This window comes from Passer montanus, unplaced genomic scaffold, assembly GCF_014805655.1.
Source record: "Passer montanus isolate IOZ18808 unplaced genomic scaffold, ASM1480565v1 scaffold45, whole genome shotgun sequence".
Classification (NCBI taxonomy): domain Eukaryota; kingdom Metazoa; phylum Chordata; class Aves; order Passeriformes; family Passeridae; genus Passer; species Passer montanus.
The window spans coordinates 7254448-7326536 of NW_024369373.1; the positions used below are offsets into that span (position 1 = coordinate 7254448).

Sequence of the window (72089 nt, forward strand, 5' to 3'; positions counted from 1 at the left end):
TGGCTCTGGTGAAGACTAATTGTGAAGGCAATTAATAATTTCTAATGAGAATGAGTATTCTGAGGAGGAGATAAGGCATCTTTCCTTTTGGCATGAGTCAAAATAGTGCTGGCTCATTGAAGTGAGGATTGTCTATAGTAATTGACAACTTCTTAAAGTAGAGTTATATCTGGATGAGTGCAAGTAAAAGTTGATTTGGCAAATGCCATTTCAGAAAAAGTATCTTTTCAGAATATCATAGTAAAAAACTCTGCTTAGAACAGGAAAGCAGCGAGTAAACAAACAAGAAGTTGTAGAGGATATGAGAAGAAACCAGGTCATGGGCTCAGGTATTAGCTACTGGTCAGTTCTGTGAATCATGGACTTAAAGATGTTTTTAGAAGGACCTAGGTTTACCCCTTGCCTGATCCATAGAGGATTATGAAGTATTTCATGTGTATGGAGCAGGATAAGATCCTTGTCCAGATGGTGTCTGATCTCATGGGCAGGATAAGGGTTTACATCCCTGTTTCTCAAGCTTCCATCCCTATAGGATATCTCTTCCTGCCTGGGCTGTGGAGAGGTGCCTGTGGTAGAGTGTGGATGACAGACAGGAGCAGAAGCTGTTCAGGGAGGGTAGCAGGCTTTGCACAGACATGGGGCCATATCATCTCTTTAATTAAATTGCTGCAGTCGCACCTTGGAACCAACAGAGAAAATAACCTAGGTTTCTAAATAAACCCCCTATGTGCTTATATACTGGGGTAGTGTTTTTGCCTTTGACAGGTAATGCACTGAAATGTGCCACTAGATTTATAATTTCAAGTGATACAAGGAAGCCTGGCCATGAGTAGCGTTGACAGTGTAATTTGATTTTATTGGTATTGTTGGCACTTCATGTGTGGGACATTCTTTTCTGGTTTATTTTTTAATGAGAAACATTCTATCAGTTTGTGAAAAGAACAAAGCCTGATTGAACAACCCCCCCAATATTATCAAGAACAGAAAAGTAAAACACGTTTAACAGTACTTGACTTTTATGTATAACGCATTGTCTTCAAAAATCTGAGTCGTTTCCATCCATATAAACAAGTTATATAGTAGTAACAAAGTGCATGAAGCAAATTGCTAAATTTAACTAAGGTATTAAAATAAAAAGTACTTTAAAACAATACTTTAACACAGTTTTTTGCCATGATTCTATCATGCATCAACACAAAGCAGATCCTGAGGCAACCTGTGCCTTTGACAGTCTTTCTGTATTATTATGTAAATAAATGGAAGTAATGATCAAACTTGTAAGAGGGTGAAAAACATTAAGACAAACCATCCATTTATAACAGAGTTGTATTAAAAAAAATAAAAATCAAAGTGCACTGCTGGTACATCTCATTTGAGCCTATCTGGTATGTGAATAACAGAGGGGCATGATCCAGTCTCCAAAGGTTCCAAGGCTTTGTTTAAGCACCAAGGCAATAAAGAATGATGGCTGTTCTGTTCATAGCACTACTATGACTAGCATGACAACGGAAAAATTGTACCAGAATATATACGTAAACATCTTTTGTATACTGAGGAGGCAAACACTCTTAAATTATCTGATGTGTACAGTACTGGTACTTAGTGTTTTGGTGCCAGTACCAGACTGGTCCAGTAATTAGCATTCAGATCTATTTCTAATTACAGATAAGGCATATAACAAAAAAGTAAATATTTGGTTATTGATATCTCATATGGTTCAGCAACCCAACCAGTCAGAGCTTATCTTGCCTATTTTAACAATCTTCAAACTCTTGTCTTCCATTTGTAGATAGAACTGATCTTTGAAAAAGTAGGTATATCCTGTTAAAATAAATAAATAAACATGCTTAGATTATGGAGCATATAATTCTTGATCAAAGATTTTTTGTCTTTGTGATTTCATTAAGCTTAATGAACTGAATGACTGACTTATTTACCAAAATATTCATATGTATTTGTATTATAAAAAAGATATATTTTAAAAATGCATTAAAATTCCCATCCTGTAGAAGAGAGCTGTTGTTAAATGGAGCCTTATTAAGGTCACTATTTTGTGAGCCAGAGTTTTCTGGGATGAAATGTTTGCTGGCAAAATAGATGTTGAAAATGTGACTGAGTCAAGACTCATGTGACACTAGTGTTGCTTTCAGACTTTAGTGCATATCTGTGCAAAATTTAAGGCCCCTTAAAACCATGGGCCAGGATCTCAGCTGGAGTGCATAAAAAATTAAGAAAAATTGCAACATAAAACCCATTCATGCCTGTGATGAGGGAGATTATCATACTTGAGTTCTGGTTGTGCTAGGGCAGGATGGTGCTGAAATGGTGCTGGGGCTGTGTGCTGGTGTGGAGGAGCCTGGGGAGTGTCAAGGAGCTGGGACATGTCCAAGCCACAAGGACTGGCTCGGTCATGCACCCTGGTGTTAGGACATCCTGTGCATCAGGCATTGGGTGGCTCCATTTGGCTCCTGCTCATGGACCACAAGAAATTAAAGTCTCCAATAAGTCTTGCAGCAAACAAATAGGAGAGTTTGTTAGTGATTTAAATCAGAATTACAGCTTACCACTGTCCCCAAGGCCCAGAACAGCATCGAGGTTATCTGGAACACCATTCCAAGAGTCAGCAATGAATTTAGGGGATGCAAGCTCCATTTTCTTCTTTTCTTCATTGTACCTGAAAGAAATGATATCTTTACATTACAAATCTGCACTTAATATTAAATTGTTGTATAATTTTTCAGAGTGTCCTCAGCAAATATGACTCTATAAACAAATAGAAATATAATAACTGAGATTGTAATGTGGTTTCTATTTCATTATAATTATCACTGATTCCTTTAAATTTTACATCTTTCCTTCAAAAATGCAGCGCTGAATTGAAAATACAATTTCTAAGGAAAGTTCTTTCCAGAAATGTAATTTGGATAGGAATCAATGCTGAGCAGGAGGCGTGTAGGTGTCCTGAGCACGGTGATGTGCAATATCATTTGAAACAGGCTTCAAGTACATCATGTGAGGCCTCAATGACCCTTCAGGTGTTCAAGCACCTCTTCAGGAGCAGGAGACATCAGAAAGGTTGTCCTTGACAGTACTGGAGGGAGAAAACCATTTATGTCCCCAATTTCTATATACCCATGTCCATAGGTATCTCAGGTTACTTTCCCCTCATTGCTCTATGGAACCACTTGGAATATATTCAAAGTTACACCCGTACTAATGAGCACTAGGTTGGTCAAAATCAATTTAAATTATTAATTTACATTCCTTACTATTTTTTTGCTGGGCTATTTAAAGAAAATCTAATACCTTGCTGGGTAGCTTTAAAACTTCAACTGTGGAATCTGAGCCAGCTCCTTTTCCCCTACATCACAAAACTTTGCTCTGCTCAACAGTCTTGTTATAATAACACTAAAATAGCTTGTGGCTGGAATGAAGGAGAGAGAAGGCTTCCAAAAAATCCATTTAAAGTAAGTGTGATAATGACACAGGAAGGACTATGGTATGTAAGTATTTTGATTCCACTGACAGAGTCCTTGTATAAAATGTAACAGCCACATACTTAAGGGTTATAGCGTCTGTTCAACAGAGATGCATTTTTTTTCTGAAATGTTTTTCAACTGCTTGCTTTCTTCTTTATAGAGATAGAAATCACTTAATCCTATTTTGTTTCCTGAACAATAAATTATGCATTCTGCAGTGACTGAACTTGATAAGGTACTTTGATAGAAATACTGTCTGTGATTGGAGTGATGAATTACTTGGAGGCCCTGCAGCACAGTTAATCAAAACAATAGTTGGTACAGAGGAAACCAGCAGCTTTTTAACTCATAGTCTGTAGGTTTTAGTAGTAGTCTGAAGTGTTGCAAATGGCTGTATTAGAAGTACTTGGAAGTGTTTAAATGGCCTCTACAATATGACATTAAAGAATCAATAACATTCATTAAGTTTTTAGGTTTTTTTTCTTTAGGTAATGGAGAAGAGTGTATTACTGTCCTTAAAGTAATTTAAAATTACGATCAAATGGCAATTGTATGGAAAGAGTATTTTATTTACTTACAGGAATCCACAGCCATTAGGACAAAATAAAGTAATTCAGTTTAATCATAACATGAAATTATTGTTCACATAAAATGGACTCAATTATACTGAGACCTCCTTTGATATCTTATATAGAACATCTCTCAGAATGAACCCTTAAAAATTGGAGAATCTTTTAGATTTCTGGTAGTTATTTCTGATGTTTAACTTTCCTCTAAATTGTCAGTTAATGAATGGGTCCACTTTCAGCCTGTTTTGTAATGTCTGCATTCCTGCAGTGAAGTCCTGTTCCTGGAGCAGGCCTCTGACAGTGACTGCAGGAGTCAGGGCCTCTGTTTTGTTCTGATGCCATTTTGACAGCATCCAGGTAACTCACAAAGATCCTCCTCAGCTTTTTAAGTTGGTCTTTTGTGCCAGATCTTCATGGCACTTATGGTGATGAAATTATATTAAATACCAGGTGTAGGATATTTATTTCTACCACAGTAATAGCCTTTAGACTTTTTAAGGACATTCTTTCTTAATCTAAGATGATAAGATAAGAGCATGGTAGCAGGTCACCTGAGTTTCACTGGAAACATGAAAAGGATTGAGAGACTGTCAAAATGTATTGAAGCTAAGATTTTTCTCAGAGTACTTACAGATACACTTGTGGCTTGTTCTGATTTCCTCAGTGCCAGCTATATTAGTAGAGCAAAGGTGTAAGTGATGGTAGATCAGCTGCTGAAAGGATTTATAGTCATCCCCAGCATGTTTAGTCACACTGCTGTTTCCTTTAAATCCAGTCCTCTGAACCTGATGGCTTAGCGAAAGAATTTCTTAGGCAATCTGGTCAGACTTTGAATTCAAGTGATTGGAGCTCAGTGCATTTTTAATTAATTCCTTGTAGAGTTTTCTCCCAGCATTTTTGAGCTGACAGCAAGGACAGCTTGCCCCTCTTAAGAGCCAGGGACTGATGTGGGGCAGCTGCTGGTACATGGGGACACAGGGAGAGTTAGTGGTGGGCAACCTGACAGACACTCCCAGATATCCTGTTCCATTGCTGTTTTTGAGGCTGTTATTTTCTCAAATATATGCCAGTTTCCTGTTGCTGTACTGAAGCACTTTCCTGCTGTCAGCACTGTCCTGGCGGCCCTTGTTTTGCATTCCCAGAGGATGTGCCCCGTGTTTGGTCCCTGCCTCCTGAAACTCAGGGTGCATTCAGCCCTGGAGACAGCTCAGCTAACAGCATCCCACCACCACTCAATGCATCTTACTTCCAGTATCTGTCTCCAGCAAAAATGTATGTCCTCTTGTTCCTGCCCCAGTTGAAAGCTGCATCCACACGCTGCACATCAGGGGGCAGTCCCAGGCTGCTGAGTTTCTTTGGATAGCCCCTGTCCAAGTTGCTGGCTGAATAAACCCAGTACTCATTTCCTAAGTAGGGGAGCAAAGAAAGCAAACAAAACCTGTTTATTAATCAGTAACAAAAGGGTATTTCTTCTTCTTTGCTTTGCCATGTGACTTTTTATTGTGCTATTGTACCATTAGTCTGTCCAGTATTTTACCATCTGTGAATACAATCCAAGTGGACAGTGATTACCACAAGTGCTCCTTGCCTCAGAAAAAGACAGCCCCTCATTTCTCTTGCTTCCTCCCTTCTTAGCTGATGGCCCTTTGAGACAGACACTGCCTTGGTAAATTGGAGTTATATGCTAAAACACATAGTTTATACAGGAAATTTTTTGTATGATAAAAATTGTCTGAAACCAGGCAGGGGCACCTGATGTTCAAATGCAGCAGCTCATTTTCACCCTTTACTTATTTTGCTGGCCAAGTGATTAATAGTTTTTGCTCAGAGTTCCTGTTGTTCTTTGTCACAAAACATTATCCAATGTCTCTCCAGATATCTATTAGTGGACTATGTAGTAGTGTTCTGTTTTCTCTACATGGAATTATAATTTGCTTAGTAAATAGTCTTATGGAATTATCTGAAAGCCATGGAAAGATTTATTCATGAAAGGACACTTCTTTGATCCTGTGCTAGTGGGAAAGTAGGTAAGTAGAGTATTAATGTGAGAAAAATGTAAAGTGTGGCATTTGAGATTCTTAGAAGTTACTGATTCACTATTCAGAAGCAAAGGGTGGGACTAACTAGTAAGTATTTTAAGACAGTTGTGTTATTTTCAAACCAATCTTTGTTTTTTGATAATTCTTATTTATTTATTTGTTAAAGCAGGTTAGCTATGTTTCCCTGGAATTTATAAAGAAAAAGAGAGGCATAGATGTGATAGGATTATATGCAATATAATGCAAATATATATGCAATATTTGAAGTGCTTTGGTTTGCCTGACTAATTTAGGGTTTTTTCCCCCCATCTATGTAAACTAAAGCTAATGGCCCCTGAGCCATGTGGAATAGATTATCATTACTTTTTTCTCTTCTGTACAGAAAATGTACAGCATTTGCCATATGGTTTTTACATGACTGGAGATGTTTAGTCATGTTTTTAGTAGATACTGGAGCCTAGGTTTTGCTGGCTCAGTTCTTCATGTTGAAAACAGTCTCACAGCTCTGCTCATTTGGCCACTACAGCTGAACCATATGTGACAGACAGAGCAGAGCTTCCTGTCCTCCTCCTCTCCCATGGCGGCAGCTTGCCTGTATCCTCTGCCTGATGAGCCACCAAGGAAGATGCTTGGAAGCCAAAGTGGAAGTCAGTCTTTGGCAAAAGACAAGGAGACAGGAAGAGGCATGAGGAGAAAAAAGAAAGTGTAGTTTTCTCAAGCAACATGTGCTGAGATTATAGCTTAAAATGGAAGGAAAACAAGAAAAACAGAGCAGGGACTGAGGAAAGAGAGCTGTTGTTGTTGCTTTGCATTTTAAATAATGATTCTTGTTTGGTTTTGCTTATTGTTGAATGTCTCTTTCTAGGTGCTTATAGTTCTCCTTTTGTTGTACTGGAGGCTGAATGCTGTTCTGAGTCTTTAATTTCCAGCTTTTGTCCTAAAATCCTCAAATTGTGAATAGGGAAATGTGTCACCCCACCTGTCAGCTCTGCTGGCTCTTAGACAGGCTGTTCCCTCTCCCAGGTACATTATGCAAATGGATATTTTGAAACTTAAAACCCATACATGTAAAAAAATATATCTTTTAAAACCAATACCTGAGAAAAACACAGCCTTCTCATCCTGAGGGGCCTCATAGACAGCATCAATTTTCTCTGGCAGATCAGGCCAGAATGTAGCAACAAGAAGAGGACCTGTGGGTTTTCCTCGGGGGTTTATAGTCCTCCACATGAATCTGAGCAGAACAGAAAATTGTACAAGATTTACAATGAACTAATTCAGCAGCACATCTGTTTCTCATCACTGCTGGCACAGCCACGTGAGCACGCACGCACACACACATGCGCACACTTGTAACTTCTCTCCACTGACTGAAAAGCAAACTCATTTATTTGGAGTTTATGCTGCTAGAGCTGCTGCACCATAAGCTGCATGCTGGACTGCAGGTGAAATTGCTGTGCTGATTGTTCCTGTTGCTTTTTTGCATCGGGGCAAAATTTATCCTATGCTTTGAGTACACAAATAAAGTGCTTTGAGCATACAAATAAACTCATTTATGCAGCATTTAAACTGTTAGAGCCCTCCTGGTGCTGTGGATGGAGCAGATGGATGAGCATTTAACAAAAGCAGAGTTTTGCATTCCATGAACTGCTCTTGCAATTACTATTGTAGTGACTAAAAGTTCAAATTTAATAGTAGTATATCATAGTGCTTGGAAGTGAGTTTGGCTGTAAAAGAAACTACTAGCACTAAAAATGTTCATTAGAGAATTGCAAAGGGTAATTTATTGGCTATTTTATGTATAAGTAGGATGATCATTTGATTTAAGCTTTAAAAAGCTCTAATTATCTTTAAATGGCAAAGCTTTGTGCTGAGGGCTTTTGGTATTTAAAATGGCACTGCTATTTCATCCTCCATAGAATGAAGAACTTTTTTCCCCAACAGAACAAAAGTTTTGACTCTGACATAAAATGAAAAATCAGCAGGCTGGTGGGATTGCTCTTGCACCAAGCTGTAGTCGTTACATTCTGAGGTCAAACTGCTTTTACCATTAATATGTTTCTGAAGGTGCTGGCATTTTAATTTTTTGCAGAGTATAAATTGTTATTACCCATTCCTGCCTAGAATAATGATACCTTTGAGAAGCCCAGGATGTTAAACTGCATTTTTTTTAATCTAAAATTTGGAGGAGCAGTCCTAAATTAATTTAATAAATTGCTGTACTTTTATCAACAATGAAGATGGTGATATGTTATCCTATGCATGTTTTGCATACATAGATGTATTTTTAGCATGTACAGAAACATCTTTGAGCATAACTCATAATTTTCATTTACAAAAAAGGAGGCAAAGAATAAGCCATCTGACTAATTACTCCTCCTGAAAGTGTTAAACACGTGACATGCTGTAATAGGCAATACTGTTCATTTCATGCATGTCTTTTTAGACAGAAAAGAAGAACCAATATGATATGGAACAGAAATTCATATAGAAAATCTTTATAACACAGCATTCATAAAAGCAGTTCCTTTAAAAATCCAAGTTACAGAATTCTCAGTCAAGTTTCTACCTGATTTATGGCTGAATCAGCTCCAGTAATTGCTATCTGCATGAATTTCAAACTTTCCAGAGCCAACGGAGACTTAACACCAGGTTTTTAATAAACCACACATTTCAAGGGACTTGTTAAATTGGTGAGGTTTTCTTTTGGAAAGGGAAACTTTGTCAAAGATGAATTTTACTTTGTTTTTGAATTGGGTAGAAGGTGTTTCAATTTCTACACATCTTACTGAGGAAATGGTGAAATTAATTATTTGGCTTTCTCATTTCAGTTTGAACACATAATAAAATAAATGAATAAAATGTTTTAACTCATCCATAATAAATCTTAATACTAAATTTATAGACAGATTTAATAATTTAGTTACAGTAGGTATTTTATGACATATTTTAACATCTATATTTGCAATGATGATGATGATGATTTTTATATGCAGCTATTGAAAGTGGATCTTTTTTAGTGTCCTGATAAATTTCAAAGTGTGAACTTTTGTTCACTTTCAAAATAAAACCATCTGTGGAAATGCTGTTCTTGAGCATTCTGTGCCCAATAGAAAAGCTCAACTGTTCTCTATGGCTAGCAGCCATAATTCCTGTAATTCCCATTTCCTGGTAATTTCCTTTCCTTGATTTGAGGTGGGGAGGGAAAATACTTTTTTGTTTTTGGAAAGAATTAATCATATCTGACCTCCTTTTTGCTATTTACTCTCTTTGGCATGTGACAGTTGGATTCTGTGGTAGTTTTCATGAATCATAAAAGTCACACGACACATGACAGACAGTTGTTCCTTGAATTCCAAAAGTGAGTCACAATGCTGTTTGTCTGATACTTGGAAAGCTGCAAGACTGACAGGCAAAGCCATTCCAGAGCAAAACAATTCAACAGTTGTCTGCTTTTGCTGCATGCTGGATGAAGGCTGAGCCAGTCTGAACAGATTGTTTTGGTATTTGCATAGTTCTTAGACCAACTGTATCAAAATGCAAAATACTCTTATTTTGTTTGGATTATATAGAATATTGGATCACTCTGCTGGTTTAGGAGCAGATTTTACATTGTTCTGTGTGTGACTGCTGGCTTGCAAGGGCAGAAGCAAGGTGGAGGTCTGGCTGAAGACCCAAAGCCACGAGTGAGCAGAAGAGGAGCAGGATCTGGGAATGGTGTGGAGCTTGGTAGGGGTTTCACTGCTGTGAGAATGTTTTTCCTGTGAAGGCTCTGATCTCAGGTGAATACTTCAGCACTCTGATGACTAAACTAGTAAAAGTGGGCACTGTTTTTGGCAAACTTGGTATGGGGCTGTGGGGCCAGCCCTGTGAGGCTGATCTGTCAGTACTATGGGGCCATTTGGTGGCCAAGGAAGGAATGTTCCTTGCCAGTAGGGATCACTGGAGTCTTAGCTTGCTGCTGACAGGACCAAGAGAAAGAATACAAAAGGTATCAGGGTGGTCCCCACAGACCAGATTGAAACTTCTTACAAGCAGAAGGTTTAAATTCCATTTCTGTATTGCTAAAACACAAAGCCTGTGATAAAAAGTCCAACTTCAAACCTAAAGCACCATTATGCTGGCTATCATATAGATTTGATCTAGAAGGAAATACATGGAATCATAGTATCTACCCTTGAAAATAAACTAAGTAACCATGGGGTTTTTTGGTTACTAAAAGCTGGTGAGTTGAACCATGCAGTATAGTAATAAATGCTTCATATACCTAGCTGAAAATTTGAATCTGGAGTAGATGGCTGGACTCAGGTATATCATCAGGAGATACAATAATATTTAAATTGCTATTTTGTGAGGGAAACTTGTTAGTTCCTGTTTTATTTATTTTTTTTTTAATTTCAACTGACAACTGGCAAGGAGCAATGAATAGGTGAGTTGCAACACTCCCCTGAGGTTGAGATGTTTGTATATGTTTTTATATGTTAGGAGACAGTGCTTGATTTTGGCACCCATTGACTGTGTGTGGACCCACATCTTCAATGGTTTCGGGAGAATGTTCAAGGTAGCTGAGGATATATGATTCCAAACTTGGCGTTGATTTATTAGAGGGAAGAAAGGAGCTTTAGTGTCTCTCACAATGGTGCTGCCAAGTCCCATACTCCTTAGGAGATGCTCTTCATTGCTGAGCAGTTGGGTAATACAGGCCCTGGCAAAGGCAGGGGGAGCTGCAGCTGAGCTGCCACCTCATTTTATGAGGAATGTCATTGCTTTTGCATCAAAAATGCCTTTGGTGCCTTCTGACTTGGAGGCTTTGCACACATGCAGCCTATCCCAATCACCAGTGTCCTTGATGTGTTGTTACAGCAGCCATGAGTCACATAATACTGTTTGTTATTTAATGTCTTCGGACTCAGCCTGAATTAAACCATTTCCATTTCCCTTAGGAGTTGATAAGGACATTTCCCCATCTTTGAACACACAAAACAAAGGGTGGATGTTGTGCCTGATAACAAATTTCTAGATTTTGGGGAATAGGTCTCACAGATTCCTTCACTTGAGGTTTTCCTGGTAAGCAATTTATCTCACTTACCTATCTTTGAAGAAAAATGTTTCTCCTCTAATTTGTGCGACTCCATCAAATACAATTTCATGCTTGCAGAGCTCTGGAGTGACAGGTCCGAGGGTTGGTTGTGGGCCTGGTCCTGGTCCTGGTCCTGGCCCCACATCAGGTGACACCTCTGTGATGGTGAGCAGAGACATTCTGTTACACAGCAATGAAGGGCTGCATGGGTTACATGGAGAACAAGAGCTGCCATGGCTTCTAAAGGGTAATCATTTGGAGAGAGTTCTTGAAGGAGGAAAAACTGATAAAATCTCTTCAGAAGAAGGGCAGTGGAGCAAAGCTGAGGAAGCCTTGACTTCCACTCCTGCCTTTATCCTCTGTGAGGCCTCATTTGAGACATGGTGCCTGTGTGTGTCTGTCTGGCCTGAGCTGCCTGTTTAACCTGAGAGATAATTAGAAGTGACTACATTGGGTTTAGAAGTGAACATTACAATTTTTATTTTGCTGGCTTCTAAAAAGAAGATAAAAATTTCAAAGTCCTTGTACTTGGAATTATGTGCAGCTCTGCTGGGGAAGATGTCAAAGTGGATTTCTATATTTTAAAGAAGTGACAATATCTGGCAAGTTACAAAGCTGCATTTTGAGCCATTTGTATGATCTTTCTGCCCTCAACAAGAATCAAAATGTGCTTTTCAGAACATGCATTTTGCCATCTGGTTTATTTTATTTGGTATTATTATTTGGCTTGAGGCGTTTGCCTCTTTTTCTCAGACACTGGGTTAATTTACTGTATGAGAAAAAAATGGAGTGTAGCTGATTTGTGATAATAACAAAGCAAGAAAAGAAGGGGTTTTTTGAATACTTGTTTTACATAGAAAGCAGTTTGTAAAGGGTTATATGATTTAAAAATGTGAAGAAAGGTAGTTTCATCTTGGATCTTGAAGCATGCTTTAAGACACCTGGGTTAAGTTCTCAACTCTTATCAAAGATGCACAGTATGGGCTCAGAAAACTCACTTAATCTTGACTGTGTCTCAATTCCCATTCTTAATTAAAGCAGCTAAGAACAAGGAATAATGAAGATTCAAATCAGATTTTTGTCTCATGTGATAATATTTTTGGCATATTCTTATTAAAATTTCTGAGGTGGGGAATAATGTAGAATATAATCACAGTTAAAAAGATCTCTCAGTAGAAAAGTGAAAAGCACAGAAAGAGAAATGGAATATGGGAATGACTGCTTAATTGACTGTAGTATACTGGTGGCTCTGCAAGGTAGAAAATGTATCCATGGAAGGAATCTTAATCATGATACCACTTATGCATTTTACTAAGACTATCTGTGGAGAAAACAACAAACGTTAAAGATGTAGCTACATAAAAATACTTAAATTCACTTCTTCTTTAGGAGTCTGCCTAATACATTTGTGCTGAAGTTTCAGCTCCCACACACTTTCTGCAAATGTTATTGTGATGGTACAGCTTGAATTGTGGGAAGGCAATGTGAACTGTTTCCAAGCTGGGACACAGGAAACAATGTCCTTCCCCTCTTGCGGAGGGTCACAATCTAGGAAGCTCAGAGTGTTGCAGAAAGTAACATCCAAACCCGCCCACATCAGGTGTTTCAAGCAAAGAGACAAACGTGGCATTTCATTGCCCCAGTAAAGGCACTAGAAATTTTCATCTAAAATTTTGTTTATGGGATGTTTTGATGCTCCTTTTTATTCAGTAAATTTAGTGACCTGTCATCCTTAAGTTATGATATTTGATTGAAGTAGGGGGCCTGGTAATATGAAGAAAGCAGGGGGAAAGGGAGCAGAGGATATTTCTGGTGTTGGTGGGATTGTGCATTTGTAATTTACTGCAAATTCTGAGTCCCAGATTTCAGCCTGTGCTGCCTGATTTTCTGATGAGTTCTGCTTATGAGGAAGGACTTTACCATATAGCTCCTGGATCCCTTTAATGTCATCCTGAGAAAGTCGGAAGTTCTTGGTGTAGGTGTAGATAGGGGCCATGAGAGCTCCCGGGTCTTCAGAGTGCTCCAGTCCCATGGCATGGCCAAATTCATGGGCAGCAACCAAGAAGAGACTGTAGCCTGGATAACACAGGAAGACAGTGTTAACCTCTTGCATTTTAATAGAATTGTACCACACAGGTTATTCACAATAAATAATAATGATTAATATTTGCAGCCTCCTGTGGTGAACATCCCACCTGTTCCAAATAATGTCATTTCATAGGAGAGATTCTAAAACCTTCATTTGTGGGTGATCTTTGCTGCTGTCTCCCATGCAAGTGACTCTGAGCACAGCCTTAATACTTGTGTGAGAAAAGGATGTGTAGCAAATAACATTGGACATCCCTTTTAGGTACAGAAGAATTGAATTTGCAATCTAGATATCAAATCTTATTTTTCACCATGAAATGGCTTGTAGGTGATAAAAAGGTCTGTAAATATGTGTCTCTGAGAGCAGAGTCTGAATCAGTACTGGTGTGTCAAATATTGTTAGGTTAGAAATAGCCTTTTATCATAAAATGACATTTTATCAATTATACCCAAATAGTCTCTGAAATTTGTCAGGTTTCTTTCTTCCTAGAATATTCCCCCAAATCTAGCATTTATTTGTAAATATGTAACAAGCCTTTTGCCCTTCTTAAATTATGGCAAATATTAACCAAAGTAATTTTAAATAGTGATATTAATCCCATATACTTTATACCGTCTCACTTTTTGAACATGTTTTTAATCCTTCCCAATATCAGTCACGAATGTATTAATTTTTTACATGTAGTGTTTGTTCCTAATTTGTATCAGTGTATAATTTATTGCATACTTGTGAAACACTATAGTACTTGTGGCTTTTAGCCTTGGAAGGAAAAACTAGTGGGGAGAAAAACATATTAATTTATTTCATATTTTTGTATTTTGGAAGGATCCTGCATCGCTGTATCTTTAGAAAATCTGAACATTTCAGACGAGCTCTGGGTGTGACCCTCTAGCTCTAGTCTCACGCTTCGCTACAGGAATTTTGCTGAGATTTCAGGCTGGGGAGAAGCACTGGAGTGAGGAGCGTGGCATCACTGCACTCGTGCTGCTGGGGCGAGGGCAGTGCCCAGTCACCCCTTGTGTTGCCCTGGCAGGAGCCGTCACCTTGGTCTGGACAGAAGCCCCACTTGCGGTCGTCGTCGTAGCTGCTGGTGGAGGCGCACCAGAGCTTGCCGTCGCTGCGCCCCGCGCTCGTGCACGAGTCGTACTTGTTCCCCAGGAAGATGAAGGGGAACACGCAGGGAGCTCCCTCGGAATTCCCACCAACTGTTGACATGGCTGTGCAAAACGACAGGAAGACGCAGTGAGAAGGAGGTCCCTTTTGCATCTTCTTAGCTGCACTAAAGGAGGAGGGAAGCAGAAAGAGTGCAATCCTTCTAGGAATATGAAGAGTAGGGTTAAAAGTAATGTTTGAAAGTTGTCAGACAGAATTAAAAAGGAAAAAGTCTACACCTTGCCATTGCAATGAATTGCCAGTAGTTTTGGTGGGGGTGAGAAGGAGCCCTGGACTCATGTTCACAGCTCTGGGAAAGCAGCAGTTTAACAGTGTTTTTTTGGAAGGTGATTTCCCAGTGAGTATCTGTTAATGCTCATTGCTGGTGTTATTTTAAAATGCTTTAAAGTGGTCAGGAGGAAGGTAGGGTTAGTATCAGAAAGGTTAAACAACTGTTGAATATCCAGCTGGCTGGTGGGTGTCCCACTGAAGAATAAGTTTTATATATCCTAATAAATATAATAATAAATGTCATATCATATCATATCATATCATATCATATCATATCATATCATATCAATCATATCATATTTTAATATATTTTCATGTAAATTATAATATAACTATAATATTTAAGAGAATATAATAAACAGCAGGATACTGTTGAAAATCATGTGATTTTAAACATTTTCTAAAGAAAAGGATGCATTAAATGGGGATAACTTTTTTTTAACCATGATGTTTGCAAAAATTTGAGAAACTTTCCTGTGTTCTCATCTATGTAGTATATGGCAGTAATATATAAGAAATAATACTTGTATGTGCAGGTACAAGTGTTTCTAGAGGGAAGAAGATGTAAATGCATTTAAAATAACAGTTTAAAGTAGGTATCATGAACCAAATATGAAAAGAATATAAAACTAATTTAAATTAATACCTGGAAATTACAGTTCCTTTCCAGTTATGGTCTGTCTTCTGGGAAGGTACATGACAGCAATACATAGGCAAAACTGGTTGTGTCCCTACTTATTTATTAGTATTATTTCTCATTCATTATTATTTAATAGCCTTTTATGCTGAAGTAAAAAAGCTTAAACTAACTGTATTTCTTACTTCCAGTGATAGCGACTGTGCTACCTATGACTTTGAATACATTGATTCTAGATATACTGGTTCTTTTGTCTGTTGAATGAGCCTTTAGAATTCTCTCTTCCTAACCTTGTAGAAAAGTTATATAAAAGTTATCCTTTCTTTTCTTTTTTTTTAAACATCTGTAATGTAAAATGGAAGGGTAACACCTGGTTATCAAAAGTAACAGAAAGCTGAATACCAGTAAGGCCATTTTCAAGAGACCCCAAAATATTAAAAAGCAGGAAGCATGTAGGTTTGAATGTAGCTTCCCATTGGTCTGTTAAAAGACAGAGATTTTAGAGCTGCTATGGTTCACTTCATCTCTATGCTTATGGCTCTAGTGTCACAAAATGAACACCTGCCAAGCTATTCAACACTATAAATTAATTTTTGTTCCTTTATGTAGTAAAACTCAAGTTAGGAAGTATGAAAAAGTCTGAAGAAAGCTGAAATTTCTTATCATGGCTAAACCATTTCACTTAGCTTTTTTGAATTGCTGAAAAGATCTATTAACACAAGCTTAACCTACTAAACAGGATTCCTTTTTACAAGTGTACATGGTAAATATTAAGCTAAAATATTATTCATACTTTGTTCTGCCTCATGAGATTTCCCTTCCAGGGCCATTAACAAATTGTAATCTGCTTGTAATTATCCTGCAGTGGTAGCCAGGCACTTGTAGGTTCAATGCCATTTATGTATTCCTGACAAACCTGTGCTGTGACACACCAACAGATTGCTCCTGTTCCAGTTACATCCTTGGCCACCTCTGCTGAAATTGTGTTTAACTCATCAACTTTTGTGTGCTCTGCTGAAAGTGTGCCAAAGGAGACTTGTTAAAACAATGACCAATTAGACTGTGTTATGAAAGCAACCTTCATCATACCAGTCTCTGGACAGAATCCGTATTTCTTATCTCTGTCGTAGTCCTCAGTGGTTCCACACCATCGGTACCCGTCTGTCCTGCCTTCTGTTGTGCACTGGTCATAGGACTGGCCTTGGAATTTGAAGGGAAATTTGCATGGCTGCCCATCACCATTGCCACCCATTGTAAAAAGTGCTGTAGGGAGAACAGAGAGGGAAATGTCAATACACAAAGCTCAGTATCAACAAGGACTCCCAGTGTGCCTGTGGGAATGTGCCCAGGTCTGGGCAGACAGTGGACACCCATCAGATGTGATGTAGTTCACACTCAGAACCTCTGTTTTACACCAGCACTGAAATGCCTTGGCAAGAGAGACCAGGGCTGTTACAGTCTCACAAGTGTACAGAGGGAATGGCTGACTGATCTTAGCACAAACTCAGAACACAAACTTGATATTCTTACTTAAAACAGCATTTAGAAAGAGGGTTCTGAGCAAGTCACTCATGTTCCTTAGCTCTGTGCTGATTCACTGTCAGAGGTGTTAGCTAGAATGGCAGACTTTGGGCAGAGTTTCTCTAAAATGCTGTGTACAGTAAAAATGAATAATAGGTTCTTCCTCTATGTTTGCTTCTCATTTCTGAGAATCTCTGCTCAGCCACTCAATAGAGAAGCTGGAGAGATCAAATATGACTGGAGGCTTCTCCTGTCCTTTGTTTGGTCAGTGTTCCTGAAGGTTTTGTGTTGGTCTTCTGGGGGAGGAGAGGGGATGAAGAGTGTTTATTGTCTAGTCCATATTCACCAAACAAGGCCCTGTGGCTCAACCCTGAGAACGAGAAACCTTTCTCATGGATGAGGGGTTAAAATGGTTCATATTAAAATGACTTGAGTTCTGGGATTCGTTTTAGGATTTTACTAAACTTTCTGGAATATCTAGAAGAAGACAAATACAATCTCACATGCTGATATTTAAAAAAATGTGTGTTCAAATTGAATTCTATAAAAATGCAGGCATCTTGGAGTATCAGACATCTTGTGAATCTGACTGTGTCTTCTGGCTGCTCTATCAGTAGGAATCCTCTGTGGTAGGACAATGTGCTGTGACATGTGTTGGTGAGAGAAGTCTGTGAAAGCAACAAACTGCTCTAGGCCTTATCCTGAACAGAGATTAAAAATCCTTCCTGCATTCATCTCCTAATTCCCCTGGAGTTTTAAGAACAGCACTGCAGAATGACTTTTCTGTTGAATTCCCAGTGTAAAGCATGCATGATTTGGTCTTTTTAAGATGTCCAAGGGCACCTTTTCCCCTCTGTCTCATCCTGCAGCTAAACCCCAAATGTGTATGTGAGAAGCTTGGCAGGTTCTAACTTTGCTGCTGTTTTTGATGACTCAACAGCCATTGCACTCTCAGGGTTTGTGTAGGGTCTGGGGGGGTTTTCCTTTGCTTAGTCTGATGCATCAGTGGGAAGAGGCGTTGTTTATGTGTGTGCTTCTTTAGAGTAGCACTAAATAACCCCCCCAGACCTCTTCTGGCTTAAGGGTGATTGGGAAATGGCTCTGACAATGGGCTATTGTGACACAAATGGTCCATTTTGCCTTTTACACTTAAACCAGTAATTAGCCACAGCACCAGGGACATGAACCAGTAAGTCATGGAAGTTCCAGTCCCACTAATGTGAGGACTTGGAGCTTTGCAGGCCTGGCTCGCGCACACGTTTGCTGAACTTCTGCTCTGCCTACAAGAGTGATTCCATCCTTCTTCATCCTGGGCATGGATGGGGTCCTGTCTGCAACACACACTGTGCCTCCCCAGAAGAGCAAGCTGCAAATGCTGGGTTTTGTCTCAGATGCTGTACTAAGATAGGAAAGGTGCATTAACTAGGACTGTGGAGTGGAGCGAGACTTTTTTTTTTTTAAGTAATGATAGAATTGGAGAGCAAAGTTAAACTTTGTTTAGATGACTCACTTACCATGAGCTGCTTCCAGCTCTAGGTCTGGCAAACTCTGTATTTTAATAGTCTTTTTATATTGGTTTACATGTGGCTAAATTGCAAAAACCATATGGAAAGCCAGGCTCTTAGTTTGCATGCAGCCTTTCTGAGTCACAGTCAGAATGCAGTTTTTCCTTTTGCTTGAGGCCCCATCATGTGATGGTAACAACAATGGTTTACTAAGTTTTCAATCCCCCCTCCTTACTATAAAATTGCTTTAATGTAAATGAAAGTTGGAGACTGGGGCAGTTTCCCCAAAACAGAAGGCAAATTTACTTGTAAGGGGATCTTAAAGGGCCTTGTTCTGCACCATGGCAAGCTCAGCAATTTAAGAACTGGTGAAGATACACTGACGTGAGAGCAGATTCAGACTGGGCATTACTAATATGTGAACTTCACTTTTAGCTCTTCCTAGAAAAATCAACCAGTTGTGATGTCAGGAAACCTCAGCTGGAAGGCTGCTAAACCCTTGTGGCACAGATCCAAGGTGGAGGTGGCTGCAGCTTCAGGAGGGCTCTGCCTGGGAGAGCTGGCAGGCAGCAGCAGCCTGTAGGAACTGGGGTGAGTGTGAGGGAGGTACAGGCAGAGAGCAGATTTTTAGATCTTGGAGGACTAAAGTTAGGAGCCTAAACTGCCTGTAGTGTCAGTGGAGTTTGGAAATGAGAGGTATCAGGATCCTTGATCCCATATGGCAAAGGAGAAGTTCAAGACACCTGTGGAAGCTTTGTGCAGTAGGTAGATAACTTCCTGCTTTACCTCTTTTGCTTTGACAAACTATAGTTCAGTTTACAAACTTGGGGTACAGATCTGGGATTAACTTCAGAGAAACCTGGTGCAGCACCATAGCATTAAAGACGTTTCCATATATGCACTGTGGCTCTATAATGAGGAGAATTGGAACTAACTTCAGTGAGTTAAGCATGAGAGAAGCAAAGGCCAACAACCAGGAATGTTGTCTCCAACAGACAGTCTCTGATGTAAATCCTCCCCTATCTGAATGTATTAGCTGGGGTTTAGCAAATGGTGCCTTGGAATAATGAGTGAACAATGCCACTCTGCATTTAATAAGAAACATCTGTGCATAACTGTTCATGGGTCTTGCAAAACAATTACATCAGAAACAAAAGGCTGAAACCCTTCTGTTCCATTTCAGAAACCTTGACGCTGGCACTTCCAGGAACTTCACTTTCAGAACCAGCTCTCTCTGACAGTGTTTTACTGCTTACATTTTCAGCCTTGTATGGCTTTAGGATGTTACAGAAGTGTATCAGTCAGGTTATGTGGATCTCCATTTCTCCAGCTGCCTATAATCTGGGCTTCCTTCTGACTGTATCTGAGTGCTTGCAGTACTTCAAAGAAATGAGCCAAATTTTTATCTTTTCTAGCTGAAAGAATTAATCCAAGAAAGAGGAGATTTGGGGAAAGGTTGGGAAATGAAGGAGATGGCAAAGTTCCATTAAAAAAAAGAAAAAAAAAAGATCATGCAGTTAAGTGCATGTGCACACTTATAGCCTGATGAAGTAAATATTCTGAACCACTAACAATAACTTAAAAAAACCCAATAAATTGTAGTCTGTGTAAAGTTCATACTCCTGCTTGATCATCCTCTATAGCTGTATAAATAGCTGTCACCAGGGTAGATCCTAGCTCTAGATGTGATCTGTAACAGGCAATTAGGGGTTTGGAAATTAAAGAATAACTTTTTACCAGATTAGAGCTAGAAGACTGATATGTCCTACAACAGATTGTCTTTGGAAACCACCACCATCCTGATGCAGAAAATATGTTATTTTGTATTTGAAACTGTATGGTCTTGCTTGAAAAAGCCCAAAAATTTGTCAGGCAGGAATCCATTTAGTGTTTGGCTACAACAGGATTCCAGAGAATCCTGTTTGGAACTTTTTCTATGTACACATACCTGCAAACTTTTGAAAAATGTGGGTTTTTTACAGACATGTACTTATTGATACATGTACATGTGTGACAGTACTTGTGTGCTGGGACATGTTGGGCTCTACTTGTGCACTCTTGGGCTGGCAAACCCCTGAACATGTGTTGTTAGCTTGAGGCTTAAGCATCACTAATTTTCTTCCAGCAACCTGCATTCTCTTTCCTTGTATGACTGCATGTAGCCATAATATTGTATGTTTAGTGCTAATGTTTCAAGCAGGATTAGCATGAACCTGAAAAAACCATTGCTTTCTGGTTTATTCTCTTTCAAAACTCTCTTATTTGTTATGACCCAGGAGTAGTAGGCAGGAGTTTTAGTGACCCAGAGCTTGATATGAAAGGTAAAGAGTGATAAAACACTCCACAAATCTAATAGTTGGTTATGTACAAAGGGAGAAAAATTAATGTGGGAAACTGCAGTACTGGGAATATATGTGCCAGGAACTAGCAAGCAGGAGGTGGAACGAGGGGCTGAAAGCACCTTACCTTCTCTACTCTTCTCACTGCTGATAAATTATCTCAGTAGGCTACAGCCAATTATACTTAATTGCTTCTCTAAAGGTTTCCTGCCGTGTGATGTACAGGAGATGAAATTAACACTCATACCAATAAATTGTCTGAAATGTTATATCCTCAAGCTGTAAAGACTCATCAAGATTTTCAAGCACAAAAATATGCATTTCTGTTGTTTTAACATTGAAACATTGTCATAAATACATTTGAAAGATAATAATGACAATCTCGTGTATAGTTAAAAAAAGTTATGGCTGCATGAAGACATTATATACTTTGTCTAATCTGCAAATTAATGCTTCCAAATATGAAATAAAATTCTTGTGAAAGAGAGTTCTGTTCATATTTCAAGCAGGTAGAAGTTAAGTACAGGTTTAGTTTTCAGGGACTTCTAATAGTTTTGTGCAGATACTGGTATGTTATGATTTCTGAAAGACATTCATTCCTTTTTCTGAAAGGGAAGGAAGTGGGAAAATCACAAGAAGAAGTGGATGAGCAAAGAAGAAAGGAACAGTCTGCCAGGAAAAAAACAGTAGAAACATTGGTCTACTCACACTCATGGGGACAAAAGCCATATTTGCCATCTGCATCGAAGTCTTTGGTTGTGGAGCACCAGAGGAATCCATCACTGCGTCCAGCGTCTGTGCAGCTGTTGTACTCCTTGCCATTGAACCAGAAAGGAAATTTGCAATATTCACCATCTGCATTTCCATACTTCACTCTGACCACTGTAAAGACAACAAATGCAGTGGTGAAATTAGCCACCCACTGATACAAAAAATACAGTTTCTGGACATCTTCTTTTCCTGGAAGATACTGATATAGAAATGCAGTCTGAATTTCTACTTTGAAATTCAATATGCTGCTGGTCTCTCTATTGGCAAAATGATCATAGCTGAAATATAAACTGGTAATTTTAAAATAATTCCATGGATATTACTCATGGTGAAGTGTTAGAATCAGCCCAGAAAAATATATATGTTGTTACTATGGCAAGGCAAAGTTAAAAAGGTGCTGTTAATACATTTAGTAATTTAGTTTCTTAAGTAACGTGGTCTGAAATGTTCAGTATAGTTTCAAAGGTTCCAGGCAGCAGCTGAACATGAGCTGAACATGCCTTGTGCCTCATAAACCACTTTGGTATTTCCAATGGGCCTTGCATGACATTTGCTGTAGCAGGGGGGACACACAGACACACCCAGACCTGGGGTTTATTTCAGTTTGTCACATGGAGTCTTACAAATACAGTATTGGTACTGGAATATATACTAATGCATAGATTAGTTACTTATACATAGCATTTTTTTAATGGCAGAAATTTTAAGTTGTATAAATGAATTTTTACCTCCTAATATTTACTGACAGTTAATGAAAGCATTTAAAGCAGCATTACAATAGAGCAGCCAGCTGGCCATATGTTCTGAAACATGAAAAAGTCTGGTACCTTGTCCCTCCCCAAGAGTCCACAGTTCATCATCATCAAAATGGGAGTCTCCTCCAATTCCTGGTCCTGGTGCAAAGGCATGAGCCAGGAGACCATCTTTGCCATCAAAGGGATAGCCATCACCATGTTCTGCAGGAGTGAGCAGACAAAAAAGAGCAGTTTCTAATCACCTCAGGCAGTCTATACATGAATGATGCTTATCATGTGTTCTTTCCCATCCAAGACAGCAACGGAATACTTTAGTGAGTGAATTTACTGGTTTGGGTTGTGCTAGCAAGAGTGATCCAGAAGAGAAGCAGCCAGTTCTTACAAAGAACATGAAGTGTCAGTACTGCAGTTGTCACAGCATTGTATTTTATATCTCCTAAGTGAGGTGGAAGGAAATCAAAAGTTTTGAAGGACAGTGAAGTATTGTACCTGAGATGTATGACTGCATACACTGAGCTGTTTCATGGTGGAGGCTGAAAGGGATTTGTAACTTAAATATTGTGTATGAGGGATATTTTCAGGTAGTTCCCACCACTCTCCAACACAGAGATTGGAAAGTAAAGGCAGATTTCTCTTTTCAGGCTGCTCTGTTCTGCTGCACCAAGATTGCTGTGCTCTTTCCTTTGTGCAGGGTACTCAGTGCCCCAGTAGGAAGGCACAGCTGGGTGTCTCAGCAGTGAACTCTGGAAAGCCAGCTTGCTCTTGCTGCTCTGAGCCCTGAAGGAGCCTATTGCTCCTCCACTTCAAGCACTCCAGGACTCAGGCTGCTCACAGGGCAGCAGCAGGTTAAGCAGCTCTGCTGTTATTGCACTGTAGGCTTTTCTTGGAAGTACACCACTTGTGGGTAAGGCAGGCTGGCACAGGCATAGCCCTGGTATTCATAGCTCTCCCACCACACTGACCTGTGCATCAAAGCTGGCTGCCAGCATCTCCAGTTGCATCATTTCTGGTCTTTTGGTTTGATGTCTTGGCATTTAACAGAAGCCCTAAATACACAGGCCTGATTCTCTCCCCTGTTACACTGATTTCAGGCTGGTGTCAATCCTAATACTAGTTCAGTTAATTCCCTTCAGGAGACTAGTGTGTCAGTTGTGAAGGACAAGATTTTGACCTATATTAGGTGCTGCACCTCACATTTATTTCAAGGTAGACCCTTTACTTAAAAGAAAGGTTAAAAATGAAGAAACCTCGTGGATGTCTCAGCCCCTGTGAATCTGACCTGCAGTAAAGTGATAGCAATGACTGAATGTGGAAGGAGCTCTTTACCCACAGTTCCTTAGCTGGCTTTAGCCAAGTACTAAAACCAGCAGAAACACTTCTGCTTTTGTAGACTTTTTTTTTTTTTTTGGCAAACCAAGCCAGTCTGGATGAGGATCTGAAGTCCTGAGTGTACAGAATCTCTGCAGCTTTTGAGGTCAACTCATCAGTAGCTAAAGCAAAGAAAACCAGCTTGAAATGAAAGCTTTTACAAAGAGTTCAGTTATTCTTTGAACTGTTCACTTAACTTCCAAAGTCTACCTCCCAAGTAATTGGCTGCACAAGTATCTTCATTAGTATTAAAAATTCTGTGACTATCCAGATGAAGTTAAATGTCCCATGTTTACACTGAAAAACCATAAAAATTCTTTCAGGGGAAGCCAAAATTAATTGAGAAGACATGCACAATAAAAATGAATCAAGTCACCCATCAGCATCTGTACTCAAACCATAGTTGAGCTTATGATACATATTTTTAAATTCTTCAAGATCAAAGAATGCATTGAAATTTTGCAATCTGCCATGCTAAAATAATGGAAACCAGCTATGTAGTCAAAATTGGAAGTCACAAATCCATTTTTGAGCTCTAATATGTTAGAACCCTCACCACTATCACTGTAAAACAGCAAAGACGGCTATAAATAAATTGTGTGATGGCATTCCATTCTCTTCTGTGGCAGGAAGCCAGCTCACACCATCTGAAGATCTGTACCAATATGTCTCAGTTCTATTTCTGATTTGTAAAATTAAAAATAAAATGTTGCCCCTAGCAATTCTCTTTTGGAAAGATAAATATAGTGTAAGGATATTGTATAAATACTTCTCTCTCTCTCTCTCTAATGTATAAGGAAAATCTCAGTGAAATTAGATCTTAGCTTGTATGAGCCAAGTGTGAACTAGGACAAGATTTGCCAGAAAGGCTCATTGGTGCTACTTATTGAGTGTGGATCCTTCTAAGCTGAGGATTAATGACAGGAACAAAACCAAAAACTTAAGTAAAAATAAAAAATATATACCCCATCGACCAAAATTAATCATAATGTCTGCTTCTCCATCATGTATTCTGTTAAATCTCAGTGGTGTGACATCACTCCAGACTTGAAAGGCTCGAGCAAAGGCATCATCTACAGTCTCAGGATCCAAATCCGGGGTGTAGCCTATAATCCTTAGAGGTAAAAGCAACAGTTAAGTAACACACAAACATCCTCCCTGTATTAGCTGTTTACTGCTCAACACGGAGTAGGCTCAGCAGTGAAACCAGCTAAGAGGTAACACTGAGATCTAAACACCTCCCTTGGATTCAGAGATGAGTTTAGATGTGGCACTTACTCTTTATTTTCTTTTGGAATTGACTCAACAGCAAGAAGAAAATTATAAACCCAGAGGCTGTAAAGCCTGGATGGCAGAGGGCCTTGCACAAAACATTCTGGGTTTTGCATCAGCACTGAGACCAGAAAAGGAGCTCAGTAACATTCTGAAAGTTTCAAGTGTGGATTGTTTTGATCTTTAATAAGAACAGAAAAGCAGCCCTTCTCCTTCACCTTTGTTGCTATCTATATATTGTTTAATCCCTGTGGATTGCTAATCCTTTATCTGTGTGTGGGATACATTAGCAATAAGATACATGGGGAAATAGGAGGAAAAAGCATGTTGGACAAAGCTGTAGGCCTGACCTGAGAAAGAGACAAACTCTTAAGTGTGTTGCTTTCTTCTTCCTCTTCATATGGTTTAATTTGACTTCTTAATGCCTTGTATTATAGCCTGCTATATTCCATGTAAAGACAAGTTTCCAATTCTTTGCAGCACAGACAATGTGCATAGTGAGAGAAGCTACTCTGTGCCTAAGGAGGATGGGGAAGATCCAGACGAAACACAACAGCAAACAGGGCCTCTGGGAGCTGCCACAGGTTTTTTGCAGTCATCATCAGGTTAGTTGCAGCCCAAGGAATGCTTTGAATCCCAACTTGTGAGGGAACACCACACTAAGTCAAGCAGCTACAACAAATCTGCTGGTTTTTCTCATTGGTGGTAAATGTTTGTTCATGGGCCACTTAAGGTAATGAGGTTTTTACCACAATGAGAGCTGAACTGGTCCCTAACTCATCAGAAGATGAAATTAGAGCATGCCAAACTTATCGCAATAGGCTTGTTGTTACTCATGTTTGTATGTATCTGAAATACAATTGTTTGATTTTAAAATTTATTTAATCATCTCCTTTTTAGGACTGCAGAATGAACAGGAGTCTGCAATCAATCAGTACTTTGGTTCTCCTGGAGCAGATGGGCAGGCGAGATACTCCTGCTCCAGCTCCCTTGGGATGCTTGCTGCAGAGCAAAGAGTAAACCCAAAATCTCTCCAGTTTCAACCAGAACCAGAAAGTTGATGCTGATATGAGTCTTCCTGGTATATTACAATTTGAAATGATGGAGGTATTTGTTAGAGCATTTGGTAGTTACCCATACACCAGGGGCTTCTAATTCAAGGAATCTCGTCTCACCCTCTAGCAGCTGCTGTATTTCTAAGTGCCTTCTTTAGTTCTTGGAAGTGCTATGGGTACATGTGAACAGAGCCCACCATTACCAGTCTGTACCTGTATGTTATATGATTCTTTTCCCATTTTGGCTTTCTTGCAAAGAAGTTGTAATTGGCTACATCAGGGTTACCACAGCGGGGTTTCTTCATTGTCTCAATGGTGTTTTGATCCAGATCTCCTGTTTCAGGCAGCCCAAAAAATTTCTGCATTTTCTTCAGAGTATCTTTCAGGACAAATAAATTGCAACTGTCTTTTGGGCAGCCATAGTATTTATTCAGGTATTGCTTGGGAAAAAAAAAAAAGCACAGAACAAAGACTTTTAAATTCATAAAATAAATAGTTAACCATTATAAATAAATAAATACTATAATCCCATGTTAGCTTTCCTTCTGTAATTTGCAAGTTTTCTTTTAAAAATAAAATTACTAGTAAGTGAGGGACCAGCAGACTCTTAATGGACACAAAGCATCCTTGATCACATGATGTTGCTAATTAAACAATCATTTCCATTATTAGCTATCATCTTTACTTAATGAATTGCTTTCAGTTATTAGAGCATAAAGCTTTAATGTAGAACTGTGGAGTAAGAATGGGTTTGGGGTTTTTTTTGCTTCTTTATGATGTATAAATGTGCTTACAGTTTTAGAGTTTGTGCAATGTTTTGTTGGAAGAATCTGCATTATTGAGAAACTTCTCAAGAAATCAAAGCAACCCCACAAATGAGACCACATTGATTGCAAAGAAAAACCCCATTCTTTACTCAATCTGACAGAGTTGTTTGAACGTTTTATGTGTTTGCTTTTGAGTCAAACATTGCAAAGACCTGAGGTAGAAAGTATTTGGTAACATCTCAGTTGCTTGGACACTGCTGCCAATCAATATTTGCATACTTAAAACTCCATTGAATGCTCCTGCACATTATGGCCAGACTGATGTTTCTGATACAGCTGTGGTGGCAGTTCACAAGGTTCTTTCTCATTAAAAAAGAGTGGTCATAAGGGACCCAAAAGATGGCACAAATCACATTATTTTCATCTCCTAAAATAACACCCATGACAGTCTCCTCCCCTTCTCTTAAGGATGGCTTTACAGTGTTTTATGCCCTTCTGTGAAAGAGAAGCTACAGCCATGTGAAATGGCAGGAATTCCCAAACTGCACCCAAGTGGGTGCTTGGCACTGCACAGAGCTGAGGGATGCCCTTGCCAATGGTGCTGTGAGAAAGGATGGTTGCAAAATATTGGACTTTCCAGTAAAAACAGTCTGCAGCTGAGGAAAAAACACCCTTCAGGTATTGTATCCCAGATATTAACTACAAGGCCAAGGGAGGAAAACACCTGAATAAGGTAAAGGTATATTTGCCAAAAATATATGAGGACTAGCAGGGAGAACTATTTCAAACTGAGGATTGCAAGAAGCCTGACAAAACGATTGCACATTTACATTCTTGTGCCACCAACTATTCCCAAGAGAAACCTTGTTTCATGTGTCTAATTAATTGCTCAAGTTCACCCAGGAGACTGGGGATAAAACCACAACACCAGCAAAATAAAGCAGAGGATATTTGATAACTGCAGTTGGTCAAGCCTAGCTTTCACCACCTTCCTCACAATGTCCAGGCTAACCTCATCTGCCCAGCATAGGAAATGGTTCAGGGATTACTCAGAAAAGGATTTAATCAAGATGTTACACCATTTCCTTCAGAAGGTCCTCCATCCATCATGACTGAGCACAGACTGTGGCTGGTTTTTGTGAGTTTTGTAACCTCTGATGTGCTATTTCTCCAGTGGGGACTGTGGCACTGCCAAATGAAGGACACACAGTGGCTTCAACTTTGCTTCCACTGAGCTGCTCTCCACACATAGTTAATGGGGCCTGGTGGAAATTATGTGAAATGCATTGAGAATATAATGAAACAAGCCAGTTTGGTTCTTATCCTGATTTTCATTTCATGTAGGTTGGTGAGTTTTCTTATGCTTCAGGTTGCATCCCCCGGTGACGTACCTGGTGTAATCCAGACTGCACGTCAGGACTGACGTTTACTGGAGAGCCAGGCTGCTGCTCTTGCCATTTTAGGTTTGGGAGCAAGCTATACAATCAAAACTATAAACTGAGGCATAAAAAGCTAACCCCTTTCAGTTTTTCCTAAAATGGAGATTTTATTGAAGAGCTATAAACTGAGGCATAGTGAAGAATTTTACTTGCTAGGATTCTAAATAAAAAGCTAACCCCTTTCAGTTTTTCCTAAAATGGAGATTTTATTGAAGATGAGAAATGACCAAGATCAGCTGTTCTATGAGGAGAGAATCTTGAAGAAAATGTAATGTCTATGCAAACCACATCTTGGCCTAGGATGTGAAATGCAGTTTCCTCAGAGTCAGCAGGGAGCTGTGGTGATCTGGAATTTTGATCCAGCCCATTAATGAAACAGGGTCCAGCTGCAACATAGCAATTTGTGTTCTGATGCTGAGTGTTGGGGCTGTTCTGATGCAGGGCATGAGGAAAGGCAGCCAGTGAGCATTGCCCAAGAATACCCCAAGAAAGACAAAGAAGGACTGCAGTGTTAAACCAGCTTGTAATTTTCCTCTGAGTACACATAATAAATAGGTTGTTTGAAAGAAACAGAGATGAGGGGAGATGTGGATTGCAGTTATTGAATAAAAGCCTGGCTGTGTATAAGAAAATAGATTCTCTTAGAGTGGTTAAATTGCTTTTAGACACGTGGGACCCCACTCTCCTCTCCCAAATGCACTGACCCTACCCCCAGCTCTTGGCTACTGTGCTGCTAAGGCAAAACCTTGGGTGAATTTGTTTTGTTAATGGCTGAGGAATGCCCTATTTGGGTCAGTTTGTCTGTTTTTCCTAAACTTTCTGACACAGCTCCCAACTGGAAATTCTCTCTGTACCCTCCCCCAGACCTTCTTTAACCTGGCAAGCTTTCCCAAGATGCACACAAACTCCTAAAGAAAAGTGACCAACTTTCACGTCTCTGTGTCCTAAAATAAGAATAATTTATCTCAATCCTTCTTAAAATGGATTTACTGCTGAAGAAGAGAAATAATTAGTATATAATTTAGTCTATAATTTACATGCTAAAATAAAGATAATCCATCTCAATCTCCCTTTAAGTAGACTTCCCCATAATGTCACTTATATGAACGTCCACAGGGCTAAAAAAAAGGTTAGAATAAAATGCTGTAGAGTTAGAGCTATAATTTGCTAATATACAGAAATACAAACTCCTTTTTTTGTTCCAGATTGGATTTGGGAAAAAAAATAATTCTTTAAATCTCGGTGAGATTGTTTTCCAAAGTCAAAACTAGTCACAATGGCTTCTGAAATTTGAGCCAGCTTTCAGTTGTAGTGTCCCTTAAAGCAGTGTTTATGCAGCACACAGTAAACAATCTGGAAAATACACTTCTGAAAGTTGTGATACATACATTAAGGGAGTCTCGACTGCCCTCACTTCTACTTGATTTAAGTAAAAAAATTACATGTTTTTTATTTGCCCTTCTCCCCTCTTACCATTGCAATTTTTGGATTATAGTCATGATGATTTCATGAAAATATTTTGTATCTTGAGACTTAAGGGAAAAAAATCCCCCCAAACCAACTTTCTTTGCTGGCTTAAAAAATTTTAAGAGAGGAAACATTACTTGGCTCCAGTTTTAACTTTTGAAAGCTGATACCTTTGCTAGCTAGCTAGCACTTCCAGAGACTCCAGGGAAAGAATGCTGCAGTCATTCCTTAGCCTCAGCTGAATCAAGAAAGAAACATCTGCTTATGAAACAACAATATAAACCCGAAGCAAAGATGAAACCAACACTTACCACTGCTAGCTCTTTGTCTGTTTTGGGAGTGCTGTCTCCAGGAAACTTAATGATTGGTGATGGTGCTGCTAAAGTTTTGTTAAAAAGATAAACTTGGAGGAATAGTACTTTAAAAACGAAGCCATGGCCAATGTGAGTCTTCATTCTGCCTAAACTTGTGCTCTCCTCTTTGGAAAAAGCTTTTCCCCACTGTCTCTCCGTTACTTTAGCTGCAAAGTGCACCAGTTGCTTATCTGCACATCTTTACTCCCAGCACCGTTCTCCCTTTTGCTTGCTCTAGCAGTTCCTTTGTATGTTTAAAACATCCAGATGCGCAGTCTCAAGCTACCACAAGAGGAAGTCTGAAAACTAGTGGAAACATGAGAAAAGGGCAGTTACCAGATGTGATTGCTGTGATTTTAAGGTAGCAACAGGCAGATAGCTACTATTGCTGAAAGAGGCCACATTTTCTCCTCATTTGCATATATGAAAGTATTTATTTATGCCGTAGAAGAGGAAAAAACCAAAACCTGACTTAATCTTGAAGACAAGGTATCTCATATATATTTTAAATTAAAAAAAAAAAAAAAAAAGAGAAAGAAATTACTAAACATTATTTTCCTGGCTAAGAATTTTTACTATTTTTAACCTATTTTTATGGCATAGATATAATGATGTACTTTAGTCATGTGTGATTATGCTCCCAACAGTGCCTTGCAGCAAACATTTTGGTTATGAATGTTGAGACAGACCCTGCACAGGGCAGTGCAGCTGAGCAAGGCTTCTTGTCCCCCTGCTGCTGAGGCTACACAGAGTGAGGGTCTGTACTCAGGGCTCACCGTGCTCTGTGTGAGCCTCACTCCCTCCCTGCTCTCTGCAGAGCTCTCAGTAAGATCATTGTGGCTTATTGGGTTCAGAACCAGCTTTAGGCTTTGCCACCAGCAGGTATCACCTTTCCCCTACAGGGTAAAAGATAATTAAGCACATTCAGCAACAGAAATGAACAGAAATAAAGGATGTCAGGGAAACTGTACAAAATTCAGTGTTTGCTTGTAATCGGAGTTTGAGCACCTGGTGCAACTGCCTTAATCTGAAATTTTGGTGTCAATATGGCCATTGTCATGGACAGTAGTTTATTGTGTCATTCATAATATTGCTGGCTTTGAGGTGGTATTATAAGGGGAATATTACTTTAGCTGAATTCTCCTAATCTAGGGATTTGGCTCATGATTTTTCAAGATGGGAGGCTGGCAATTCTGCCTGATTGCAAACTGTGTTCTGGCCAGCCAAGGGTCTACTGTTTCTACTGAACACAAGTCCAGCTATGAACCTTCCTCTGACCTGTACATCACCATGAAGATTGCAAAGGCCTTCCAGTCAGTGCCAAATGAAAATTTTCCAGATATGACCTGTTAACAAATAGGGATAATGAAAAGAAGGTACTTTGCAGGTGTTTGGTGTTTACTGATATTCGATAATTGGTTGTAAATAGTTAATATTGGCAGATTTATGCTAATATCAAGCTATTCTGCTAACTGCACCCCATTGTCCATGATGTGAATAGTCTTTCATAAAGGCAAGGATTTCAATGAGAGGGCTGAGGGACTTAGGGAGGAAGAATTTGCAGGGGATTTTGCTGCCCATACCCTTCCACTGGGAGCCCAACAGAGCAGCTGTATGCAGGGCTGCTGGGTGAATCAGCCATGGGAAAGACGCTTGAGGCTCAGGAGAGAATGAGGAGTTACAGGAACTTGTGTGAATGGAGCTGTCTTTGTCAGCAAGTGGCTTTGTATTTATCCCCACTCATCCCTTCAGGAAGGAATCTGACCTAACTTGAGTTACAGTGAACAACTTTCCCCTAATGGTTCAGCTTTGAAATGACACAGGATTTTTTAGCTTTTCCCTATCAGCAAAAATCCGTGGTCATTTACAGTGTTGCCTTAATAAACAGCAGTTCTGAAAATATGATCCAGTTTTTCCAGAGCCTGGTACTTGGTTGTGGGGAATGACTCTTCTGCTTTGTTTGTGATGACAGCTCATATTTGTATCTGGACATGTGACACTGTAAGAGAACAAAGGCCAAGGAAGCCTTCACTGTATGTGCCAAGTTACTCTTAGGTCTCCTTAATTAAGCAAGTACAAATATTAAGTATCGTGTTGCAAATTCTGCAGTTATCTCTGTGCTCCCTGTTAGGTCAAAGACTGATGTAAATCTTAAGGCATGAGAACCACGTCATTTTCATAAGAATTTTAATGTAATTTATGACAGCTTAGCTGCTTTCATTTAGAAGGGTTCTGTGGTGAAGCTGTTTAAAGCCAAATGTGTCCTGGAACATTCCAGTTGCACTCATAAGCCTCATTGAAAACTAATGAATGCTCTGTTCTCTGTCTGTCCTAATGAATATCGGATCAGAAATGGATGAAGAAACTTTGAATAGACTGTGAGGTCTGTGCAGTTTGAAAATCTCACTGTATTCTGTTTCTTATCCTTGCTGGCAGGGAGGGTAGGTTGAGGTCACCTTTTAAATACACTTTGTAAAAGAAATTGGCAAAGCAACAGAAACCATGCAGACCTGCAGTGAAGCATTGTTTCTCACCTTTGTTTGCATTTTTGCTGGTAAATTGCTTTGCTGGTACCACTTCAGTGTGTGAGCAGTTAAGCAAGTTATGTTTAATTAGGAAACATAATACATAATGGAATATTTGATTTATGCGTATTGGGTGAACCAACAGATTGAGTTTCTGAGCAGTCAGTGAAAACATTCTCTTTCATTAGCACATGACATCAGAGATACTGTCTGAGCTGCCCTCTTTCAGATTGGCAAAGCAAAAGAAATTCTGCTCACACTTTGTTAGAGTAGAAGTCCTATTGTATTGAGACTGTATTTGGGGTAAAATGCTTTTTTTCTCCTTGTATTTGTCTTTAAGCTCTATGCCATCATCCTGTTCTTAGTGTGCTACAGAGGTGCTGCTTTTACAGGCTGGGAATGCAGTGGTGCTCAGTCCTGGCCTGGGGACATTCTGCTGCTGCCTGGCCTCTGCCTTGAGTCAGAGGTTGGGCTAAAGACTCCTGAGGTCTGTTACAGCCCAAATTTACCCATCACCCTACCACTCTGGCTGAATCTGAAGGCATGGTATGATGTGTTTTCTTATCTCGGATGAGATAAGCCCAAAATCAGGGATACAGACTCCGAAGGGTTTGAAGGGATGTATTCTGACATTGATGGATTGACAGGATAACTGCTGTCAGTGTTTGCTGCAGAGACATTCCTCAGCCCTCCATTCTCTGAAGAGATTACCTCTGACAGTAATTGGTGACTTCTACTAAGTGACTTCTACTAGGGTAGACTTCCTATAAGGTAAACATTAAAGAAAGAGGCGGGGAACAAAACACAATGGAAGAAGAAAAAGCCATGCTGAGAAGAAAACCTAAGGCCATCTACTTTTTGAGGAGCTGAAGCAATAGTCTAGATCTCCTTCCTTTTACCTTAATCCTCAGAAAGATATTTTGTCTATGTAGAAAGATGCTACCTCTGGATTAGCTACAAAAAATGGAAAGAGTTGTATCTCCTATTACTGCCTTTATGCATTTGTGGAAAAAAATTAATTTCTCTGTTGCATATAATTTCTATATTATGTATTTATCTGATACACACATTGAGGTATAAATATGAGTCATAAAAGGCTCCTCTATAGTTATTGAGTTTGTTTCAGGTTAGAACCACTCCATATTAAAATTTTAAACCATCTACTTTGTGAGTAAGATGCCAAATGTACTTTTAAATATGTACTTTCATACATTAATAGTTACTCTATGGCAGACACAGTCTGCAAAAACCTCTTTTTAAGGCAAATACCTCTTTTGAGGACATACTTCAATAATAACAGTAAAAAGGGAATCATGATGTCTTTTGAGCTGTGAGTTATGTATCTAGGTAGATCTGACTGTGATAAGAGAAACATGAGCATGCATTAACACGCTGTTTTTATCAAAGGACTTTTCTATTTCATAAAATGATTTTTGAAATGATTCAGAAGCACTTAGCAGTTTCAAGATTAGACTTCACATGGTGTCCTAGATAATTTGCTTACAGAGTAGTCATCCCTCCAGAAACACACTAGCAATTCCTACTGTCACTAATTCCAAAATTTTATCAGAAGCTGATGATTTCCTCACAGTTTCACAAGAGTATGTGAGGCAGAGTGTCGTGAGCACAGGCCATGGGAGGATGGTGGATTTATTCCTGGTGGGGTTTCATGTTTTAAATTGAAACCTGTTGCTAGGCTGAAGAAATAAATAATCATCAGGACAATTAAGGTCTTAAGAAAACAGCTGATCCTCTGATTACCAACTCAGCTGGTTCTAACTGGGTGCAGTGGGATGTGTGTCTGCTAGTAAACTATTGCAGGATGTGTATATAACCTTTTCTTGTGTGTTTTCTAGGTCATGTGCTGTCAGTTTATAGGTTCTAGTTTAGGAAGCAAAACAAGTTATTAATGTAGATGGACTTGCATTGATTTTAGCAGGATTTGTGGAAAAGAAATAACTCATTAAAGTTGTCAGAGCTACTGTAGTTTTCTCAGAGTTTTGCAATCAGAACTTCTAAGGACCTGGAAAACTCAAAGCTCAGGTGATGGAAAAGTTTGCCTGAACTTCAGGAAAGGTGCCAATGAAAATATCCCAAGGTCCAGTTTAGCTAGACCTTTGGCTACTTTTTGGTTTTCCAGGGTTGCCTTGTGACTCATTTTCTTTTCAGAAATCCCATTTTGCAATTTCTCCTGGATCAGCATTCCAGAGCCTTTCTTCTTGTCTGGGGAAGAAAAGTTTATAAGTACCAAGAAAGCAAAGAGCTTACAGAAGAAAGCATGGGACTGGACTATGCTGAAAAAAGGATTTTGATGCCTTTCACCACATGCCTGACTTGGAGGGCACTGTGGTAGAAGTAGCAAGGCCATGAATGTGGTGCCAGACTGAGGCTCCCCAGAGCCTGAGGTGGGTAGGAATCATGGATCTACTCACTGCTCCTTCTTAGAGCAGTGGTCCTGAAGGTGGACACAAAGAGCAGTAGTGACACACCACGGGACTGCATTCTTTCTGGGGTTTGACACTGGCAAGCCACTGAGCTGCAAGCAGCTGCCTTTCAGTGCCTGTACAGAAACAGTGGTGCCTGCTGCTGGAGATGTGTGTCCCTGTAGGAACAGAGGAAGGTGTGATATTAGCAGTTTATCTGTTTCAGTAAGGTGGTCTCTAGGAAGCAATGGTTAGTCACAGCAGTCCCCACTGAGTTTAAAAGGATTAATAACTTCAGCAAGAACTCATTTATTCTGCAGGCAAGTGAGCTCATCTAAGCCCTGCATGTTGAAGGGTTGGTCCTAAGAGAAAGTAAGCTTTAAACATCCACGTCATTTATTATCTGGATGTGCTCTCTGTCTGCTCAGCAGCTGGCTCAGGCCTCAGTGATCTGATTCACCATATCTGACCACCACAGGAGGGAGTCTTTAACCTGTTGGAAATCAGTGTGTATGCTTGTGTGCCTGGAGGGGTGGGAGTGGAACAATGTACAAAGGGTCAACCCTTGATACCAGATGTGATTTAAGTATTTAAGGTGGCAATTATATTTGCCTTTTGTTTCTCTCATCCTTTCTGTTTTAGTAAGTTAGGTCCTCCTAAGGATCTGAAGTTCTGCTTAATTTCATATTCTACATGGATATAACTTGTTAGCTTGCTACTAAATTAGAAATTGATTTTAAAAATTTGTTAATGAACTGGACTTTGTGGATACAATGTGCAGAACTAATTTGTGTTCAAACATACAGGTGGCTCCTTACTGGTGCTTCCACATACTGGTGGTTCAGAAGAAGTCCTGATGATGCTGTATTTGGTTAAACTTGGCAAACTCAGCATGATCCTCAGGAGCACTGGGAGCAGATCCTGCCATCCACACTGCTGTTACCTTGTGCCATCTGTTGTGGAGCTCCACGAGGCACCTTGCAGTGTAAATTGTGAGTAAAGATGATGGGACCAAGCCCTTTGCTAGCCAGGTAGCTGTGCTACCCTCACAGTAAGAGCAAGAGCTAAATGGATGTGATTGCATGATCAGCTCCTCAGCCACAGTGCAGAGCTGTGACATTTCTGCTTTCCAGATTCCAGAGGCAGACCCTGAGGAATGCTGCACCGAGTGACACATTTCTCAGATCCTCTGAAGAGGCACTTTACTCCCAAACAGTGCCACACCAAAGCCTGGCTGTTCCCCAGTGCTGCTCTGTTTGTGTTCATGGGAGATCTCTTTGCTGTAACAATGGGCAAGTGCAATCCTGAACCTGTCAGAATAATGGTTCTGCTTGCTTTTCTGCTGCTGCTGGGCAGCTGCTTGTTGCTAGTCACTATACACCTCACTTGTCATTATAGTGTTGGTATTCAGGCACCAAGGGACCTTAATTAATGACTTTGAAGATGTGGTCTTTTATAATTTATGACAGGACTTTAATTAAAATCAAATATATAGTAGTTGAACTAGCAGAGGATTTAAAGTGCACAATCTTTGATGGAGACAGTGATTCCCTCTGACCACTGGTGGTGGATACTGAATGCAAATTCCATTTCATCACAGCAGATTCAGAACAGAATGGGCTTGCCTTTTTTTTTTTTTTTTTTTTTGTGGAATCAGATCTCTGATCTTACCATCAGAAACCAGCAAACACACAAACAAAACCAACCAACAAGAATAACTATCTGCTACATATACAAAAGCTAATAAATTAAACAAAATGTACAGTTTAATACAGCTAAGGGAAACTGGTCAATAATCATGTCAAGCTATTAAAAAAAACCAAAACACCATGAGAGGGAGATGAATAATGTAAAAAGATGCATTTGAATAAATTAGTCACTGCAAGCTGGTAAAAATCAGAAATGTCTTATTTAGTAGCTATATAAATGGTTTAACAGTAGCAAAATATGATTCAAAAATGTCTTTGCTAAATATGGACCATCATTCAGCCATCTACAGTTACCATACAGGGCTCATGGGCAGCAGCTGCTGGAGCAAGGCTGTTCAGGGACCTCCCTGCTGGTACCATGGGGTGCTGAGGTCAGAGTCACACCAGGTCATCATTTCATCACAGCAACCCCAGGAACAGAATCACAACCTCAAAGATGCCAAAAAGGAGAGAAATCTAAGGGCTCCATGGGAATCCCACAGGGGAGAAGTGAGGAAATCCTACAGGCCCACAGAGCTTCTGTGGTGGTGTCGAGTTCAAAGGGAAACTTCCATTAGCTGGGGAGGCAAAGGAGAGGCAGCACCTGCCTGTCCTCCAGCAGGCTGAGTTCTGCTGGGAATGTTAATGGGAATGGCTGAATAAAGGCAGCACTTTAATGGCCAGGGAGAATGTTTCTCTAAAGGGATTAGATTTCAACTTTCTGTCTTTCAATGTTTTTATTACTCTTCCTATGCTTTTTATGAGCTGTTAATTTCTTTTGTGCTTGACCATTATTAATACAGGGCAAATAAATGGCTAAACTACTTCCAGAGGCAGCTTGATGAACAATAGAGCAGTTCTACATTTCCCTGTCAGGAAGACTGATTCTATGGCCATTTGCACAAGTTTATACCGGGTTTAATTCCTGATTTCAAGATGATATTAAAAAAAAAATATTAGTGCTGCTGCACACAAAATCTGGCTCATGCATTTTTTTTTCTCTGTTTCAAAGAATAATGTGCTTAAGGTTTTACTCTGAAATTTAAATGAAGATTTATTTTGGTTTTATCACTGTGCTTCCTAGGGTCCCTCCCTCCCCAGTCTGCTGTGATGTAATAGACAAAAATTTGAATTAGGAATTATGATCATAAGCAGATCAATACATGTTTTTCTGATGATAGTAAGATAAGCAGGGGAAACTTCCATGTAAAATTATGGATTAAGAGGCATTATTGAAAACATGGCATCTTCTGTGGAGCTGCAGCACCTGTACAGTAATACTAAGTTTCCCTATTGTATTTTTTTTTAACATTACCATCTGTGATGGAGTCATCTTCCTATTCCAGGAAGAGACTTTAAAATGCATCAAGTCTTGCTTTCAGCTCTTCACATTGAGAGCTTTTGGAATTTTCCAGTCTCAATATCTGTAGCTGTTTTTTCCTGCTTGATCTCCTTAATAGCTCTGGGAATGTCAGTCCCCACGTTACCTGAGATGATGTTTTACCCAGAACAGTGGTTTCATTCTGGATGCTGCTTTTATGGAGCTTTTGTCCACTCCTGCTTCTACCTGCAGTCTACAAATCTTTCTCAGGTAATTCACAGAACAGAAATTTCTAACCTTAAAACCCCCAGCCCTCTGAGTTCCCAAGGAGGAGGTAGGACATGTAGCATTCTTTGGGGAATTAAATATGTGATTTATCATTTATTTAATTCAGAGATCTCATAAATTAAGAAGCCTTTGCACCCTCTAGGTCCAAGATGCAGTCCTACTTCTCCAGCACACCTTTCTGAGCATAGTAACACTCAGCATTTGCTGCTGCCAACTGCAAGTTAATCTGAACTAAATTCCTTCAAGAACAGGTCCAATACCTTTCATCTTGTCAGAATTTAATTTTTACTTACGTTAATAATACTGAAGTTTTGGGGAAGGAGGGCTCTTCAGGCATCTCAGCTTTATTAGGTTTTGCATTGCATGTCCACTGGAGTTTTTTATACATTAGTTTTCTGCTCCCGACAGAAAAGCCCTAGATTTGCCTCTAAAAATTCACCATTTCAAGAAATATTTACAAGTATGTTGGTCATGAATTCAGTCTGAATATGTGCCAGACTGTTTCATAGGCACATCAGCTCCTTTGCATAGATAATTCTACTTTCATTTGTTTCAGAGAAGTTCATTAGGTCTGTCTTTATAACAAAGCTAGCAAGATCTTTCTAGGAACCTCCCTGATACCATAGGCAGAAGGGAAGATAATCTTCTGCCTCTGAAGTCAGATGAAATCCTAATAATCTGTAATGTTGCAGATTACAAACTGCAGCCCTCTCACAATGAGTCTCTGACCTAATGCACCATCTCAGGAAAACCAGTCTAAGTGAGCTCAGTTTATGTTACGTTCTGGTTTATTGCAGAGAGCATGAGAACTGATTTGTAGCAGTTGCTTGTTATTAAGGTGAACATTCAGACCGGAATTGGTGACATATGCATGGATACCCTGTGTGTACTCCAGAGGAATTCAGGGGCTGCAGCTCATAGGCTGCACAAACATCTTTAAGTTCCAGATAAATCTCCTGATTATATAAGAAATACAATTGCTACTGATGAGCAGAATAGAAAGGCAGCAGAAATGGTCAGAGACATTGTTGGTGTCTTAGATTCCTGTAGCTGTAGGAAATGCACCACAACTGATGAAACTGCAGAAGAAAACCTGGTCCTTGAGATGAAGGTGAAGGGAAGAATATTCCTCTTCCCTCAAACTTGGACTTGCAATTATTGTTGCTTTTCTCTCCAAAATCACAGCAAGGTGTAACAGGGAACACTGAAGTTCTAGAGGAATAATCAAGTATATGATGAGAAATTAATATATTTTTTAAAATATGTTTGAGTTTTTTTTAACCTTGTGTGTACAGAGACCACGTCAATTTTGGTGGGATAACAACCAAACTATTGATAGTTTCTCCAAGACTTGGAGGAGAAGTTTTTTCAGATCACAGAGTTTAACTGCCAATTGCTGCTTATTCTTGCAAAAACTTTATGGCCTGAATTTGACAGAACACTTGAGCACTTGTTTTTACTCAATAGTCATGTGAAACAAAAGAGATTAGTTTTATGCTTAAATGCTGGGCTGGAATGTATTTGGTTGAAGAAAATCAAATGCATTTATCATTGCAAAGAATGTAAATTCCATACTGTCTAATTCTAATGGGCTGAAGTTCATTCAAAAGAATAGTGCTACTCATAAACAGTATGAAGAGGAAAGCAGGCATATTAGCAAGGAGAATGTTTAATACTTCCAAAGCACCATTTACCTGATGAGTTCACATTGCTATGTGCATAAAAATGATCAACACTTTAACACTTCTGTGAACTAAGCTGAATATCTCCTTTCTCAGATGGGAAAGTCAAAGCACAAAGACTTTGAATGATTTATCTGCATGAATTGGTAGCAGAGCTAAGAATCGAATCTTGGCTTGCCTCAATCTGCCATGGTATTATTGCTCATATGAACTATTCAGTCATTTATACTACATTGAAGTGACAAGCTCTGTCATTCAACCGGATGAAAATAATTTAAAAATATGATTTCAGTACAGCTCTTTCTCACCATTCTCCAAGATCCTTTTATTAGAAGTTTGCCTTTTTGTCTCCCATGACATCAAGCCTTGGATTTAAAGTTTACTGCATTCATTCTGCTTTTCACTTCCACCAAACAAAAAGTTTGGGCTGGCCAAGTCACCTTGTCCAGTTTAGAGCACTGCTATAATAAAAGTGAGAATAGGCAGGGCTGTGTGCAAAAGTTGTTTCCCACCTACAGGCATATCACAGATGTGAAGTCTCTTATTTGCTTCTCATGGTGAGAGCTGTGCAGCCATGTATATTTAGAAGATGTGTAATGTACTCTCCTCAGTGTCTTTCTCTCTCTCTCTCCCTCCCAGCCCCTGGGGGTCTCCTCTGCCAGTTATGAATCATGAGAATTAATCATTTACAGTCTTTTTCCATAGAATGAAACAAAAAAAGTAATGTTCTTCTCATTATGTTGCAAACTACAATTTCTAGATCCTAAGGAAAATTTTGTAAGTGTCTTAAAATTATGAGTTCTTTACAACCTATGTGTTTTGACCAAGAACTTTTTAAGTGCAGTAAACCCCAAATATCTGGTCTTTTACTCCTGCAAGTTGTGAGGGTGGATTCTTCCTCTTGTAGACCTTGGAATGTTGGTAATTTACTTTGCTGGGGAACAAGATAGGGTTCCTTACTTTAAAAACCTTTGATTGCTTTAAGGTTTAATATTTCTATTGTATAGAAGCCAGATGCTTTTCTTAGTCCATCTGTGTCTCACAATGCCCACATGCATGCCATCTAGTTTACATGCTGCAAATAACTTCTGAAATGCCATTACAGTGAGGGAAATGACTGTAAATGGCACTTACCCCCTAGGCCTGCTCCCATATGTCTGACATATCTGCTTACTTAACAGAATTGAGCTTTTAATATTGCCATAAACAAATGAACTTTGAAGGAGCTGAGCCATTCCCATATTCTGAATGTGGCAGGAAATATCTGCTGTCTCTTTGCTGTTCAGTACAGCTTCAATATTAGCAATTAAGAGACAGCATAGTTGTGGGAAAGTGAGCTGGTTTTCTGCTCTGTCTGGAACATTAACAGCATCACTCTCAGATAAATCTCTGTTACTGATTTTTATTATTGGTGATGATATTTGAGCCCTGAGCATCCAACTTCTGATTCCAGGTTGCATTTGCATGGAAAAAGAAAGGGTGAAAAAAGGGAGAAAATCCCTTGCTTCATAAATTAAGTACACTTAGCCTGGAAGATATTGAGGGACATTAACGGTTCATTAAAGCACATTTTCCATATTTTTAACTTCAAACAAAGTTGGTGGAGAGCAAAGAGAGTTGTTAATGGTGTTTGTAGAAAAAAATGTATCAAGGTAGGGAGATATCATGATGTCTTGTGGGTCTTTCTTTTTAAAAGCTGTTACATGATCTTTCTCTGTTGCCTGTTTTATTATGTGCCTCTTTTCCAAGACTTCAGCTCCACCCCATCACATGGCTGCACACACCCACTCTTCTTTGTGCCCCTCCAGCCACAGCCCAGGCTTCTAAAGAACGTGTCGCTGTTTCATTCAGATGTGACACTTCCAAAGATATCTCTCATCTTTCTCAAATGCACGTGCTCCTTGGAGGCTCCAACCTGTGGGAAGCAGACACTGCTGCAGGCTTGGCAAAATACCTAAGTCTAAAAGTACATAAACAAATGAGCTTTGAAGGAGCTGAGCCATTCCTATATTCTAAATGTGGCAGGAAATATCTGCTGTCTCTTTGCTGTTCAGTACAGCTTCAATATACAGAGTTAGAGCTGGAAGATGTGGGGATTTTGTGGATTTTTGGTTTTGTTTGTTTGTTTGCTTGCTTGCTTTTTTGTGCTTGGTAATGCAAAACAGTTGTCCCATTTAGCCATCAAATTCAGCTGTAATTTTGGCTGAGGATGCCTCTGGGAACATAACGGACCACAGAAGCATGGCATCATTTGTGTTGGAAAAGACCTTTAAGACTATTGAGTTCAACAGTTATTAATCCTGCTATGTCAGTAATCCTGGAAAAAGTTTGATATACAGCTTTAACTCCAGGTAAAGGAATGTTGGATTGGATAGCATTAAGTTATATTCCAGTATAACAGAGAGCACAGCATAAAGACACTTTCTAAAGATTTGGGAAAAAAAAGTTGTCATGTTGAGCTTTCATTTCTTCAGTAGGAAGTACTTGTCCTACTGAGAGGTCTGGAGAATGTAGCCTTGCTCTCATTAAATAGTGTGTTCAGCTCCTTTGCAATGGACAGTGTTACAAACGAAACACGAGCCCTTAGTGTCTTCTCACTGATGCTAATGTTATTAGGGAACTCATTCATGTTATTAGGGAAAAACACAGAATCCCATGAGTCAGCATGGGGTCTGTAGCTTTGGGTATAAAGCAGCTGAAGAAAGGTCACTTGATGCAATAACAGATGGTTTCCTGTGGACTTCCAACTCTTTGCTAAGTATCAAAATTCTTCCTTTGATGAGACATGGGATTACTGACTGTATGACTTGGTTTGTTGTCAGAATTGGAATACTGTCATGCTTCATTTATGAGTATTTGCATAAATCAACACATCTCCTTCTTTAATAGGATGTACAATGCTAAGATCTTAACTTAGCCTAGAGTTGCTTCTTTCCTCATATTTTATGGAGCACATGGACTTGATTTTTAAATTTTTAATTCTAACACATCTTATTAAATGTGCAGGCATAGAGAAGCACCACCAGTCAAAGACATCATTATTATATGCATGGAGGGTTATCTTCTGCCTTTCTATCCTCATCATTCATTAATGATGCACAGAGACTTGTCATTTGTCTTTTCAATTCTTTGACTTTATTTTATTGCTCATATTTTATGACACATGGAGAGCTCTGTAGCAAGCATTCCTCTTCAGCTTTACATGTCTCTGGAAATACCATCTCTGTTAGGCCAGAAAAAAGGGCCTTCTGCTTTCTTTGTATTTTGCCCATGAACTTGGTCTAACATCACTCTCTTATAGTTGCTGTTTCTTGCAGTCTTCAAATTTCTAAGAAAATGACTAACACAGTTTTGCTGTATTCTGAAAAAGCAGCTAACCTGTACAGTGGAGTGTGTGTGTGTTTTACTCACCTTTATCTCATTTCATAGCTGCTCCTATGAACCCCACTGGCATCAGGGAGAGTCATTGGGACCTCAGGTGTAACTCCAGTTTGCCATTCAGATAATGATCCTAGATAAGGTTAAGATGCTGCTTAGTCTTTGTGAAACTGCCAGACAGAAATCTCTCCTGCCAGCTATGTTGGCTGTGTCTTTGCAAGGCAAGCTGTGGTCCTCTGGGACCAGTGAGGAGACTATTAAAGCAGTTCTGACTTCTACATGTCACTTTGGAAAGCCCCCCCAAGATACTCTGATCAGAGTCTTTGGAGTGTTTTAAGTTTTTCAAGTTTAGTTTAAAGAGCTTAATCAAACTTTCTGACACAACTGGCACACATTAACATTTTTCAGCTGTAAACACACAAACCCAGGAATTTCTAATTGCCAGTAATTAAAGTGTGTGGTTGGTTTTGAAATGCTTTCCTGTTGAAGGAGTCTGAAGTGGTACAGCTCCCTAGTGATGTTCCCAAGGAGACAGAGGCCTGCCTGAGGCCACCTTGCTGTCTCTCAAAAGGTAATGGGGAAAAAACTGGGCTGTGTGCTCATCTTGCATAAACATTTGAGTTGGGGCTACTGTTGTGTGTTCATAGAAAAAGCTGGATAGCTCCTTTTTATTAAAAAATTAATTAGTTCACTGTGCCAAATATCACTTACTGCCTGATATGACATTTAAAAGGACTCTGGTGTGTATTATTTTTTTTCTGAAATGGTTCAAGAGCTCAGAAGCACAAACCCATACTGTCCCAGCAGGATGTGGGTGGCTTCCACTGCTTTATTGAAAACATTTACGAATGAAATGTTCTTTGGACTAGAGCTTACTCTGAATTACTCTGAAAACATCCAGAGACCTGCCAGTGAGGGGCCAAGTTACATGCATTTCCTCTTTGGAGGAGCTCTTTGGAGCACACAGAGAGGCAGGCACTCCTTCTCTGATGCTTCAGTGCTTTATCCACACACTGACTATGAGAAACAGGGCTGCAAGGTCTCCTGGGGAATATGATATGCTAGACCTGTCTCAGTTTCCTCTGGAGCATCTGGGGCTAATGACTGCTGAGAGGAATTTGATAGGAGGCATAGCCTAATCTAATATGGTAATTCCTAGATTTTCATGATAGCTTGACAAAATCCACTGCTGCTTTTCCCTTCCTTGTGCTCACAGAAGATTCTTGCATAATCTGTTTTAAAAAAATCCAGCAGAGCTGCTGAGCCAGGGCTTGGCAGTCCGTCCTCTAGGGACACGCTTGCAAGTATTTTTGTTTCTCAGAGTGGTATTTCTGGTGGCCACATCACAATTCAGTTTTCAAGTGCTTGTCTTTTATTATCTCTCACAGGATTTCTTGATCTTCCTGTCTCTTCTAGTCAATTCAAAAATATGGTAAGAGCAGCCTTTATTGTGGTATTCTGGCCCTTCTGTTTTCAGTTTCAACTATAGTGAGGAAGCCCAGAAGGAAAAAATGCCTTTTTTTTTTTTTTTAATTCCCTGTAAGAGTTTAACCATTTGGATCCTGAATTAGTTCAGCAAGTGCAGAATGGGGTGATGTTTCTTATTCTGAAGATTCAAAATTAAAAATAAATAGAGATAATCTAAACTTTATGCATTCACACCGACATGAAGTTAACAAAAATATTTAATGTATAGGTCATTAAAGGGTGTTTCACTGCAGTGTTAGCAATCCAGTAATAGGAGCAGTGACACTATCAAAGGTTGAGCTGTAGTAAGTGCACCCTCCTTTGGATTGCTGTCATGCATGTTTGGAGAATGGGTGAGAACATGAGGAAATGTTAGCAAGGGGCACTGTGGAGCCATGTGAATTGGATTCCTTATCTGCCACCTTTTATCTCTACTTCTGCTCCAGGCCAAAGAGCTGTGATAGAGCAGAGGCACTACAGTAAATACGTGCTAGGACTATGATTGCTTCCACTGCGTGTGCCTTGCTTCCTCTGGATACAAGTATGTGCCAGTGAAATGAGTAAATTCTGACATCCTGAAAATGGAACAGAGAGTAACTTTCCAAGAAGGTTAGGTATATATAACTAAGTACTTAGAGGGGAAGTGTATTGGAGGATTAAAGCTGTTAAATTGCAGTCACTTAATTATCCTGAGTCATTCCTTAAGTATCTGTACTCCAGTGTCCATCCACTGCACAGTCACCTTATCAAGAGGAAAGACAAACTGAATACATTTCCATACAAGAAGGACAAGAATCAGAAGCTTAACAAAGCATTTGAAGAATTGATGCACAACTTCTATTTTTTTTTTTAATTTGTATTTTCTTTTACATTCTTCAAAGAAGGGAGCATGAGGTTGGAGTTTTTTACAATGCAGGATTGGCTCTACTCTGGTAGTGGAGAACATGGATTCTGCAGTACTTTGTGTATGGTGCTAAAATGACTCAGGTGTTAGCAACTCTGCTACTCCCTCTAGAAGACTTTCACAGCTGCATAAACATTACCAGAGGAGCTCTTCCTGCTGTGCTTTCATTCAGAGCAGAAGTGAAAAGGATTGTGGTCCCTCTCATTCAGTAGGGCAGGAACATCGGGAAGGTGTTTGGAGGGGAAAAGGAAAAAGCCTCAATGGGTAAGAGAGAAAATTTGTGCTGAGGATTTGGGCCTTAAAACTGAGCTGGATGGTAGGAGAATGTGAGTAAAACGTCCAATCTCCTGAAGGCAGCTACAAATATCAGACAGATTGCAGTTATGGGATAGTGATGTTTTAATTTCTACTTCTGCTTCCAGAACCCACTTGTAGGCAGAATCCACTGAGTGGAAACATCAAATACTCAGCTTGTAGTCAAGCAAATTGCTTTTCAAACAATGAAGTAGTGGAACACCAGAGCTTTAAATGTCCTGCTTAGAGCTTTAACATAGGATTTTTCAAATTCCAACTCTGACACTTGGAAGTTTGGACCAGATTTTTCCCACTAGCCTCCTAGAAATTTATGGCATAATTTTCCATGGATTTACTCTGGAAGTGGCCATGCATCTGCCTTAGCTCTGCATGGACAGGTTGTAGCTTCAGGGCTGGAAGCAAGTCCCTGAAAGTCTGAGAAAATTACTAGAAATACAGGATTACATGGCCTTCCTAAAAGTGTCTTGAAATCAGGATCCAGGGGATGTCTGCCCTGCTTTCTCTTATATCCCAGGGTAATGAAAATTTTCCACTCAAAGTGTTTTAATGAGGATAATTACACACACTTGCTGTATTTAGTTTGTGATGCTCTGACTTCCCATCTCATATTTGCAAAGCCACAAATCAGAATGCTATTTTTAGATGGAAACACTCTCTTGGATTCATGCTGAGCATAAATATTTATAAGAATAAGGAGCCCAAATAATTCAAGAATGTTAAATTCATCTAAATACTTTCAACACATGGGTGAAGTTGGCAAGTAAAAAAGGTTATCTCTGTTATCTTACAACAGAGTTTGCTGAAGTTATAGTTAATATCTATTTTCCAGGCTTGTATTTACTCAGAGATCATCTAAACTAATGGCAGAAATAAGAGACATTTTAAAGATTTGGCATTCTTATCTGTTTTGGTCTTCTGTATCAAAAAGTGCCATGTAGGCACACAGTTTGTGGTGATTGGGATGGGGCTGGCCCAGCCCCATCCCCAGTGGGTGCAGCTGTGAGCAGCACTGGCAGCAATGAGCCATGGAGTGCCCAGGGGCACTGACCAACCACCAAAGGGAGCAGAGGCACACAGGGGCAGGGCATCAACATGAGGGGATAAAAGGCTGGGCTAAAGAACAAGAAGGGCAGATGCTTGCAGCCTTCTGAGGTGGGATGGTGTTACATTGTAGGTCATGGCTGTCTCAACTGTGACTTGCTGTGACAGTGCCAGGCAGTTTTCTTTCTGCCAACGATGGCATCACAAATGTCTGAAGGGACACTAGGTTCTATCAAAGTTTGCCACAACCAGCTGTGAGTGACTTTCAGGCATTTGTGCAGAAGGCATCACCTGGACAGTGTGTAAGTGAACAGCAATAATGCTTCTACTCTGGAGGCACCTGTGTCAAGCCTTCTCCTGAAAAGTTCCCTTGCTGAAGTGTCGGAAGTTCCCATGCTAAGTGTTGTCAGACTTGGTAAGCGTGCATGGGGTTGTGGCTTGGGGGAGTAGTGTGAAAGTAGGAATCTGTGATTTGTTCACCTTGTTCCAAACATAAAATTAATCCAAGGCAAACATGGCTCTTACTCCCCTTAAACTGACAGTGGAAGTACTTATGGGAATACATACAGACGCTGGACACAGTGAAGGAAACACATCTGGAGGGCAGCTAGTGCATCCCTCAGTTTTGCAAGCTCTCTTGTGACCCAAGTGCTGCCTTGGTACTCTGTGCTTCCTCTGAGTGTGTGTGATGAGTGCTTAGTACATGTCTGAGTGCTCAGTACATGTCTCAGTACCATGTGACTGAGCCATGAGAAGATCTGAGAGCCATGGCTCTTTAGAGCTGCTAAGTGGGCTCTGTTTTCTCAAGTGCTTGAGCTGCTGGTTAAGAGCATATGGTGATGAAAACTCTTCTGCTACAGATCTGTGAACTTTTGAGCAAGAAAGACTCAGTAACCTCAAAATAACAATGTAAAGGTGGGCTGTGTAACTAACTGTTGTTCACTTGCAATAAGCAGTAAAATACAACCTCTGCAGTTGGTGTTTGCAGCCCACAGATTAGGTAGAAAATGTCATGTCAATTAATATGCATACAGTCATGGTGAATAATGCCAGATCTGTTCCTAACTCTAGTACTAAGCCTGTTGAGTTCATACTAAACTTACTGTGTTCTAAGGTAAATCCATTGCTGTCAAAGTGGTCTGAAGGCATCTTTCCTCTCTGGTGGCCCCTGAACCACTGACTCTTGGAAGCATAAAATTTATACATGGAAAAGCCATGATGTGGGCTTATTGCCTCATGTTCTTTTCTAGACATGCATTTCTGACCTGCCGGGACTGCCCCAACAGAGGCATTTCTTTGCATTATTATGACTTTTCTTATGTTCCTGAGCTAAAGGCACCCTCTATGCTTAACTTCTGGTCCAAAAAGAAATGAGAATACTGGGCTTGAGAAACAGGAAATGCCTGTTGGCATAAATTTAAGAACTTTTTCATGTGTGTCCCAGAGAAGGCAGTTGGGAGTGACACTGCTCTGGAGAGAGATTTGGTTTCTCAGACTGAGCAGAAGCCCACCACACTTGTCTTTGGAGATCAAGATCATTTGCTGTTGTAGGAATCAGTAAATTGGAAGCAGGCCTGAAAGGACAGGTGTCCCACACTGTGTTGGTGCAAGAGAAGCATTCTGCACTTAGCAGGCCCCTTCAGGTTGGTTTACAGGGTCAGCCTTTCCAAGGGCACTCTGAGAGTCCCAGTTTGTGTGGCTTCCTCAGGCACTCTGAGAGTTCCAGTCTGTGTGGCTTCCTCAGGCACACTGAGGAATAGCATTGTACTACATCTGTATCCAGCTCTGCTGCATTCCCTAGCTTGAGTCAGAGGGGCAACACAAGAGATCAAGTCTTAATTTTTGGACATACTAACAGTTGTTAAGAAGGATCTTTTTATTCTAGGGAAATGTGAAGGGCAGTCCCACATTGTCCCAAGCAGTTGTCCAAAATGGAATGTTTGGATTTTGAGCTCCTCAAAGCATGTGTTTTATGTCTGTATTTATCTTCAAAATGCCTTTAAGCACCCTGTTAAAAAATGCAAGCAGTTATAACCTCTAGCCATTTCATTTGTGCTTGTTTAACCATGAACAAAACATTCCTCCCCCACCCCTCATTCTCATCCTTAGACTTTTTCAACTTCTCATTCAAATTTTAGGGAGTGAGAGTGCCTTAGGTCTTTTCAGGTCTTCTGTGGTAATAAGCTGCAAAAAGACAGCAAAATTAATGGATAACATGGGTAAGAAATGAGTGAAGCAAAGGCTTGGCTTGATGTTTGTGAGAGAAAAGCAAGCAGATGAGCTCTAGGTACGCAGCAGAATGATGATCCCACTAGGTATTGTGCTGTCAGGTATTCTCTGGGATGCAGCATCAAAGAGAAAAGGAGCAGTCACCAAAACCAGATGATTATAAAGTTGTTTCATAACTGCCTAGCATAGCTTTTAGCAAATTAGTGAGAGGTACTTTTCTTTAATGTTTGGTGACACATGCACAAAACCCCCAGTACATCTGATTTCTAAGGTTTCAAATGAGGGCATGTGTTTCTCTGCCATCCAGAATATAAATAAATATGAAAGTATCTCTTCATCTAATACTGATTATGGTCTCAGTTCTAAGCAATATGTAGGAGATTAAAGCCTGATGCTTCTGTGTACAGCCTAAGGCACTCTCACAGTGGGAGGAACAGCGGTCCCCTTGTTCCATGTACTGTTCCAAATTCCATAAATGTCTCCATTGCTGCTGTCACCTGCTACCATGTAAAGATCAGTCTGGCTCTCCATGTCAACTTTGTTAAGTGCTTGTTCTTATTAGCCTGAACAGTGACAATTTGTTATTGTGGGCTGCTCTGGGACGTTTCCCTCTCCAGCAGTACATTGTTTGCCAAATCTACATGTTAGTGCATTTGTGCAGTGCAGACTGCCTGGGAGGATAAAGCTAGGGTTTTAAACATGAGCACTTTGTAGCTGTAGGCCAAATTCTGTCTTCAGTTACATCTGATCAGATCAAGGCTAACATTTAGTCATGTCATACAAATACCCCAACTCCTGCACTTATATCAGGATAATTGCAGGCAGAATAGATCACCCAGCCTCAGATGTCTTGTTTATTGAAATGTAGCAAAGAATCTTTTGTGTTAGTTTGATTTGTACGGTTTCATATAAGCATTAAAACCATCTCAGTGTTTTAAGCTTCACTGAAGTCACTTAAGAAAACAACAAAATTATTTTCAGAGTAAAGGATAGCAGGGCCTTTTGATGGAGCAAACCAAACACTTTTGGAGTCACTTCTATCACAGAAAGCCTAGGGCAGCTGCATTCCTAGCAATGAATTTTGGCAAGGTGCATGAAAACAGACCAGGCAACCTCCCAGAGGCAACACAGAGGCTTTATGTCTCCTGGAACATTCTGTTGTGGTGTCTGCAATGCATCCTCAGCCTTCAGTGTGGGGGGTGAGATGTACCTAAAATTTCCATGCCTTCTTTTGTTATGTAGTTCTTTGGAGAAATGGAACAATTCTCTTACAATGCCACAAAGCACTGATTTTAAGCAAGCAAGACATGTGCAAAGCAAACATGGCCAGGAGCTCTGCTGCACAAATGACTCCAGTTCCTTCCCTGTGGTGGCTGAGAGGTTTCTGACTTAGAGCTGTGCTCAGGCAGGCACTGGGGCTGCACAAATGACTTCTTTCCCTGTGGTGGCTGAGAGGTTTCTGACTTAGAGCTGTGCTCAGGCAGGCACTGTTCCCTAAGTGAATTGCTGCATGAGGTCTCCATACATAAACACAGCTACAGGAATGTCTTCAGCTGGTGTCATTCAAATGAACTCCTTAATGTCAATGGGAATTGAAATCACTAGTGCCACCTAGACTTGCAGCAGCTGAAAATCTAAGTGATAATCTATTTCAAAGGGATCAAAGGTTTCTTTTCCCTCGCTCCCTGAAGGTTGCTTTCACTTAGGAGAAGTTAATCTGAGTGTGTCTGCATCTTTGTTTAAGGCATTATCTGCTACAAAGTTCTACTTAATATTGAGTATCTTCCCGTGTGTTTCAAAGAGTATGTAAGCAATGTAGAATTTTTCAGAGGGGCATTACTCTCTTTACTTCCACTAGAAAACAAAACACTCCTACAAATCTCTTAGTAAAAAATTTAATTTTGAATAAAATTATTCTATTTATCTGCTTTAAATATGTAGTTAGGCCTGTTCAATTGCTTAGTGAATAAATGTTTGTTTATATTTGGGAATAATTATTGTCAATATCACTTAATGAATACTGTTATGAAAATGAAGCTCCTTAAAATACCTTCACTGAAATCAAAAGCCCTGTACTAGTTTATATTAGTTAAAAGTTTTAAGCATGTGTAGGAAGAACAAGAATTAAGTAATTAGAAATCTTTCATTAAATGGGATGTGATAAGTTTTATGGGTCAAGAATGCAGTTAATACTTTCAGGCTATTGAATAACAAACTGTGTTTGAGACTCAAAGGAACTTGATAGCAATTTTCTGTCTCTCTCAAAAAGCAGCAAGTATTTTATGGGTCAGGTTTGTGTGTGTGTTTTGTGCCATTTTCTTACCTTATATGTCATAGATAAAACTGAAATACGTGAGAAGAGAGGATTAACTATGCAGTTCTGGGCCTATGTACTTTTGGGATGTCTTGGTGATAAACTGATCTGACCACTTGGTGACCTTAAACAAACTTCAGAAAATAAAGCCAAACTTCTGACAAGGCAACTTGAAAATGTGCAGAGCATTTTCATGAGGTTAATCGAGTCTTTTGAGGTGTGTATGTCTGAGTAAGGATAAATCATGATTGTGGCTTATTTCTTTTTTTAATGCACTTATAATTGAGCCTGGGTTGATTATTATTCTTAGGTATTGTAGTTCTGCCAGGAGACCCTGGAGGTATTGCTGACAGTGTATCTGGCCTTTCCAATATTGGAAAAGAAAAGAAATGTGTGGGATGGACTGTTTCCTAATAAAATATAATGTCTCGAGTATTTTGTTCCTGTTTAAGAATGGTATCTTGTAATGGGGATTGATGTAATCTCAGTATTAAGAAGTTGAGACTTTAGACAAAGCAGCCCATGTGTTTTAATTTTAATTTCCTCCAAGTGGTTTATTTGGGTTGCTTCTAATTATGAAGAGTATCTGTGCTAGGCTGCTTATGTGGAAAATATAAAAAATATTATGATAAAAGGCTTTTAAAATTTATTTTTCTAACTGCTTCAAGCCCTAACATATACTCCTCTGCCTTCAGCCTGTTGTGCCTTTATGAGCCAGTTTGACTTTCCAGACTCAGATTTCTGTTGAGGGAAGGTGAAAAATTACTTCAGGATTTTGGGAAGCATAAATGTAATGTGTATTTGTCCATAACTGTAAGGGACTAACTTCCCCGAACTAACTGGACATTGCTGTAAGCAAAACAAAGAGAATTTCTGCCTCTATTTTCAGTTTTACTGTGTACACATAAGGGAAGACATGCTCACTTGTGAAGCCAACTTTGCCTAAAGCATTGTCAGTAACTGGATATCTATAGCTGTGAGCTGAAATTAGTATCCAGCTCAGTTGGAACCAGAAGGTCTTGAGAGTACTTCTGGCATTATCTTAAAAATAGTATTGAAAATTATTGTGTTACTATTACATTTGCAATTTACAGTGAATGAGTATTTATCTCTGCTAAGCTTGCTTAGTCTAGCTGTCAGTGACTTCAGGGGTGTTCTCTGTGTGGTTTGGTAGTAGATGCAATTCACAATAAGAGGATTAGAATGTGATGTGCTGCTTGTTCATTTAAAATTGTTTTGCCTGAATCCAGAAGTTATGAAACTCAGCTGGTGGAGAGGGAGAGAATTCAGGAGTGGGAGATTTCCAGGGTCTGAAAGTTGACAAACAGTTGCAAACAGTTTTCAGAGTCTAAATAAAATTATTTTATCTCGAGGCAATGAAAGATCCAGTCTTGTAGCTGTGGAGTCAGCCAGTAGATTTGATGGTTTGGTGACTTTTTTCAGTTGTGTGTTATTGTTACTATGTCATCCTCCACCCCACACTCCAAGGTCATTCAGGGCTGGAAGTGTACCTGCAACTACAAGCAGCTTATATTAATCTCTATTTTATACCTGAGCACACCTGGTATGCCCCAGCACAGAGGGGTTACAGATCTCTTCATCTGAAACTTGGTAACTGCTGGGGATGTTTTTCTCCTGTGTTTAATTTACAGATTCATTATGTGGACGTTTATTTTCAGTTAACAAATAGTGCAGGTTCTCTGGCATATATTGGTTCTTACTTATAAGAATAAATATTTATTTATTTCTCATACATTTATTCTTCAAACAAAATTGTCAGGCTTGGAAACATAAATGTACTGTATTCCCGCATTATTTTTCTGATGCTATTAATCAAAAGTCCACTGAAATCACATGAGAAATAATGCTTCAAATTGTTCTACATGGAAAAAAAAGGCAAGAAAATCCCTAACCAACTCTCCTATGGTGCCTTTCTATATTTAGACTTCTAAACATGTGTTTTAGAAGGTTAATTGTGGCCTTTTCCCAGTTTGGGAAAGTTAACCCACTTTTAGTACATCAGAGAACATGACATGACCTCTGGGATTTTTTTGCATCTTCTTTTATTGCTGTTGCTGAGCCACTAATGGCTGTTTATTCCTATTTTACCTAATAGCCTGTGCAATTTCTATTATCTGTATGGTACCTTAGCAGTTTTTGCTTTTTCCATGTGAATCCCTTTAGATTTGCACATAAATCACTCTGTTGTTGTGCATTATACTGCAGTTTTATTACTGGTCTGCATGTCAGAGGAGTTAGTGGCCATGACATGCCCTGACATGTCGTGGAGATTTTTTTATTTTGTAATTTTACTTTTTATTAATGACAAAAAAGGAAAAATGGGGTGTGGGAAAAAAGGTTACTTTCTCAACTGGCCAAATCTATTAAGGAAGTCTGAATATTTCTCAGCAAGTTAAATAAGCTCTAGATATAACTGCCCACGTACACATCAGAGGAAGGGAGAGCCATAATTAAATTTGACCCTAACAGACCACGAGAAATTTAAACTCTCCTGAGCTGATAACACGGAGGTGTCCCCCAGGCTCTGGTTAGTGCAGGCCATCCCTGTGCCTGTGCCACAGCCTCGCCCCAGCTGCAGCTCCAGGTGACAGCACCCTGCCCTGCAGCTGTGCTCTGCAGTCTGTGGTGGCAGGCATAAGACAGGATTTCATTGGGAAGGAATGTCCTGGTGGGAAGCAGCCTTGGGGCAATGTGTGACAAATGTCTGGTGGAAAGAACTGGCCACACTTGCCAAAGGTGCAGAGCAGTGCAGGGTACCCTGCAAAGTGCAGAAGTGTGAAAAGTTTCTATTATCAACAGCAGCAAAACAAACCCCAAAAAAACAAGGAGAGGGACATTCAATGACACATTTTCATGGCTGTTCATGTGTGAAGGGGATAGAGGAATTGAGATATCTTATTGGAATTTTCAGTAATTGGCCACTACAACCACAATTTTTTTTCTTTCTGAAATTCAGGTCCTTGTATGATGGTTTGGTGTCCTGTAATGGGCACCCTAAGCTTTGGCACTGTTTAATGTCCAGTCTAAATCTTGTGATTTAGACCTGTTCTTGGGCTTCTGGAGTTTATTTCAGCCCAGCAGACAATTCAAGTCAGATGGTTTTTTTTTTCTGGTGTAAAACTAGTGTGGGATAGAGGGATTGAGTTTATCTGCAGAATTGTTTTATATGTGTCCCTGATTTTAAAGATGGGCCATCTTTAAATATTTTACTACAACTCAGCGGAAAATATTTGTCATAGTGATTTTAATGGAAGTTAAAATTTAGAGGGCTCTGTGCTGGAATGTTATTACTTCCAGCAGTAGAGGCAGCTTGTGTGCCTCTGTTTCGAAAAAATATTAAAGCAGATATGAAGACATTTTAAAATTATGTTATTTCATGGCATAAACTGGCAGCTTGAATGGGGATGCTCTTGAAGAAAGGCTGCAGAGTGCAATGCTCAGCATGGAGACCAGAACTTTGAAATCCCAGGCTGAAAGGCCTTATATAGCTACAGTCTTGTTTGAGTAAATATGTACAGTCCACAGTTGTTTTCTGTGGGGAATTTTTCTGTGACCTTCAAACAGCCTTTCTGTGTATTTATTTCCTCTTTGAAAGCAAACAGCAAACAGCTTTTGTGTGAACTTGTTTTAAAATGAAAAAAATAAAATCTAAGCAAAATGTGCTTGAAATGCTGCAAGGCAGCAGTATCTGCTTTGCTCTTGTCGTGGTGCTTTATTTCTGTTCCAAAAGCCTCTTGATACCAAATGCAGACAGGTAAGTGCTGAATGAGAGGAAGAAATAGTGTTAGGGCATTGCTGTTTGCTGTGGAGGCTCCTGCTAGTGCAGCACAGAAAGTCTATGGTTTGGCATGTCTGTACAGTGTTATTTAACACATCATAAATGATTTCAAGTGCCCTTCCTAAGGTCAGATATCTGCAGTCCACTGCAGAGTGATTCACAAGCATGAAAGAATGAGTGTGAAAAGCCAAAGGCTCGTTTTTAAAGTGCCTTAGTAGCTCCAGTTAGTTGTGACTCCTGGTAACTGTGATGCAGCATTGCCTTGGGGGCTGGATTAACTCTGGTAGGAGCAGCTCTCCTGGTTTTTAGATTGCCATCTGGGTAGACAGTGGAAGTGTTCATGGATCTTGAACCAAGTGCTGGTTTGGATGTTGCATTTGAAGTGGTGGTTGATCATTTCTGTAACTAGTAAGTGGCTGTAGGACTTGGACTTGCTGAGACAGTGGCACTGCTGCATCTGCAGCTGGGAGGGCAGCAGGATGGAACAGGCTCTGCTGGTGGGCACAATCCCAGCCCCAAACATGGCAGGGAAACCCTTCTGTGAGCAGCCTGCTCTCACTCTCCTACTCTTATCTTCAGGCTTCACCAATAACTGTAAACAGCATGACTAGAAAAGCAGCAGAGTTTTGGGAAGGCTTTTGATCCCAAGCATGAGGGTGCTCAGGCGTCATGGTATGGTGTAAAAGAGTACTCAGACTTGCATGTCCTAAAGAAGTTTGTGGGATTTCACTTCTTACCAGGATCAGGATTTGCATTGTGAACATCTCCTTCTACAAGTTGTCTCCATGTGAGTTGCATGACCACCCAGCAAAACACCAGCCAAACAAACCCCCCCATGTGCCATGTCAATGGCACTGTGAGCTCACTGTGAGGTTCTGTATGGACACATGGCTCTGGAGAATCCATCTGTGAGGAGGGAGAAGAGAGGGAGTGGCATTTAAAGTTCAGTGACAGTCAAGGAGCATTGCAACACTTGTGCATTTGGGCAGAAGTGCCACAAGGGGATGTTCTTTCACACTGAGTTGGCTCCACATGGCCAAGCTCATACCCATAGGATCTTGGTGTGTTTCTCCTACTGTGGCAGACATCCCTGCTTGCTGCTCCCATGCTCAGGAGGGATGTCAATGCTGAGCTCCCCTTCCTCTCTTTGCCAGGCTCTTGCTTTACCCTTAATTACCTGAACTGTGCTGAAAGCTTCATTAGAGTTTGAGAAGTCAGCTTTATCCTGAAGGGAAGGGAAAAGGAAGGAGATGGCTTCTTGCCAGTTCTCAAAATTGTGGGTCCACATGGGAGGAACATTTTCAAGAGGGAAGAAAACTCTGATGTAAAATATTTCTTACATTTGGTTTTCCTGTGGAGCATTGCCTAATTGAAACCTACTATAAAAATGTGACTGGTCAGGGCACCCTTGAATTAGTAAATGAGATTTTCTTCGTGTTCTGAGAATTCTCAACTGAAATGACATCATGTTAAACTGTGATGTGCCAGGGCTAAAAGACAAGGGAAGACTGCAACTCTTCCCCTTTTCTATGATGAAAGAAATCAAGGTCATCTAAATGAATTCAGGGAATTTATTATAACAAAGAGAGGCATCAAAGCATAGCATAACTTTGTCTTCACAACATTTGTGAAATTCAATATTAGTCATTCAACTCTGGGAATAAAATTTGATGTGTGCACATGTCAGTGCTGTGATCCCTCAATCGACATCATGGAGCTGAGCTTTTTCAGTGTTTGATTGAAGGTTAACTGTACAGGTTTCATTTTTTTCCTCTATTAACTAATTTTCTTCTTTGCACATCCTCTAGGGCTTTCACTAATGATGTGTTTCCAAGTATTTAACAAACCCTCGAATGAATAAAGTATCAAACTGGCAGATCTGGTCAAGTTCTAGAAGAAGTTTGAAGAGGTTGAAGACCCTAATGCCCCTAGTTTTATTTTATTGACCTACAATAGAGAAGAAAATATTTTGAAATCTTTAAGGGATATTTTTAAAGATGCTTCTGCTACTTCTGTTGGGGATAAATACATTTTCTTTTCAGGGTCCCTGTTGAAATCCACTTGAGTTTTGCTCTCTTGAAGAAAGTGGCGGCCTGGGAGCTATGTGCTCCCAGAAAATGTTGAAATAGATTACAAAATAATTTGGGAACAAAGAAGAAGTTTGGCCTCAATGTTGCTTGCTCTGGCTAGTGGGAGATTTTTTTCTCCAGAAATTCATCCTGACTGGAGGTTGCACTATGTACATTTATAGTGGTTGTGTTCTACAGCAGGATTATGAAAGCATTTGTGGGTATGGGAGAACTAGTTTGGGTCCAGCCTGTTTGAAAGGTCACATGTTGTGTTCCTATAGTATTGCTCCAATAGTGGACTTCCTATAGTGGACTGTAGTTCAATAGCAGGACTGCATTTTGTTCTAAAACCCTTCTGTTTTAGAAGGGCTGTTTTATACATTAAAGAATGCTTTGGATCTCCTGTAAAGTACCAACGACTGCTCCTGTAAATGAAGAAGAAAAGAAACCCTTAAGTTCTATGCTCTATTTCTTCTGGGAAGGTATTATAGAACTCACAATTTCTCCTTTCCTGTTGCTTCTTTACTTGTATTTGATAGTGTTTCTTTTTCTATTTTATTCTTTTTTCCTATACTAATCCCTTCCCCCCTCTGAAGAAAATTCCATAATTTTTCTGATGTTGTTAAAATGATGATGCAGGGCTTGTAATAGATAATAAAACCAGCCTTGCAAGAGACTGAAGCACCTCTATACTTTGCCACTGTGTATAAGAGAGGAGTGTTGCAAAAATCTAGTAGCTATATAGGGATTTTAAGTTAAATTTTAAAGGAGTAAAGTCAACTGGATTCATCAGTTTGTATACTTGAGTTACATCAGAGGAATCACTGCATCCTTTGGATAGATACAGGCTTGAAAGAACATATGTGGGACCGATCCCTTTAAATCTATGGGCTCCTCTCCCAAAAGTTTGACTTTGGACAGCAGTGAGTGAAATATTTTACCCATGGAAACATTATAGAAGCAATCTCTTAGTTAGCAAACCACTATCACTGCTCTGAAACTAGGAATGATTTAGCAGCCCAGTTTATCAGAAGGTCAAACATCTCATGAAGCCTTTATTACTTCCAGTATTTATATGACTAAATCAATTTTTACTGTTCCTTGATTTCCTTCCGAAATTTAAGGACTTGATAATTTACAAGTTCAGCTTAAATAGCCATGATGAGATCACAAATGTATCTGCAAAGCCATTCATGGAGTGGTTTAGGGTTTTGGCTTTGCTTAAAGGAGTCATCTTTTGCAAGGTGTTCATCTACTGGGATATTTTTTCTCTAATGGCAGGTGAATATCTGACATGAAGGTATGGGAACAAACATTTGGGATTTCTCCTTGACAGACATCAATATATTTGGTCTTCTGGTATGATTTGAGAATTTTCTGTAGTCTGCCCTGATATTGTTTCTCATAGAGTTAGCCACAACCAGGAACAGACATTGAAGGCAGTTGTTTACGAGACAGTTTAGAACTGCAAATAAGGTCTGGTTCAAATTTGGATCAAGATTTTAGATTTTTCATCTCTGTTATCTTTTTGTTCAGAAAAGAAATTATTAGTTTCCAAGACCACTTGCTTTGAACCGAACAGAATTAGAGTGTGATCTAAAGATTTTGCAGGAAAATCACAGTGACCTGTGATCCGTGTGTGTGGTAGAATCATGGTTAGGGTTCCTTGAGTATAAGCCTAGGTTTGTTTGGGTTTGTTTTTTTTTTTTTTAATATATTGATATAAATGTAAAACCTGAAAGATTCGATAATGTGTTATTCAGGAAAAGCTACAGTGGGTCTCCTTGTGGTGGGACAAGAAAATTCCTCACTCTGTGGATAACCAGAAACTTGGAAATATTAGAAATGGATAAGACTTTAATGGTAGGAAGTGCAAGGTGTTGTATTTACAGCTTTATAACAGGAATTTTCACTATGCACTTAGGTATCAGTGTCCACAAGGTTAGTGATACCTGGCCATCTTTGAGGCACACTTTGAGTTTTTTATGTGGTGTTCAATGCAATATTTTCCTGAATTTATGAAAAATTGAGCAACTTGGTTGTTGTAAAACCAGTCAATGACAGGATGAAGATAAAGATAAGCATGTGGTGGCAATAATCCTAGGAGTTCTTTTCATGTTAATTTCAGAATTTCTCTCTAAGTTTTCATCAAAACTATTGCTGTTATATGGGAACGCATATCCAGTGCTGCAGACATCCTAGGAATGAGACTCACTTGAGTGTCTGTTTAGACAAGCCTGTGCCTTTAGGTGCAGCCTAAAGCACAAATCAGCTAAGTGAGCTGCACTGGATCTCTTTCTCACTCAGAATGTTTGCCACTTGGGAGGCAGCTAATACATATTTTAAGTAAGTGTGTATACATATGTTACTAGCTCTTCAGAAGCACGTGGTTTTCTTCTGTATTATAGAAAACCAAAGCCAGGTAATTTTGCAATCACCCTATCTATGATTTGAAAATGTGCAGCAGTTAATCACTGCACTGGTTGGGGTCACAGGGTGGAATTAGAAATACTATGGGTATGTCATTGCAGAAATAAAGAAAATAAAGGGAGGGACAGAAACCCCCCCCGCAAACACCTTCATTAAATGCCTGCTCACAAAGACAAGTGAAGGTCCAAATCCTGTTATTTGCAACTGATTTTGTAGAGTTGAATTGGGTATTTTCTTAAACTACAGTTTCCTCCATTCTTAACAGTTGGCTCACGGCCTTTGGCCAAGCAGCCAATGTGTTCTGGAGTTTCAAATGTGTACAGTGATGTTTTTGTTGGCCTGAAGCGTCTTTGCTGTTGCAGGGGTTTCTGCAGGGCTGGCCCGGTCTCTGCAGGACTGTGCAGAGCTGTTCCAGTGCCTTCAGTGCAAGCTGTGTGTGATGGAGCTGAAGCCACACCCTTGGTGCACAGTCAGTCCTGGTAGCCACTGCAGCCCCTCTCAGCCACTTCCAGAGCTGAGCTTCATCACTGGTGTGGCAGCACTCACCTCCAGCTGCAGCTCTAATTATCCCTGTTCAGCAGCCTTCAATTTGCAAACTGGCGAACTTTTGCACAAAATTACATTTTATTTCTCTATATTATACTGAAAATATTTCACATCTTCCGCTGAGAGCAATGGGTTTTTTGGTTAAAATTACTTGATTTGGAACTAGAATTAAGTTTTCTACTGCAAAATGCAGCTATCTATTGTAATGAAGCCTTATCAGAGCAGCAGACTGCTGTCTCCTTGTCTGGGAGATTCCTTGTTTTTTGCTACTTGTGGTCAAGCAGCTCTTAAAGGGGCACTGTCAGACAGCATAGAATCAAACTGATTTTGGATTTGATGAAAGGTGTGTAGGAAGCAGCAGGTTTTATAAAGCTAATTCTAATATAAATCTATTCCTGAGTGTAACCTAGTGGTATTAGGAAGCATAGGTCCTGTAAGTTTGATACTGAACAGTTATTTAGAATATCCTGAAAGAACTTAGGGTATATTTTTTGTCTCTGGGTCTTCATCTATTGCAATTCATGTTTTAAAATTTTTGCAAATACTGAAGTTTTAATTTCCTTGAAAACCACAACTAAACCAGATATTTATGTAATTGCATTGCTGTAGGATATAGGTGGTTTTAGGAAACAAATATTCCCAGAGTGCCAATCCAGTTTATTAACTAACTATCCAGTTTATTAACCAACTGCTTGTTTATGCAGTGACAAGAGGTCAAATGTTATTCTGTCTTTGAAAGAGGTCTTTGCTTTCCTTGATTCTTAGCTTTTGGCTGGGACACACCAAGCTTTTAAAGGGTTTGGCAAATATGACATCGAATGCATGGGGCCACACTGGTTGACCTGGAGTTGGCAAGAAGTAAAGCAGCTTTTGGTGAGTAGCTTGTGGTAAATCAGAGTATCAGTTATCTAATATGAACAGACTAATAGCACTTGACTGGTTCTAGGCTTTCCTTTCAGAAAGATTTATTTCAAACAGTTTTCATACCTGACTTAATTTTTTTAATCTCTGAAATTCAGAAGTTAAAAAAAAAAAAAGAAAAAAGTACTGTTTAATGTAGTGAGAAAGAATCTGTTCAGCAGCAATGACTGTAAAGGTTTGGGGACTTTTTTGTGCAAATTATGTTAAACAAAACAAACCATTTTATCCTCCCTACAGCTTTGGTTTAGACACTGCCAGAAATATGTGGTCTGGATTCAGTTTTGCCTTCCAAATGTAGGAAACTTTTTTTTGTTTTAACTCATGCTTGTCTAACATAAGAAAAGTTATATTGGATATGCTGTGCATGCTTGCATGGAGCCAGAGTAACTTTTCTGTAGGCTGGGTAAACCCTCCACGTTGGTACACTGTGCTAATAGGAAATGACAGCTTGGTTTGAAGTGCCCTCTAGTGACAAATGGGATTTTTGGATGAGACAGGGGGATAAAGCCAGAGAGAAGAAAGCAGGCTTCAAAGCCAGGTCACCTTTTGAGAATGATGATTATTGCCCTGGTTTATTAATTCCTGCTCTGGCAGCAAAGTGAGCAGAAATAAATCAGGGTGTGGTAATTATTGCTAGGTATTCTTCCAGCAAAGTTTGTGGATATGAGGAAATAACCTGGAAAGAAGCTCCTAAAGAAATGTCTGCCACCAGAACCAACCAGAGTGTAAACTCTGAGCAGCTCCAGGTGCAAAGGTTTCTCATAGCTGTGTTCTGACTGTTCTTGAGGAAGAGGTTTTTAAGTAAAAGCTACAGCTGTCAACTTCAGAAGTTTGTGTTTTCTGAACTTTCTGCTGCAGTCCAGGAAGATATCACTTTGGCTTGCAGGTGAAATTTGGCATTGTACTGGGGAGGGTGGTGTGGACTGCAGTGAGCCTGGAGCAGCTCCCAGGCTCCTGCAAAGCCTCCTGCTCAGGACAGTGAGCCTGAAGCCAGAGCTCGTTTCCCTCTGGTGCCACATCTGGAAAGCCAGCACTGAACTGCCACAGGGTGGATTTCACCACCTGTGCAGAATTAAGAAAAGTGTAATTTCAGGACTGTTTAATGAGTGTACTTTGTCTGAGAAATGACACAGTGAGTTAAATGGACTGGAGTGGGGAGAGACAAGTTCACTGTGCAGGATGGGGCCGTACTTGAGCTCAAGGTTCATCTCCTACTGATTTCTACTCCTTTTCAATTCCCTTGTTCTCAGGGAGCAGCTTTAAGGTGGTTACTTGTGGAAGTCCTGTGCTCCCAGCCAATGCATGCACAGGGAAAGCATATATTGCAGTGTCAGAAAATAGTAAAATTAAATGTATCCTCACCTAGAATCACAGGGATGCTGAAGGTCCCCTTTTCCTCTTGTAGTAACTGTCAGTGCAGTAAAATGCTTGCTGAAATACTTGGCAAAGCAAATACACAGTTCACATGTATTATTTCATGTTATTAATATTTATTCTTATTATTATTGTGAATGACACTGAAGGAATATTAGTATTTAATGTATTTTAATGATGGGATTTTCAAAATAACTCAGTATTGGAAGTATAAATCTGCATGGTTGTATAATACTTTTCATGTTTATCAGCTAGAACGAGAACCAAGAATCCTTGGAACAGATTTTTGCAGGATAGCAGACATTAAGCAGTGGAGTCCCTTATTTTTATTCCATTGCACCATCTAGTGGGCACAAGCACCCAGATCCTGGAATCGGGCTGTCAAAGCCACCTCCCTTCGCCAGGGAGTGCATCCAGCAGGGCTCCTCTCGGTTGCCAGGACCTGGGGACATTTAGAGAGGCGAGCAGAAGTTTAAATACTGTCCTTTCCACGAGATATTGGCTGTCAGAAGGGCACGGTCTGAGGCAGCAAGCAGCTCCATCCTGCAGTGTCCCTCTGATGGGGTTCTGCAGGAGCTGGAACAGTAAAAAAAAATCATTTTCATTGTCTGCCTCTCTGTGAGGATAGCTGGGATTCCTGATGCAACATGATAAATCATAGAACTGTTCCTGAGTGTAGACACATAAAAATGAATTTGGGAATCAACTATGGTTTTTGTAAGAAAAAGATGTTTCTTGTGTTTGCTCACCTGACAAAAGATGTAAAATCCTGATAAAAATATGTCAGTTAGCAGCTTTCACCTAAGTTAGTTTTGGAAATGGAGATAATGGGAGAACAACAGACTAGGAATACATGTTTTCTACATTTAATGAGGGTCCATTGTTTCACTCTATGACTTGCTATAAAAAAATAAATGCTTTCCATCTAGTGATCCTCAAATGCTTGACAAATTCAGCTAGCACACTCTTTGTAATTATGCTGCATTTTCTTATCTTTAATCTTTCTACCTTTTTCTTCTTTTCTGTAAAAGAAAGCATTGAAAATTCAATCTACATTTTAATTAAGAGATCAACAACAGAAGTCACTGGTATGGGATTGTCTGAGTAAGTTACTACCTTGAGTTCAGTTTGCAGGAAGCCCAAGTGCTCTGTATGTTGCTATGATAGCAAGTAATGCAGGGTGGTTTTAATACAGAGTATAGAATATCTCAGGGTCAGTCTGGGTTACAATTCTATGGTTATGGTGAAAACTGGATCATATAAAGGGATTTTTTCCTCTTAGAGAAAACCAGAGGCCGTATTTAAGTCAGTGTGCTAATTCTTCTGTCCTTCTTTCACATGCTCTGCACTGTTCTTTTCAGTACTTTCCTTTGAAGAATGGTTTTTAAGGAAATGTATTTATTTAAAAGGTTTCTCCAGGTAAAGTAGACCATTTGGCTATTTGGGACATCTGAGAAATCAGGATAATTTCCTGTTCCTCTCTCGGGTTAAAAGCTCTTTCAGTCAGTAATAGCTGTATCTAACATAGCTGGTCTCTTGCAAAAAGAGAAAAAATAGATTCCAAGAAGATGCTCTTTATTCTGAGAACAAGTTTCAGTCCCTAGCATAGCTGGTCTCTTGCAAAAAGAGAGAAAAAATAGATTCCAAGAAGATGCTCTTTATTTTGAGAACAAGTTTCAGTCATGGTACAGAGAATTTGGCTTAGCAAGTTTATTTTTTAGCAGAACATCCTGGGAATAGGAAGAATCTTGGGCCTTAATACAGTGCTCTTTTCCCCTATTATTTTCTTGGGGATGGGTGAAAGAAGAAAAATTATTAATGGTTTAGAGTTTGCTTTTGCTGCATTTGTAAAACACACTAGGAGCTGTGTGTTAAAACATTAATACAGGTGTGAGCACCTTATTTTTTAAATTACTGATCCATCCAATTTTCTGGTGAGCTAAGTGGGGGGATCCTGTCTAATAAAAGGGATGAGAATTTTCCATATTATCTCTTCTTTTCCATGTAACAGCAGATTTCTAGGGTTAATAAGGGAATAGTGTTTTTGTGGTTTAAAACAGCATTGGCTTGAAAAAATTTCATGGAATGTTCTCCCCAAATAGATAATCTGACCCAAACCAGAAGTCTTTAGTGTGCTGTTTAGTCAATTCCTCTTTTTTTAAAAGGGGGTAAAGCTTTGCAGGAGTTTAACTTTGCTTCAAAACAGCTGATGTTTGAAAACTCTTGTCTGGCTTTGCAATAACTTGGGCTAACAACTGAAATTTACAATAAAATATGGAAACATTTTAAAAAAAGAATGTTCAGTTCATCTGACACACGTTTTGTTTTGTTGCTCACTATTTCATGAAGATCATTATGTCTTCACTTTCAGATCATCAGTAAGGATGTGGAAGAATGTTTGTCTTTTTCTTGTTGTTTTACTTTTATATGGGTTTATGGGAAAGAAGAGTGAGAGTTATGGCCAAACCTGAGTTATTGCTGCCCCTGCTGTGCCCCTGGAGGAGTTTTCCCAGGCCATGGAGGTACTGGGGTACCCAGGAGCAGCTGCACGAGGTTGCCAATAGGAATGCCCTTGGTTTGGCCTGGCTGTGTTCTGTTGAAGAATTTTTTGCTTTTTCCTCTTTTGGTTTGCCTTGCTAGCAGTGGGATTTATCTCAAATTCATAAAGGTCAGGCAACTATTTGTACAGTTGTAGTGTTCCAAAAGGGCCACATCTTGTAGCTTTGTTAGCGTTTCAGTAGTAGCATTGGTGAGGGAGTTTGGCCAAAAAATTGTGTTTGAATCTTCCTTTCTCCTCTGGTTCCAAGTCTTTTGAAGTTGCCTAAGCATCACCACATACAAAGTGCTGTCTGGTGAGCAGTGAAGGAACAATACCTGTGTACTTTGTATAGAACCAATGCTGCCTTTTACATCTGCAAATTACACGACTGTCCCAGCTTTGTGTGACTCTGGGCTGAGCTCTTCTCTCAAAAGCTCTACTCTGGATGTCTAGATTCATTTTGGCATGAAATGTTAGGATGTCAAGCCTATATTGAATGCATTGGAACCAAAGGAAAGCATTTCTGCAAAGCCCTGCAATGCACAAGCACAGCACCACACATGGTTCTGCTCCAGAGCTGAGCAGCCTCACATGTGGTGCTCACAACCAGATCCTGGTGTGTGGGTGGATGTGGCTCTGCACGAACTCATGGAGCTGTACCAGATAGTGTTGGTGGCACACAATCCTACTTTTGTCTTCTGCCTTGTGGAAACCATAGCTCTGGATAAAATGCTCCCTCCCCTTGCATTTGTGTTGGCTGAAATCAGTTGAGATGAGTAACTGACTGCCCCATACATGCTGGAGAGTAGGCTAGAAGGGATTTTTGCTCTAGTTATGGAGTTCTTCTGTCTACCCCTTTAAATGTGGTGGTAGAAAAACAGTCTGAGTAAAAACTTGTAACTGTCCTGTCCCTGCCGAGAAACCTCTCGTGTGAGGACTCCTCAGTCCCAGAGCTGTGCTGTGACTGGTACTGGAAAGGGTGCTTACCACTGGGGTTCTGTGGAGTCTGTTGGTGTGAGTGTCTTGTTGTACTGAGAATCTTGATAATGAGTTTAAAGCTTCTCTTGCTCAGAAAATAATCACAGGCACAAAAGCTGCAAGTGCAGGGCAGAAATGACTGACTCTAAAAGGCAACAGGAGTAAGACTTGCCAGAGCTGCTCAGTACTACTCTGGTACAGCCAGGCTTTAAAATTTTTCTAAATCTCCTCCACTATTTTGAATTGCAGCTGTGGCTTAGCAAGGACTCCCACTTTGTTTTGTGCTCAATTTTTCCCAATCCTTTTCTAAATGATGCCTTTTCCTTTTCCTGGGAGAATGTCACCACAGCTCCTCCGCAGGGCTTGCTTTTCTTGGCACTGTTTGTTAATCATGCTTCTGCCTAATACTGCCCTGTGGGGCTCTGGCTTCAGTTTTGCCTACACCCCTGTGAGCAACAAGAAACCTTAAGTTTTGCCTTTGCCCAGGCATGAGCATGGCAAGCAGCCTATCTGGAAAACATGAAATGGGATTAGCTCAAGCAAGTGGGTCTTGGTAGGAAGAAATCACGGTGAGTTAGGCTGAAGGTAGGGAACTGGCTGTGTGTGAAACACCTTGAGAAGGTGCTGGCTGGTGCTTTAGCATTAGTCCATCCATATATACAAAGAGAGATTTTAAAATATAGGAATTTTGGCACTGTAGAAGTTATGACAGTGTGCTGAAAGTAAATATACAAGAGAAGTAGCTGTGAGAATGGAAAATGGCTGGCTGTAGGAGATAAGTAGTGGCTGGAGAAGTCTTATCAGAAATCCTCTAGGAAATGCAGCCAACCACCCATAGGGCTGGGAGAAGTCTCTACCAATCAAACCAACCCAAGAAAATTGTGCAGTGAAGCCAATGTTCGGTTTTGCCAGCTTCCAACCTCCTTTCTGGCTGTGTATTGTACGCAACTGCATGCAGCAGTCTGAGCAAAGCAATTCGTGCAGGGAAGGGATGGAGAGATGCTGGGTTATACTAAGAACCACTCATCCACAAAAAGCCCCCAGGCCCTTGTAAATCTGCCTGGCTCCATATGCAGACCTGTGCCCAGCTGGCATTTTTCTTCACTGCCACTGGGAGCCAGCACTGCTGGAAAAGTTAGTTCTAGAAATGGTGAAGTTAACTAACATATAAAAGACCTGGCTGACTTTTGTGCTGACATGAGTTTTGGTCCAGCAAAGGTTTTCAGCACAGCTGGGACAGTCTCCAAATGAGAGATGTTTTGAGTTAATCCTCAAGTGGGAAGGCTGGGTTGGTGAGATTTGGAGATTTGAAGTTAAACTTTGGGACTTAAATACTGTGGAGATACTTTGGCTGTGAAATAGGGACATTCTCAGTGATGTGTTTTAGTTATGTGATGCTTTCAGTTTTCCCTCTCCATTTTGTCTGGCAAAGCTGCTTTTCTGCAAATCAGAGCTGGTTTAAAATGGTGTTATAGGGACCTCTGTTCAGTGCACCCTTAACCTTCAGTGATCTGCTTGGAATTTTGGAAAATAAGCTTAGTGTGGTTGAGTTTATTCCTACCCATTGTTATGCTGCTTACATGTTTCCTCCCACATCATTAGAATTTAGATTTAGAATCTGAACCCTGAAATGAATTCTTGTCTAGATTAAGGGCCACAGAGTGTGTAGTAACTGATGCAATGATTGGTGAATTCTGCTCTGTATTTTAACTTGCATTTGAATAATCTTATGACGTTTTCTTAGCATCTACTGATAAATATATCCAAAAGGCAAAGGAGGCTGACAGAATGTAAGGAAGTTTAACATGTAACACATTGCACCTCTTTGTTGACTGCTCCATCATTCCTCAATCCTTTGTTTTCTTGATAGGAGACAGTGTATTATCACTTCAGACAGATACTTGCAGATGTTACTGAATCAAAAATAGAAGCAAAATCTATCTGGTTTGTATCTAGTGGGAATTGTTTCCTGCAGTCAAAAACACTGCATGTTTCAAGTTCTCCAAACAAAGCCTGGAAAACTATGTAACCTGTATTAATCTGTCCATTTCCTTTGCCTCATTTTTCTTGTCCCTTACCCTTATTTTTGAGGTGCATCTGTCATTACAATACCCCATGCTTCCCTTCAGAGGAGCACTCTTAAAATCCCCAGTGGTTTCAGCTATGGGAAATCGGCCCAGCAGAGGAACAGTCCTATCAAAATTGCTCTCAGGACACCAGATATATCATGGGTGTAACAAATCCCAACTGGCTTCATTAAAGCTATTTTAGAGAAAATAAACTGGTTTAATAGATGGCAAGTTTCTCTCTGTTCCTACTGTCACCATACATTCTTAAATGTAGAATGTGGCTCCAGTGTGGAAACCCATTAAAGAGATATAATATTTCATTCAGGTAAGTATTGCCTTTCTGCTTAAAGGGAAAACATCATTGTGAGCTTAGTGAAGAATTTAATTTGATGTATATCTGCAGGAAGTAAGCCTTACATCAAAAAGTAAGAACCAGCAGCTGGGTTCAATATGGGATTTGACACTGTTTTCTATAAGCTCTTTACCAAATGTGTGCAGGTTTTGAAATAGCCACATGCCCACCTTATTATGATCCTTTCCTGGAAAGAGAAATACCTTTAATCTTAAATATGACATTCACATGCTTATTTTTTAAAGAATTGATTTAATATGAAGGATTTTATTTCCTGTTTTTATTAAGATCCAGGTTTCTTGTCAAAGTGCTGCCGTAAGTAACAAGCTATTGCACATCCTGTTCTTCATTAAAACAGGCAGGATATCAAAGTAAAAAACATAAGAAACATAAATGTAGAGGAATTTTAGGATTGAACTGTAATCTATACCATGCAAGTGACTTAATAAGGATCTCAAATGATAAAGGAATTCAAGTCTGGGCAACATAACCAGAGCAACTTTCCCCCCCCCAAACTTATGGACTAAACTACTATTTTTTTCCTATACTTTTAAAAAACACCATGTTCTTGAATTATGTTTAGGTTAACTTGGAAGAGATACACAATCATTAATTCTTGCTACTGCTGTCACTCTCCCTAAGTTCTTATTTTTCATGATAAGTCTTTTCCAGTCACTATAGATAAATGCAAATCTTTTCATGACTGCTTAAAAAAAATAATTTCAGACATTGAAATACTGTTTATGGTAATTTTCAGCAAATGTATTTTTTGTTCAATTAGCTGTTGTGAGTTTCTGTGTGAAACAAAGTCCCAGAACTCATACACGCTTATTTGGTCAGGACAGGCAGTATTACACAAATGTGACTTTATTTGACCAATTGCACTTAAGTAATAAACTCCTGACTGTGATTAAGATGGAGGTGAAATATGAAATATCCTTGGGGAAACAGAGAATGTGGGTCTGTCTGGATAAGGATATGTTAGGTTTAATCTAGACATCATGGCTAACCAGAGCAATACAGGAATAGCAGGACAGGCTTCCGCATAAGCTGGTGACTAGAGGATATCTCCAGCAATTCTGGTGGGCTTGAATGAGATTATTTTGACTGCCCTGTCACTAGTATTGTTACTTATTTTGGCTGGCTGAAGCTGGTGTGACTGTGTCTAGCAGAGCTGCGTGTTGTTCTGGAAGTGTGACACAGAATAGAAGTAAGACTGGATTTGTCCATACAAATATTCTTTGCTGTCTATTTCTGTATTAGCAACAGAATCAAGATAAATTTTATCAAATTTAATAGAGGAAAAAAACCAGAGGTAAACCACATTGTTATTGTATTGGCATTATTAAAAAAATTAGATGTCGGGGGGAAGGCCCAAATCAAACAGGAGTAAGTAGAATTTTTGGATCCCCAAATCTAGGAAATGTAGGGGGAATTTCCTTCCGGTATAGGTATATGATAAACCCTGGGAGACATCATTGTACCATGTAGCTGAAACTTATTGTTTCTTGTCAACCACCCATACATCAGGGGCAACCAACAATATACACAGGCAATTAATTCATGAAGTTGGGTTTTTACATAAAAAACACACAGAATGTAAAGAGCACGAGGACAGACCAGAGAGGAGGTAAATCTACAATTGGGCAGGTCTTGACTTTATTCTGTAGTGTATAAAATAAGCCACTACTCATCTCTATTGAGATGAATGTGAGCAGTTGTACTGGAATTGTGTGTAAAGTATGCATGTACATCTAACACTCCCTGAGAGACACAGGCTAGCAAGGACTTAATCCTCTCTAATCCTTGATTGAAAAATTACACAGATAGCACAAACTTTGAAGAAAGAATACATTAAAAGAAGCCTTGGAGGAAGAAAAAAGTAAATCCCAAGCTTGAAAATGTACAATGGCAATGGGATATCTTCAGCAAATGTTCCCAGCAACGCCCATGTCTGCTTTCCTTCATTTGCCCTTCCTTCTAAGAGCTGTTTCTCCCAAAATGAATGAATTGACCCTAAAGTGTGAAGTAATGCAGACTTGTGGGCAAAACTGCTGTTCCTGCCCTTCCTTTTTCTCTTGGGAGGGTGTGTAATCTCAGCTTGCTAGCCAAGGGCGAGCTGTGTTTGAATCGATGGGAGACCTGGCAGTGAGGAGAGCTGGGGAGGAAAAGGGCTGGAAATCAGAGCAGTGGTGAGCAGCAGCAGCCCCCTCCATGAAAGGGCAGAGGGAAAGGTGCCAGCTCTGGCTCAGGGGAGGGGAGGGGGTCTGTCACAGGGAAGTTGTGTCAGCCCTGGGCAGTGCAGTGAGGACAGGTGGGACAGTGTGATGGCCTTGCCCTGTGTCACCAGTGCCTGAGCACTGCCAGTGCAGTTCTGTGCTCTGCTGAGTGTGGGAGTGCCAATGTCCTGCTCTGGCTCTGCCTTCTCCCCTTCTGCCTACATACAGACTGAATTCAGGAAAAGGGAGGGTGACCAAAGCACAGCTGCCCATGAGAACAGGGGCAGGAAGGTGCAATAAGCTTGACATTCATCCATTCCAAGGGTCCTGTAAGTGCTCAGGCTTTCACACAAAGTGTTTTTCAGGACTGGCCTAGGCTCTGCTGCAGGTAATGCCATGAGTTGCCTCCAGCCTCTGGCTCCACTATCTTAACCACTTGCAGATGTTCATACACAGTGGAAATTCACCAAACAGGAGAGGTACTAAAGGAGAAGTTGTCTTTGTCCACTGCCCTAATCATCTGATACAGATCAAAAAGTTATATTGCTGTCTGTAGGAAGGGCCTCTTATCTGCAGATGCAATTGGCTTTTGATGAGAGGGTGGTTGGGCTATTAACTGAACTAAAAACTGTAGCAGGGCTCCTCTACACAGGTCAAATACAAATGCTACCCTCTGATACATGCTCCTGTTGCAAGGACTGAGGAATACGTGGATTAAAGTGAGGCGAGTAGATGCTAAAGGAAATGTCAACTGTTGGATTTCCAGGTTTTATGGATATTGCACAATTTCTTCAAAAAGTTCAAAATGTAGCCCTGAGAATACAGAATTCTGATCTATTTCTATTATCCACATGGGAAAATAAAACACCTTTGAATTGTTTTCCTTAGATAATTTTGCCCATCTGCAGTTTTTTTATACACTAATAATGCTGTACAGCTTTCATAAAGCCTTAAAATAGGCCAGATTTTGCAACCAGAGGATGCTCACCAGAGTTCTGCTTACAGTCTTGTAGCAGCAAATGTAGACAATGTATAAAAACATGGCACATGTGTAAATTTGCCATCTCATTGCTTTTGCTGCTCTGGCTCTATTGTCAGTAATAATACCACAGCAAGGACGGTTGGAGGGAAGCCAAACGTTTATTTGGTCTTTAGGCTTTGATAGTATGTTGGCAGCTGTGTGATCTTTGTTAAATTCAAAATGCAAAGTGTAGCTTGTTTGCAGGAATCAGATGAGGCTGTTGAGACAGATGCTTTTGGAGCGATACCC

General features: G+C 39.8%; 1 protein-coding gene across 1 annotated transcript; it reads right to left on the minus strand.

Moving 5' to 3' along the window:
- Nucleotides 1-835: 835 nt before the first annotated feature.
- MMP2 (matrix metallopeptidase 2) lies at nucleotides 836-30223 on the minus strand. The gene is made up of 13 exons (XM_039721485.1): nucleotides 29907-30223; nucleotides 26136-26362; nucleotides 24561-24709; nucleotides 22300-22428; nucleotides 21410-21583; nucleotides 16426-16599; nucleotides 14300-14473; nucleotides 13088-13243; nucleotides 11177-11324; nucleotides 7185-7321; nucleotides 5295-5454; nucleotides 2565-2674; nucleotides 836-1821 (listed from the first exon to the last, which is right to left on the minus strand). Exons 1-13 carry the CDS (start codon nucleotides 30048-30050, stop codon nucleotides 1718-1720), a joined length of 1986 nt encoding a protein of 661 aa, XP_039577419.1. The 5' UTR covers nucleotides 30051-30223; the 3' UTR covers nucleotides 836-1717.
- Nucleotides 30224-72089: the final 41866 nt, after the last annotated feature.

Coding starts and splice junctions, on each gene's coding strand:
- MMP2 (XM_039721485.1), bottom strand. CDS start 30,050: ATGAAGACTCACATTGGCCATGGCTTCGTTTTTAAAGTACTATTCCTC. Junction 24,710..26,135: donor AAGAATCATATAACATACAG/GTACAGACTGGT, acceptor TTTACCTCTAAG/GATTATAGGCTACACCCCGG. Junction 5,455..7,184: donor GAAGGCTGTGTTTTTCTCAG/GTATTGGTTTTA, acceptor TCCCCTACTTAG/GAAATGAGTACTGGGTTTAT.